Genomic DNA, 72,089 nt, shown 5'->3' with positions numbered 1-72,089 from the left:
TCCATCTCTAAAGTACTGTCATGATCTCTATCGTCACCGGCATGACACCATGATCTCCATCATCTTGATCTATATCAATGTGTCATCACATGGTCGTCTCGCCAACAATTGCTCTTGAAACTATTGCTATCACATAGCGATAAAGTAAGGCAATTATTTGGCGCTTGCATCTTATGCAATAGAAAGACAACCATAAAGATTTTGCCAGTTGCTGATAACTTCAACAAAACATGATCATCTCTTCCAACAACTTATATCTCATCACATCTTGACCATATCACATCACAACATGCCCTGCAAAAACAAGTTAGATGTCCTCTACTTTATTGTTGCAAGTTTTACGTGGCTGCTACGGGCTTAGCAAGAACCAATCTTACCTACGCATCAAAACCACAACGATAGTTTGTCAAGTTGCTGTTGTTTTAACCTTCGCAAGGACTGGGCATAGCCACACTCAGTTCAACTAAAGTTGGAGAAACTGACACCCGCCAGCCACCTGTGTGCAAAGCACGTCGGTAGAACCAGTCTCGCGTAAGCGTACGCGTAATGTCGGTCCGGGCCGCTTCATCCAACAATACCGCCGAACCAAAGTATGACATGCTGGTAAGCAGTATGACTTATATCGCTCACAACTCACTTGTGTTCTACTCGTGCATATAACATCAACACATAAAACCTAGGCTCTGATACCACTATTGGGGAACGTAGTAATTTCAAAATTTCCTACGCACACGCAAGATCATGGTAATGCATAGCAACGAGAGGGGAGAGTGTTGTCTACGTACCCTCGTAGACCGACAGCGGAAGCGTTATGACAACGCGGTTGATGTAGTCATACGTCTTCACGGCCCGACTGATCAAGCACCGAAACTACGGCACCTCCGAGTTCTAGCACACGTTCAGCTCGATGACGATCCCCAGACTCCGATCCAGCAAAGTGTCGGGGAAGAGTTCCGTTAACACGACAGCGTGGTGACGATCTTGATGTTCTACCATCGCAGGGCTTCGCCTAAGCACCGCTACAATATTATAGAGGAGTATGGTGGAGGGGGCACCACACACGGCTAAGAGAACGATCACGAAGATCAACTTGTGTGTCTATGGGGTGCCCCTGCCCCCGTATATACAGGAGTGGAGGAGGGGAGGGCCGGCGCTCTCTATGGCGCGCCCTAGGGGAGTCCTACTCCCACCGGAAGTAGGATTCCCCTTTTCCTAGTCCAACTAGGAGTCCTTCCATGTAGTAGGAGTAGGAGACAAGGAAGGGGAAGAGGGAAGAGAAGGAAGGAGGGGGCACCGCCCCTCCCCTTAGTCCAATTCGGACTAGTCAATGGGGGGGGGCGCGGCCTGCCTCTCCCTCTCCCCTAAAGCCCAATAAGGCACATATACTTCTTCCCCCATATTCCCGTAACTCCCCGGTACTCCGAAAAATACCTGAACCACTCGGAACCTTTCCGATGTCCGAATATAGTCATCCAATATATCGATCTTTACGTCTCGACCATTTTGAGACTCCTCGTCATGTCCCCGATCTCATCCGGGACTCTGAACTCCTTCGGTACATCAAAACTCATAAACTCATAATATAACTGTCATCGAAACCTTAAGCTTGCGGACCCTATGGGTTCGAGAACAATGTAGACATGACCGAGACACGTCTCCGGTCAATAACCAATAGTGGAACCTGGATGCTCATATTGGCTCCTACATATTCTACGAAGATCTTTATCGGTCAGACCGCATAACAACATACGTTGTTCCCTTTGTCATCGGTATGTTACTTGCCCGAGATTCGATCGTCGGTATCTCAATACCTAGTTCAATCTCGTTACCGGCAAGTCTCTTTACTCGTTCCGTAATACATCATCTCGCAACTAACTCATTAGTTGCAATGCTTGCAAGGCTTATGTGATGTGCATTACCGAGAGGGCCCAGAGATACCTCTCCGACAATCAGAGTGACAAATTCTAATCTCGAAATACGCCAACCCAACATGTACCTTTGGAGACACCTGTAGAGATCCTTTATAATCACCCAGTTACGTTGTGACGTTTGGTAGCACATAAAGTGTTCCTCCGGTAAACGGGAGTTGCATAATCTCATAGTCATAGGAACATGTATAAGTCATGAAGAAAGCAATAGCAACATACTAAACGATCGAGTGCTAAGCTAACGGAATGGGTCAAGTCAATCACATCATTCTCCTAATGATGTGATCTTGTTAATCAAATAACAACTGTTTGTCTATGGTTAGGAAACATAACCATCTTTGATTAACGAGCTAGTCAAATAGAGGCATACTAGTGACACTCTGTTTGTCTATGTATTCACACATGTATTATGTTTCCGGTTAATACAATTCTAGCATGAATAATAAACATTTATCATGAAATAAGGAAATAAATAATAACTTTATTATTGCCTCTAGGGCATATTTCCTTCAAATATATCTCGGAATGGCTATGGAAACCATAATAGGTAGGTATGGTGGCTGTTTTGAGAAAGGTATATGGTAGGTGTATGATACCGGCGAAGGGTGCGCGGTATTAGAGAGGCTAGCAAAGGTGGAAGGATGGGAAAAAGTGCATATAATCCATGGACTCAACATTAGTCATAAAGAACTCATATACTTATTGCAAAAATCTAGAAGTTATCAAAGCAAAGTATTACGCGCATGCTCCTAGGGGATAGATTGGTAGGAAAAGACCATCGCTCGTCCCCGACCGCCACTCATAAGGAAGACAATCAATAAATAAAACATGCTCCGACTTCATCACATAACGGTTCATCATACGTGCATGCTACGGGAATCACAAACTTTAACACAAGTATTCTTTAAATTCACAACTACTCAACTAGCATGACTTTAATATTATCACCTCCATATCTCAAAACAATTATCATGTTTCAATCTTTTCTTAGTATTCAACACACTCAAAAGAAAGTTTCACAAATCTTGAATACCAAGCATATTATTATTAAGCAAATTACCATGCTATTAAGACTCAAAATAATTTAAGTGAAGCATGAGAGATCAATAGTTTCTTTAAAACAAATCCACCACCGTGCTCTAAAAGATCTAAGTGAAGCACATAGAGCAAAATTATAACGCTAAAAGATATAAGTGAAGCACATAGAGCAAAATTACATAGCTCAAAAGATATAAGTGAAGCACATAGAGCAAAATTACATAGCTCAAAAGATATAAGTGAAGCACATAGAGTATTCTATCAAATTCTAATTCATGTATGGCTCTCTCAAAAGGTGTGTACAGCAAGGATGATTGTGGCACACTAAACCACAAAGACACAAACAATACAAGACGCTCCAAGCAAAACACATATCATGGTGGTGAATAAAAATATAGCTCCAAGTAAATTACCGATGGAAGTGGACGAAAGAGGGGATGCCTTCCGTGGCATCCCCAAGCTTTGACTTTTTGGTGTCCTTGGATTATCTTGGGGGTGCCATGGGCATTCCAAAGCTTAGGCTCTTGCCACTCCTTGTTCCATAATCCATCACAAGAATTCACCCAAAACTTGAAAACTTCACAACACAAAACTTAAAGTAGAAAACTCGTGAGCTCCGTTAGCGAAAGAAAACAAAAGACCACTTCAAGGTACTGTAATGAACTCATTCTTTATTTATATTGATGTTAAATCTACTGTATTCCAACTTCTCTATGGATTATAAACTATTTTACTAACCATAGATTCATCAAAATAAGCAAACAACACACGAAAAACAGAATCTGTCAAAAACAGAACAATCTATAGTAATCTGTAGCTAGCGCAAGATCTGGAACCTCAAAAATTATAAAATAAATTTCTGGACGTGAGGAATTTATCTATTAATCATCTGTAAAAATAATTAACTAAATAGCACTCTCCAAATAAAAATGACAGCAGTTCTCGTGAGCGCTAAAGTTTCTGTTTTTTACAGCAAGTTCAACAAGACTTTCCCCAAGTCTTCCCAACGGTTCTACTTGGCACAAACACTAATTAAACACAAAAAACACAACCAAAACAGAGGCTAAATAATTTATTTATTACTAAACAGGATCAAAAAGCAAGGAATAAAAAAAATCGGGTTGCCTCCCAACAAGCGCTATCGTTTAACGCCCCTAGCTAGGCATAAAAGCGAGGATAGATCTAGGTTGTGCCATAGTAATAAGATAGATCGGTGAAACTCATTTCATATTCTCTACGTTCGGCAGCAAGTTTTCTTTGAGGCAAGCAAAAGTAATCAAAAGGGCTAAATTTAATAGGACAGAGGTCCCCAAGATCAATTTTAGGAGGTATAGGTTCCTCTTTCGGCCCTTCGTATTGTACAACCAATTCATCATTATAAGCATTCTTTTGACAAAATCTTGTGAGCCTAAACTCAAGAGAGCATCCTAGCTCATTGTTTCGAATAGCCAAACCATCATTAAGTTCAGAGATTCTATCAATTAAAATATTGATTGGCACCTTTTTTCTAAGGTTTTCATTGAAAGCAACATAGTCAAGAGATTGAAAGCGCATAATTTCTTCTTGATCAAAGAGGATAGATTCTATGGGAGGACAACCAGCGTCCACCCTATAGTGCGCAAAGATTTCTTTGGCTTCTTTTATTATAGATCTGAATTCATGAGCCAAAAAGATAGTAGCGGCACGCTTGGCAGAAGAATGCTCGATATTAGAAAATTCTAGAAAAATTCTTTGTATAGATGAGTGCATATGCATAAATTGCCTTTCAAGTTCAATGATAAGCATGGCAATAGCGTCCGCAAGACTACTAGTTCTATGAAGAATAGAACCGCCCATAGAGGGCAAAGCACCGGCACAAGTAAAAAAATCTTGGATGACTCCTTTTCCAATAATATTACCACTACCGATTCGAAATCTTTTTGTATGATAGGTAGGGGGTTCTTCAGCCGGAGCATCAGATTTTTCTATGACATTGTTATCGCCCATATCGGCGATAACTTCCCCAACTTCAGACATAGCGACAAGCAAGCAATCCAACACACGGGCAAACAAAAGGCAAGCGGGCAAAAAGGGAAAAATAGAGAGGGAGGATAGAGAGAGAGAGAGAGAGAGAGAGAGAGAGAGAGACGGCGAATAAAATGGCAAGGGTGAAGTGGGGGAGAGGAAAACGAGAGGCAAATGGCAAATAATGTAATGCGAGAGATAGGGATTGTGATGGGTACTTGGTATGTTGACTTTTTGCGTAGATTCCCCGGCAACAGCGCCAGAAATTCTTCTTGCTACCTCTTGAGCTTGCGTTGGATTTCCCCGAAGAGGAAGGGATGATGCAGCAGAGTAGCGTAAGTATTTCCCTCAGTTTTTGAGAACCAAGGTATCAATCCAGTAGGAGGCCACGCTCAAGTCCCTCGTACCTGCACAAAACGATAGCTACTCACAACCAACGCGATTAGGGGTTGTCAATCCCTTCACGGTCACTTACGAGAGTGAGATCTGATAGATATAATATTTTTGGTATAGAGATGCAAAGTGAAAAGTAAAAGGCAAAGTAAAAAAGCAAAGCAAGATTAAAGTGATGGAGATTAATATGATGAGAATAGACCCAGGGGCCATAGGTTTCACTAGTGGCTTCTCTTAAGAGCATAAGTATTCTACGGTGGGTGAACAAATTACTGTTGAGCAATTGACAGAATTGAGCATAGTTATGAGAATATCTAGGCATGATCATGTATATAGGCATCACGTCCGTGACAAGTAGGCCGAAACGATTCTGCATCTACTACTATTACTCCACTCATCGACCGCTATCCAGCATGCATCTAGAGTATTAAGTTAAAAACAGAGTAACACTTTAAGCAAGATGACATGATGTAGAGAGATAAATTCATGCAATATGAAATAAACCCCATCTTGTTATCCTCGATGGCAACGATGCAATACTTGCCTTGCTGCCCCTTCTGTCACTGGGAAAGGACACCGCAAGATCGAACCCAAAGCTAAGCACTTCTCCCATGGCAAGAACTACCAATCTAGTTGGCCAAACCAAACGGATAATTCGAAGAGACTTGCAAAGATAACCAATCATACATAAAATAATTCAGAGAAGATTCAAATATTATTCATAGATAAACTTGATCATAAATCCATAATTCATCGGTCTCAACAAACATACCGCAAAAAGAAGATTACATCGAATAGATCTCCACAAGAGAGGGGAAGAACTTTGTATTGAGATCGAAAAAGAGAGAAGAAGCCATCTAGCTACTAACTATGGACCCGAAGGTCTGAGGTAAACTACTCACACTTCATCGGAGAGGCTATGATGATGTAGAAGCCCTCCGTGATGACGGCCCTCTCCGGCGGAGCTCCGGAAGAGGCCCCAAGATGGGATCTCGTGGATACAGAAAGTTGCGGCGGTGGAATTAGGTTTTTGGCTCTGTATCTGTTCGTTTGGGGGTACGTAGGTATATATAGGAGGAAGGAGTACGTTGGTGGAGCACCGAGGGGCCCACGAGGCAGGGGGCGCGCCCTAGGGGGGTGGGCGCGCCCCCACCCTGATGACCGCCTCTTTGACTCCTTGGAGTACGGTCCAAGTCTCCTAGATCATGTTCGGTGAGAAAATCATGTTCCCGAAGGTTTTATTCCGTTTGGACTCCGTTTGATCTTCTGTTTCTCCAAAATACTGAAATAGGCAAAAAAACAGCAATTCTGGGTTGGGCCTCCGGTTAATAGGTTAGTCCCAAAAATAATATAAAAGTGGAAAATAAAGCCCAATATAGTCCAAAACAGTAGATAAATATAACATGGAGCAATCAAAAATTATAGATATGTTGGAGACGTGTCATGTAGCATGGAAGATATCGCCATCTCTTGGTTGTTATGTTGACAATGAAAGTATACCGCTCAAAATATTATTCACCTCTATTTCAAAACCGAGCTCTGGCACCTCTACAAATCCCTGCTTACCTCTGCGAAGGGCCTATCTATTTACTTTCATGTTAAGTCATCATCTTCTTATTAAAAAGCACCAATTGGAGAGCACCGCTGTCATTTGCGTTCATTACTGTTAGTTTACGTTGAGTATGACTTGACTGGATCTCTTTTACCATGAATTACAATGTTTAGTCAGTCCTTGATCTTTAAAGGTGCTCTGCATTTATGTTTTGCGGTCTCAAAAAGGGCTAGCGAGATACCATCTTGTTATATCATATTATGATTGTATTGAGAAAGTGTTGTCATCCGAGATTTATTATTATTGCTCGCTAGTTGATTATGCCATTGATATGAGTAAACTTGAGACCTGAGCGTTATTGTGAATGTGGTTAGTCATAATCTTTGCTAAAAACTTGAATGTTGGCTTTACATATTTACAACAATAAGAGCAAATAGAGTTTGTAAAAGTTTTTCTTTATCACTTTCAGTTTATCAACTGAATTGCTTGAGGACAAGCAAGGGTTTAAGCTTGGGGGAGTTGATACATCTCCGCCGTATCTACTTTTCCAAACACTTTTGCCCTTGTTTAGACTCTAACTTGCATGATTTGAATGGAACTAACCCGGACTGACGCTGTTTTCAGCAGAATTACCATGGTGTTATTTATGTGCAAAAACAAAAGTTCTCGGAATGACCTGAAACTTTACGGAACAACTTTTCAAAAATAATAAAAAATCCTTGCAAAAGATGAAGGCTAGGGGGGCCACCACCTGTCCACGAGGGTGGGGGGCGCGCCTGCCCCCCTAGGGCGCGGCCCTACCTCGGGGGCCCCCTGGAGCTCCTCCCACCTCAACTCTAACTCTATATATTTGGTTTCGGGGAGAAAAAATCAGAGAGAAGAATTCATCGCGTTTTACGATACGAAGCCACCGCCATGCCCTAAAACCTCTCGGGAGGGCTGATTTGGAGTCCGTTCGGGGCTCCGGAGAGGGGAATCCGTCGCCATCGTCTTCATCAACCATCCTCCATCACCAATTTCATGATGCTCACCGCCGTGCATGAGTAATTCCATCGTAGGCTTGCTAGATGGTGATGGGTTGGATGAGATCTATCATGTAATCGAGTTAGTTTTGTTAGGGTTTGATCCCTACTATCCACTATGTTCTGAGATTGATGTTGCTATGACTTTGCTATGCTTAATGCTTGTCACTGGGGCCCAAGTGCCATGATTTCAGATCTGAACCTATTATGTTTTCATCAATATATGAGAGTTCTTGATCCTATCTTGCAAGTCTATAGTCAACTATTATGTGTTATGATCCGTTAACCCCTAATTGACAATAATCAGGATACTTACCGGTGATGACCGTAGTTTGAGGAGTTCATGTATTCACTATGTGTTAATGCTTTGTTCCGGTTCTATTAAAACGAGGCCTTAATATCCCTTAGTTTCCATTAGGACCCCGCTGCCATGGGAGGGTAGGACAAAAGATGTCATGCAAGTTCTTTTCCATAAGCATGTATGACTATATTCGGAATACATGCCTACATTACATTGATGAACTGGAGCTAGTTCTGTGTCACCCTAGGTTATGACTGTTGCATGATGAACCGCATCCGGCATAATTCTCCATCACCAATCCATTGCCTACGAGCTTTCCATATATTGTTCTTCGCTTATTTACTTTTCCGTTGCTATTGCTATCATCACTGCAAAATACCAAAAACATTACTTTTGCTACCGTTACCACTACTATCATATTACTTTGCTACTAAATACTTTGCTGCAGATATTAAGTTTCCAGGTGTGGTTGAATTGACAACTCAGATGCTAATACTTGAGAATATTCTTTGGCTCCCCTTGTGTCGAATCAATAAATTTGGGTTGAATACTCTACCCTCGAAAACTGTTGCGATCCCCTATACTTGTGGGTTATCAAGCATCATGAAATTGGTGATGGAGGATGGTTGATGATGACGATGGCGATGGATTCCCCTCTTCGGAGCCCCGAACGGACTCCAGATCAGCCCTCCTGAGAGGTTTTAGGGCTTGGCGGCGGCTCCGTATCGTAAAACACGATGAATTCTTCTCTCTGATTTTTTTCTCCCCGAAAGCAAATATGTAGAGTTGGAGTTGAGGTTGGAGGAGCTCCAGGGGGGCCACGAGGTAGGGGGCGCGCCCTAGGGGGTAGGCGTGCCCCCACCCTCGTGGACAGGTGGTGGGCCCCCTGGTCTTCATCTTTTGCAGGGATTTTTTTATTATTTCCGAATAGGTGTTCCGTGAAGTTTTAGGTCATTCCAAGAACTTTTGTTTCTGCACATAAATAACACCATAGCAATTCTGCTAAAAACAGCGTTAGTCCGGGTTAGTTCCATTCAAATCATGCAAGTTAGAGTCCAAAACAAGGGCAAAAGTGTTTGGAAAAGTAGATACGTCGGAGACGTATCAACTCCCCCAAGCTTAAACCTTTGCTTGTCCTTAAGCAATTCAGTTGAAAAACTGAAAGTGATAAAGAAAAACTTTTACAAACTCTGTTTGCTCTTGTTGTTGTAAATATGTAAAGCCAGCATTCAAGTTTTCAGCAAAGATTATGAACTAACCATATTCACAATAACGCTTAGGTCTCAAGTTTACTCATATCAATGGCATCATAAACTAGCGAGCTATAATAATAAATCTCGGATGACAACACTTTCTCAAAACAATCATAATATGATATAACAAGATGGTATCTCGCTAGGCCTTTCTGAGACCGCAAAACATAAATGCACAGCACCTTTAAAGATCAAGGACTGACTAGACATTGTAATTCCTGGTAAAAGAGATCCAGTCAAGTCATACTCAATGTAAACTAACAGTAATGAATGCAAATGACGGCGGTGCTCTCCAACTGGTGCTTTTTAATAAGAAGATGATGACTCAACATGAAAGTAAATAGATAGGCCCTTCGCAGAGGGAAGCAGGGATTTGTAGAGGTGCCAGAGCTCGGTTTTGAAATAGAGATGAATAATATTTTGAGCGGTATACTTTCATTGTCAACATAACAACCAAGAGATGGCAATATCTTCCATGCTACACACATTATAGGCAGTTCCCAAACAGAATGGTAAAGTTTATACTCCCCCTCCACCAACAAGCATCGATCCATGGCTTGCTCGAAACAATGAGTGCCTCCAACTAACAAGAGTCCCAGTGGGAGTTTTGTTTGCAATTATTTTGATTTAGTTTGCATAAAGCATGGGACTAGGCATCCCGGTGACCAGCCACTTTCTCGTGAGTGAGGAGCGGAGTCCACTCCTCTTAAGAATAACTCGCCTAACATGGAAGATATGGATAGCCCTAGTTGATACATGAGCTATTCGAGCATAAAAAACAGGATATTTATTTGAAGGTTTAGAGTTCGACACATACAAATTTACTTGGAACGGCAAGTAGATACTGTATATAGGTAGGTATGGTGGACTTGTATGGAATAACTTTGGGGTTTATGGAGTTGGATGCACAAGCAGTATTCCTGCTTAGTACAGGTGAAGGCTAGCAAAAGACTGGGAAGTGACCAGCTAGAGAGCGACAACAGTCATGAACATGCATTAAAATTAATCAACACCGAATGCAAGCATGAGTAGGATATAATCCACCATGAACATAAATATCGTGAAGGCTATGTTGATTTTGTTTCAACTACATGCGTGAACATGCGCCAAGTCAAGTGACTTAAATCATTCAGAGGAGGATACCACCCTATCATACCACATCACAACCATTTTAATAGCATGTTGGCACACAAGGTAAACCATTATAAGCTCCTAGCTAATCAAGCATGGCACAAGAAACTATGATCTCTAGTTGTCATTGCAAACATGTTTTTTCATAATAGGCTGAATCAGGAACGATGAACTAATCATATTTACAAAAACAAGGAGGTCGAGTTCATACCAGCTTTTCTCATCTCAGTAAGTCCATCATATATCATCATTATTGCCTTTCACTTGCACGACCGAATGATGTGAATAATAATAATAGTGCACGTGCATTGGACTAAGCTGGAATCTGCAAGCATTCAATAAACAGGAGAAGACAAGGCAATATGGGCTCTTTTGTTAGATCAACAATAATGCATATAAGAGCTACTTCAACAATTTAATTATGGTCTTCTCCTATCGACCCCCAAAGAAAAGAAAGGAAATAAAACTATTTACACGGGAAAGCTCCCAACAAGTAAAAGAAGAAAAGGAAATCTGTTTGGGTTTTTCTTTTTTTAATTACTACTACAAGCATGGAAAGTAAACTAATTAAAAGCTACAACTAATTTTTTTGGTTTTTCTTAAGGTTTATACACACAAGAAGAGAGCATAAAAAGGAAAATAAACTAGCATGGATGATACAATGAAAAAGTATGAGCACCGACATCTAGCAATGAGTGTGTGAACATGAATATAATGTCGGTGAGAAATGCGTACTCCCCCAAGCTTAGGCTTTTGGCCTAAGTTGGTCTATGGCCACGGTTGGCCTGGCGGATATCCATAGTAATAGTTGGGGTCGTACTGAGATGCAGCGGCTATCGCCTCCTGAGCTGCAGCGTGGCGACGAGCGGCCTCCGCCCTCCTCTCGTACTCATCTGCCTCCTCTCTGGTAATAACATATCTTCCTTTTGCCTGATAATCAAAGAAGGCAGGAGCAGGGAGAGTAATACGGACAGCACGACGTCTGTCAAAGATTAAACGATACTGGAGAGGTGATTCATTCCTCTCGACAAACTGGTGGTGAACCATAGCATTAAAGTCTAGGTAAGCAGGAGGTAATTCAATATCATCATTACGTATAGTTACACCAAGAAAATCAGCTAAGCGGGTTGCATAAATTCCACCAAAGAAATCTCCATTAAATCTATTCAGATGCAACCTACGTGCAACAATGGCTCCCAAATTATAAGATTTATCTCCCAACACAGCACTCCTAAGAATACTGAGGTCAGGGACACACATGTGACATGCTTCATCTTTACCGTTAATGCATCTACCTATGAAGAGAGCAAAATAATGTATAGCAGGAAAATGAATGCTCCCTATGGTAGCTTGTGTTATATATCTAGATTCCCCCATAGTTATACTAGCAAGAAAATCTCTAAATTCATATTTGCGAGGTTCCCTGACACTACCCCATTGTGGAAGTTTGCGAGCAGTGGTAAAATCCTCTAAGTCCATAGTGTAAGAATTTTCATAAAGACCAAACAGGATAGTTGGAGAATTACGTGAAGATGAACATTCAATCCTCCTCACAAAGGAACTAGTGAGATAGTGATACTGGCTGCACTTTTCTTCCTCGAAGCTCACAAGATCAGTGTTACGCAAATATGCGTTAAATTCTTCCTTAATTTCCGCTCGATCCATACAATTTTCCGAAGGCCATTCACAAGGACGCACTGGAGCGTTTCTTGGTGGCTCATCATCAGCATCACACATTGCAAGCCTGGGTTCTTGTTTCCTTGAAGAGCCACCTTGGTACATTTTCCTAAACATATTTCTTTCTCTGAAAAATTTCTGAAATTTTTAGCAGCTTCAAAATAAAAGTGAACCAAACTCAATAATATTGATGGCAACTACTCCTACAAGTGCCTAGAGCCTATATCATGCATCAAAACTACTTTTGACCATATAAATTTGACATGCAAGCTCAAGAACAGGGTCACCTAAGCAGCACAATTTTGCAATGAATAAATCACTAGAACGAAAACTAATTGGACCAATTGAGGAGTCACATACCAAGGAACAATCTCCCCAAGCAGTTTTGTGAGAGGTGCTTTGAGCAAGGAGATCGAAAATGGCAGCAAAATGAGCTTGGACTCGGGTTTGAGCTGAATATTCGTGTTTGTGGGAGGAAGAAGGAGTGTGTGGGTGCAAGGATAAGTGGAGGGGGGCCACCGTGGGCCCACGAGGCAGGGGGGCGCCCAGGGGGGTAGGGCGCGCCCTCCACCCTCGTGGCCAGGTGGATGACCCCCCTGTTGTGTTCTCGGTGCCAAATATTCTCAAATATTCCAGAAAAAATCATATTTAAATTTCAGGGCATTTGGAGAACTTTTATTTTCGGGGTATTTTTATATTGCACGGATAAATCACATAACAGACAGAAAAATACTATTTTTATTTTATTTAATATAAATAACATAAAGTAAAAGGAGGGTACATAAGGTTGTGTCTTCTAGTTTCATCCATCTCATGATCATCAAAAGGAATCCACTAACAAGGTTGATCAAGTCTTGTTAACGAACTCATTCCGAATAACATGGAACCGGAGAAATTTCGAATAACACTATGTTACCTCAACGGGGATATGCACATCCCCAATAATAAGAATATCATATTTCTTCTTGACAGTAGGAAGAGCAAATTCAAAACCTCCAAATATAATCGATGGAATTTTTCCAATAGAGTTGATACTATGAACTTGAGGTTGTTTCCTTGGAAAGTGTACCGTATGCTCATTACCATTAACATGAAAAGTGACATTGCCTTTAGTGCAATCAATAACAGCCCCTGCAGTATTCAAAAAGGGTCTTTCAAGAATAATAGACATACTATCGTCCTCGGGAATATCAAGAATAACAAAGTCCGTTAAAATAGTAACGTTTGCAACTACAACAGGCACATCCTCACAAATACCGACAGGTATAGCAGTTGATTTATCAGCCATTTGCAAAGATATTTCAGTAGGTGTCAACTTATTCAAATCAATTCTATGATATAAAGAGAGAGGCATAACACTAACACCGGCTCCAAGATCACATAAAGCAGTTTTAACATAGTTTGTTTTAATGGAGCATGGTATAGTGGGTACTCCTGGATCTCCAATTTTCTTTGGTATTCCACCCTTAAAAGTATAATTAGCAAGCATGGTGAAAATTTCAGCTTCCGGTATCTTTCTTTTATTTGTAACAATTTCTTTCATATACTTAGCATAAGGATTCATTTTGAGCATATCAGTTAATCGCATACGCAAAAAGATAGGTCTAATCATTTCAGCAAAGCGCTCAAAATCCTCCTCATCCTTTTTCTTGGATGGTTTGGGAGGAAAAGGCATAGGTTTCTGAACCCATGGTTCTCTTTCTTTACCGTGTTTCCTAGCAACAAAGTCTTTCTTATCATAACGTTGATTCTTTGATTGTGGGTTATCAAGATCAACAGCAGGTTCAATTTCTATATCGTTATCATTACTAGGTTGAGTATCATCATGAACATTATCATTACCATTATCACTAGTTTCAGGTTCATTACCAGATTGTGTTTCAGCATCAGAGATAGAAATATCATTTGGATTCTCAGGTGTTTCAATAATAGGTTCACTAGAAGCATGCAAAGTCCTATCATTTTTCTTTTTCTTCCTTTTAGAAGGACTAGGTGCATCCACATTATTTCTCTGAGAATCTTGCTCAATTCTCTTAGGATGGCCATCAGGATACAAAGGTCCTGAGTCATTCTACCACCTCTAGTCATAACTCTAACAGAATTATCATTATTCTTACTATTCAATCCATTGGGCAAATCATTTTGAGCTTTGAGTATTTGTTCTACTTAAGTGGTAACCATAGAAGCATGTTTACTAATAAGTTTAAGTTCACCTTTGATGTTAGCCATATAATCACCCAAGTGGTCAAGCATATTTGAATTGTATTTCAGTTGTCTACCAAAATAAGCATTAAAGTCTTCTTGCTTAACCATAAATTTATCAAACTCATCTAAGCATGGGCTAGCAAACTTAGTAAATGAGACTTCAGCTTTATCATATCTATAGAGAGAATTTACCTTTACTACCTGTGTTGGGTTATCAAGACCATGAGTTTCTTCAATAGGTGAAGGATTAAGATCATATGTTTCTTCAACGGGAGGTAAATTAAGACCGTGTATTTCTTCAATAGGAGGTAAATTCTTAACATCTTCAGCTTTAATACCTTTTTCTTTCATAGATTTCTTTGCCTCTTGCATATCTTCAGGACTGAGAAATAGAATACCCCTCTTCTTCGGAGTTGGTTTAGGAATAGGCTCAGGAGCTGGCTCAGGAAGTGTCCAATTATTTTCATTTGTCAACATATTATTCAATAGAATTTCAGCTTCATCCGGTGTTCTTTCCCTGAAAATAGAACCAGCACAACTATCCAGGTAATCTCTGGAGGCATCGGTTAGTCCATTATAAAAGATATCAAGTATTTCATTTTTCTTAAGAGGATGATCAGGCAAAACATTAAGTAACTTGAGAAGCCTCCCCCAAGCTTGTGGGAGACTCTCTTCTTCAATTTGCACAAAATTATATATATCCCTTAAAGCAGCTTGTTTCTTCATAATGATAAGCAGATATAAATCCCAAGTGACTCAAAGAATAGAGCTATGTTCCCCGGCAACGGCGCCAGAAAATAGTCTTGATAACCCACAAGTATAGGGGATCACAACAGTTTCCGAGGGTAGAGTATTCAACCCAAATTTATTGATTCGACACAAAGGGAGCCAAAGAATATTCTCAAGTATTAGCAGCTGAGTTGTCAATTCAACCACACCTGGAAACTTAATATCTGCAGCAAAGTATTTAGTAGCAAAGTAATATGATAGTAGTGGTAATGGTAGCAAAAGTAATGTTTTTGGTATTTTGTAGTGATTGTAACAATAGCAACGGAAAAGTAAATAAGCGAGGAACAATATATGGAAAGCTCGTAGGCAATGGATCAGTAATGGAGAATTATGCCGGATGCGGTTCATCGTGTAACAATCATAACATAGGGTGACACAGAACTAGCTCCATTTCATCAATGTAATGTAGGCATGTATTCCGAATATAGTCATACGTGCTTATGGAAAAGAACTTGCATGCCATCTTTTGTCCTACCCTCCCGTGGCAGCGGGGTCCTAATGGAAACTAAGGGATATTAAGGCCTCCTTTTAATAGAGTACCGGACCAAAGCATTAACACATAGTGAATACATGAACTCCTCAAACTATGGTCATCATCGGTAAGTATCCCGATTATTGTCACTTCGGGGTTAACGGATCATAACACATAATAGGTGACTATAGACTTGCAAGATAGGATCAAGAACTCTCATATATTGATGAAAACATAATAGGTTCAGATCTGAAATCATGGCACTCGGGCCCTAGTGACAAGCATTAAGCATAGCAAAGTCATAGCAACATCAATCTCGAAACATAGTGGATACTAGGGATCAAACCCTAACAAAACTAACTCGATTACATGATAGATCTCATCCAACCAATCACCGTCCAGCAAGCCTACGATGGAATTACTCACACACGGCGGTGAGCATCATGAAATTGGTGATGGAGGATGGTTGATGATGACGATGGCGATGGATTCCTCTCTCCGGAGCCCCGAACGGACTCCAGATCAGCCCTCCCGAGAGGTTTTAGGGCTTGGCGGCGGCTCCGTATCGTAAAACGCGATGAATTCTTCTCTCTGATTTTTTTTCTCCCCGAAAGCAAATATATAGTGTTGGAGTTGAGGTCGGAGGAGCTCCAGGGGCCCCATGAGGTAGGGGCGCGCCCTCGTGGACAGGTGGTGGGCCCCCTGGTCTTCATCTTTTGCAAGCATTTTTTATTATTTCCGAATAGATGTTCCATGAAGTTTCTGGTCATTCCGAGAATTTTTGTTTCTGCACATAAATAACACCATATCAATTCTGCTGAAAACAGCGTCAGTCCGGGTTAGTTCCATTAAAATCATGCAAGTTAGAGTCCAAAACAAGGGCAAAAGTGTTTGGAAAAGTAGATACGTCGGAGACATATCAATTGATAATATAATAGCATGGAACAATAAAAAATTATAGATACGTTGGAGACGTATCAGCATCCCCAAGCTTATATCCCGCTCGTCCTCGAGTAGGTAAATGATAAAAACAGAATTTTTGATGTGGAATGCTACCTAACATATTTATCCATGTAATCTTCTTTATTGTGTGAAGAATATTCAGATCCATAAGATTCAAGACAAAAGTTTAATATTGACATAAAAATAATAATACTTCAAGCATACTAACCAAGCAATCATGTCTTCTCAAAATAACATGGCCAAAGAAAGCTATCCCTACAAAATCATATAGTCTGGCTATGCTCTATCTTCATCACACAAAATATTTAAATCATGCACAACCCCAATGACAAGCCAAGCAATTGTTTCATACTTTTTATGTTCTCAAACTTTTTCAATCTTCATGCAATGTATGAGCGTGAGCCATGGATATAGCACTATATGTGGAATAGACTGGTGGTTGTGGAGAAGACAAAAAGAGGGGAAGATAGTCTCACATCAACTAGGCGTATCAACGGGCTATGGAGATGCCCATCAATAGATATCAATGTGAGTGAGTAGGGATTGCCATGCAGCGGATGCATTAGAGCTATAAGTGTATGAAAGCTCAAAAAGAAACTAAGTGGGTGTGCACCCAACTCGCTTGCTCACGAAGACCTAGGGCATTTTGAGGAAGCCCATCATTGGAATATACAAGCCAAGTTCTATAATGAAAGATTCCCACTAGTATATGAAATTGACAACATAGGAGACTCTCTATCATGAAGATCATGGTGCTACTTTGAAACACAAGTGTGGTAAAAGGATAGTAGCATTGCCCCTTCTCTCTTTTTCTCTCATTTTTTTGTTTCATTTTATTTTATTTCCTTTTTTGGCCTCTTTTTTTATCTTTCGTCCGGAGTCTCATCCTGACTTGTGGGAGAATCATAGTCTCCATCATCCTTTCCTCACTGGGACAATGCTCTAATAATGATGATCATCACACTTTTATTTACTTACAACTCAAGAATTACAACTTAATACTTAGAACAAGATATGACTCTATATGAATGCCTCCGGCGGTGTACCGGTATGTGCAATGATTCATGAGTGACATGTATGAAAGAATTATGAACGGTGGCTTTGCCACAAATACGATGTCAACTACATGATCATGTGAAGCAAATATGACAATGATTGGAGCGTGTCATAATAAATGGAATGGTGAAAAGTTGCATGGCAATATATCTCGGAATGGCTATGGAAATGCCATAATAGGTAGGTATGGTGGCTGTTTTGAGGAAGGTATATGGTGGGTTTAAGGTACCGGCAAAATTGCGCGGTACTAGAGAGGCTAGCAATGGTGGAAGGGTGAGAGTGCATATAATCCATGGACTCAACATTAGTCATAAAGAACTCGCATACTTATTGAAAAAATCGATTAGTTATCGAAACAAAGTACTACGCGCATGCTCCTAGGGGGATAGATTGGTAGAAAAAGACCATCGCTCGTCCCCGACCATCACTCATAAGGAAGGCAATCAATAAATAAATCATGCTCCGACTTCATCACATAACGGTTCACCATACATGCATGCTACGGGAATCACAAACTTCAACACAAGTATTTCTCAAATTCACAACTACTCAACTAGCATGACTCTAATATCACCATCTTCATATCTCAAAACAATCATCAAGTATCAAACTTCTCATAGTATTCAATGCACTTTATATGAAAGTTTTTATTATATTCCTCTTGGATGCCCATCATATTAGGACTAAATTCATAACCAAAGCAAACTACCATGCTGTTTAGAGACTCTCAAAATGATATAAGTGAATCATGAGAGTTCATCTATTTCTATAAAATAAAACCACCGCCGTGCTCTAAAAGATATAAGTGAAGCACTAGAGCAAATGGCAAACTACTCCGAAAGATATAAGTGAAGATCAATGAGTAAATGAATAATTATGCAACTATGTGAAGACTCTCTAACATTTAAGAATTTCAGATCTTGTTATTTTATTCAAACAGCAAGCAAAACAAAAGAAAATAAAATGAAGCTCCAAGCAAAACACATATTATGTGGCGAATAAAAATATAGTTCCAAGTAAAGTTACCGATGAACGAAGACGAAAAAGGGGATGCCTTCCGGGGCATCCCCAAGCTTAGACTCTTGGTTGTCCTTGAATATTACCTTGGGGTGCCTTGGGAATCCCCAAGCTTATGCTCTTTCCACTCCTTATTCCATAGTCCATCGAATCTTTACCCAAAACTTGGAAACTTCACAACACAAAACTTAACAGAAAACTCGTAAGCTCCGTTAGTGTAAGAAAATAAATCACCACTTAGGTACTGTTGTGAACTCATTGTAAATTCATATTGGTGTAATATCTACTATATCCCAACTTCTCTATGGTTCATACCCTCCGATACTACTCATGGATTCATCAAAATAAGCAAACAACACATAGAAAATAGAATCTGTCAAAAACAGAACAGTCTGTAGTAATCTGTATCAAATGTATACTTATGGAACTCATAAAATTCTCAAATAAATTGGTGGACCTGAGTAATTTGTCTATTAATCATCTTCAAAAAGAATTAACTAAATAGCACTTTCCAGTAAAAAATGACAGCAATTCTCGTGAGCGCTAAAGTTTCTGATTTTTACAGCAAGATCACAAAGACTTCATCCAAGTCTTCCCAAAGGTTCTACTTGGCACAAACACTAAACTAAACATAAAAACTCAATAATAATAGAGTCTAGATAAATTATTTATTGCTAAACAGGATCAAAAAGCAAGGAGCTAAAATAAAATTGGGTTGCCTCCCAACAAGCGCTATCGTTTAACGCCCCTAGCTAGGCATGATGATTTCAACGATGCTCACATAAAAGATAAGAATTGTAACATAAAGAGAGCATCATGAAGAATATGACTATCACATTTAAGTCTAACCCACTTCCTATGCATATGGATTTTGTGAGCAAACAACTTATGAGAACAATAATCAACCAGCATAGGAGGGCAAAACAAGCATAACTTTAAGATTTTCAACACATAGAGAGGAAACTTGATATTATTGCAATTCCTACAAGCATATATTCCTCCCTCATAATAATTTCCAGTAGCATCATGAATTAATTCATAATATAACCATCACATAAAGCATTCTTATCATGATCTACAAGCATAGGATTTTTATTACTCTCCACATAAGCAAATTTCTTCTCATGAATAGTAGTGGGAGCAAGCTCAACAAAATAACTATCATGTGAGGCATAATTCAATTGAAAGTTAAAATCATGATGACAAGTTTCATAGATATCATTATTCTTTATAGCATACAAGTCATCACAATAATCATCATAGATAGCAACTTTGTTCTCATAATCAATTGGAACCTCTTCCGAAATAGTGGATTCATCACTAAATAAAGTCATGACCTCTCCAAATCCACTTTCATCAATATAATCATCATAAATAGGAGGCATGCTTTCATCACAATAAATTTGCTCATCAAAACTTGGGGGACAAAAAATATCATCTTCATCAAACATAGCTTCCCCAAGCTTGTGGCTTTGCATATCATTAGCATCATGGATATTCAAGGAATTCATACTAACAACATTGCAATCATGGTCATCATTCAAATATTTAGTGCCAAACATTCTAATGCATTCTTCTTCTAGCACTTGAGCACAATTACCGGAATCCTTATTCTCATGAAAGATAGTAAAAAGATGAAGCATATGAGGTATCCTCAATTCCATTTTTTTATTTTTTTTAATAAACTAAACTAGTGATAAAACAAGAAACAAAAAGATTCGATTGCAAGATCTAAAGATATACCTTCAAACGCTAACCTCCCCGTCAACGGCGCCAAAAAAGAGCTTAGTTGACGGGTTGTTAGTGCCGCTTTCCTTGCCTCCTCGGCAACGGCGCCAGAAAAGAGCTTGATGTCTACTACACAACCTTCTTCTTGTAGACGTTGTTGGGCCTCCAAGTGCAAAGGTTTGTAGGACAGTAGCAAATTTCCCTCAAGTGGATGACCTAAGGTTTATCAATCCGTAGGACACGTAGGATGAAGATGGTCTCTCTCAAGCAACCCTGCAACCAAATAACAAAGAGTCTCTTGTGTCCCCAACACACCCAATACAATGGTAAATTGTATAGGTGCACTAGTTCGGCTAAGAGATGGTGATACAAGTGGTATATGGATGGTATATAAATGTTTTTGTAATCTGAAAATATAAAAACAACAAGGTAACTAATGGTAAAAGTGAGCACAAACGGTATTGCAATGCTAGGAAACAAGGCCTAGGGTTCATACTTTCACTAGTGCAAGTTCTCTCAACAATAATAACATAATTGGATCATATAACTATCCCTCAACATGCAACAAAGAGTCACTCCAAAGTCACCAATAGCGGAGAACAAACGAAGAGATTATGGTAGGGTACGAAACCACCTCAAAGTTATCCTTTCTGATCAATCTATTCAAGAGTCCGTAGTAAAATAACACGAAGCTATTCTTTCCGTTCAATCTATCATAGAGTTCGTACTAGAATAACACCTTAAGACACAAATCAACCAAAACCCTAATGTCACCTAGATACTCCAATGTGACCTCAAGTATCCGTGGCTATGATTATATGATATGCATCACACAATCTCAGATTCATCTATTCAACCAACACAAAGAATTTCAAAGAGTGCCCCAAAGTTTCTACCGGAGAGTCAAGATGAAAATGTGTGCCAACCCCTATGCATAGGTTCATGGGCGGAACCTGCAAGTTGATCACCAAAACATACATCGAGTGGATCAATAGAATACCCCATTGTCACCACGGGTATCCCACGCAAGACATACATCAAGTGTTCTCAAATCCTTAAAGACTCAATCCGATAAGATAACTTCAAAGGGAAAACTCAATCCATTACAAGAGAGTAGAGGGGGAGAAACATCATAAGATCCAACTACAATAGCAAAGCTCGCGATACATCAAGATCGTACCACCTCAAGAACATGAGAGAGAGAGAGAGAGAGATCAAACACATAGCTACTGGTACATACCCTCAGCCCCGAGGGTGAACTACTCCTTCCTCGTCATGGAGAGCGTCGGGATGATGAAGATGGCCACCGGATAGGGATTCCCCCTCCGGCAGGGTGCCAGAACGGGTCTAGATTGATTTTCGCTGGCTACGGAAGCTTCTGGCGGCGGAACTCCCGACCTATTCTGCTCCTCGAAGTTATTAGGGTATATGAGTATATATAGGAGGAAGAAGTACGTCGGTGGATCTCCGGGTTGTCCACAAGACAGGGGCGCGCCCAGGGGGGTGGGCACGCCCCCATCCTCGTGGGCAGCCCGGGACTCTCCTGGTCCATCTCCGATACTCCGTGGGCTTCTTCTGGTCAAAAAATAAGTTCCGTGAAGTTTCAGGTCAATTGGACTCCGTTTGATTTTCCTTTTCTGTGATACTCTAAAACAAGGAAAAAACAGAAACTGGCACTGGGCTCTGGGTTAATAGGTTAGTCCCAAAAATCATATAAATTAACATATAAATGCATATAAAACATCCAAGGTTGATAATATAATAGCATGGAACAATCAAAAATTATAAATACGTTGGAGACGTATCAGACCACTACGTGGTGCACTAAGAGGCCGAGCTAACATAATCACCACTAACACCCTAATAGGCAACCTAGGGACTTCAAGCATCCGGAAGAGCTGCACCCCCCAGCTGAGAAAGCTCCAATGCTCCCTGGCCACCATGATCAAGCAGGGCATCCTCGATGCCTTTGATAGTCAAGTCATCAAGATGGAAAAATGATCAGTACTGCGGATAAGAAGAAATGGTTTTAAATAGGCACGACATATGTTCCAAAATGATCATGGGCTCATTGTGATATCAACTAGAGCATTCATCGCCTATTTCTACACACACGTTGACAATGTAAATCTTGTAAGTGAAAAAAACCCCCGCAAGTTATACATATCCGTTTTGCCTCCACCGTAGGTACAGGTGGACCATGGCCCTCTCCATTGTACACTTAACTTTTATTTATCATTCTAAGATCCCAATCATCAATTCCTTATGTTATCTCTTTCCCTGACACTTGCTCTTCTCGATCGCAAGAAGGACTGAATAAATTGTTGTGAAACGCTAGAAGAATAATTTTTTATCGGGAAGGATGTTGATGATGCTGTTGTTGCACCAACCCAATCCTTCATGGAATGTTGAAGGTTTGCAAATTTCGGTTCACATATAGATTCATATAGTTCAGATGTCGAGAAACCCTTTATGATAGACTAGCAATCTTCCTTTTTTCTTGAATATTGTTTTTCACCCATTTTTTGATTTCTCGTTCTCGTGGTTAATTGTTTGACACATATTAGAGTCGTAGAACTTTTACTCTGGCATAATCATACACATGATATTCAAGAGCAAACATGTCAAGAGTGCATCATAGCTATGTGGCTGATACTCTTCACCAGTGCTTTAAAGGAGTGGAGTGAGCATGATAAGATGGATGTTAGGTGGCACAAAGGAAGTTATGCAAACACATTTCATATATCAACGAATGATTAGTGTTGTCTATGTGAATGCATGAAGATGGGCACATTGGAGTCCTCGACAAACTTCATCCCTACTACTAGGATATCCGTTGAGTGTAGCTTGTGATTAGAGACAAGCCCAAGCACATGTGTAATTTTTTTACACGAATGTAGATTATTTTTTCTTCGAGGGTACGCCAATGGCGTACCTTAGCTTTATAGAAGGAAGAGAAATATGTACAAGAGGTTACAATTTTGCCGGTTAAGGGCCACAAGCCGACCGTCACCGAGCCTTCATTCCACTCACACGCTACTCTACTGCTCTGACCTACGCTGAACTCCAAACACGATTATACGGCTCGCCACATGCCTTTGGTTCAAAATGCAAAGTTCTTAGAGGAAGGTGATTTATTCCGTGGTATGATGGTTTTTCGTAATAGTTTTCCGCCCTGCATGACGTTTGCTATATAACGATTATAATAATTTTAATTAATTAATATATGGGTGGGGTTTTGCAATAAAAAAACTCTAAACTCGTCGCTCCAAGCTACATCCTCGATCTCAACATCAGCAAACTAGGGTCAACTCTCAGGGAGGGAATCCAAGAATCCACAGGGTTACCCATGCAAAAGCGCAGAACGCAAGGAAGCATACTCTGGCTCACCATACTGTACACTCCCTTTTGCGGAAAAGGCCCTATAGAAATTCACATTTGTATCCAATCGCCCCCCTGAGTCTCCCCCAACATCTCCCCGTTGCTTCCTTCCAGAATTAATCCAGATCCCTCTCTCCTCTCGCACTCCTCCTCGATCCGACTAAACCAAAAAAGGCTTCGCACGCACGCTAGAGACCAAAACATTTCCTCGAATTCCGATCTCCCTCACGCGATCTCCCCCCCACCTCGTCTCCACTCCTGTCACTACCCGGGGATCGGGTCCGGGCTGGGTTGGATCCGGAACGAATCCCGCGGGCTCGTCGTCTTCCCCGCGAGCGCGCGCGCAGGCGGCGGTGATGCGCTGCTCGAACTGCTGCTGCTGCTGCTGCTGCTAGCCGCGTCCGATCGGGGGCGATGAACATCGTGAAGGGCGTCGCTGATCTCCTCCGCAAGTCGACGCCCTCCTCGCCGGGCTCCGGCGGTGGCGGCGCCGGTGCCGGTGGAGGCAGCCCCGGCGGAGGCGGGGGCGGCACCGGCTCCCCCTCCGCCGACAAGTTCGCCGCCGCGCCCTCCCCCAGAGTCCGCTTCAGGTACACAGCCCTACTCCCGAACACTCGCGAATTGCCATTGGCTCGTTTGCGGTGGGGAAACGCGGCTTGCTCGTGTGAACTGCGTGGGTGGATGCTCAAGTTACGTTGCCTAATTTCGACCTACTGTTGGATGGTGACGGATGGGTTTTTGATTTTCTAGTTTATTACTTCAGTCTGTTAAGTTCTTCGTGCTTTTGTTTGGATGAAGCCTCCAGGTGGGGGTAATGGCTTAGCTAATTGGAAGTAGCTACACCTGTTAATTTGTTAACTCATAGTAGAACGGTAACACTATGATCCTAGAGATTTAAAATATTGATTAATTTATTCATCCTTTTCCATTTCACTAGGTCTGCTCAGCATTTTGCTGGAGACACACTAAATCATTGGCAATTGGGTAGTTGAATGGATCGCCCTGGTTCCTTATACCTAATTTCACCAATTGTGAGCTCATAACGTACCGTGATGTTACAATGTAGAAAAACAACTAAACTCTGTCGACGTTTTCATTCACCACTTCTGTTTCTTAATGAAATGTACCAGAAGCTGGTGCAGTATTGCTAGTTTTGCGATCGAATGTGGGCATTTTATCCTAATCCTGTGTTATATGGTTCCAGTGACACTGGTGAGGAAGGAATCTTAAACACACTCTGGCAGAGGTACGAGAATGCCATCGACAAGGTACTCACCCCTTCACAGAAATTCTCACTACTAAATCTAAGATAGTGTCACTGGGTCCTTCAGTTATATCACAAAAAACCTCGCGTAGTGCAGATAGTGTCACTCATTCCTTCGATTAGTAGCGCAAAAAACCTGGCGAAAATGCAGACCGTAGCCTCAAACTTGAAGTTGTCAGCATACATCTCCTGATTTTGGTGCAACATGAAATATTTCCTAATACTTGAGTATCTCTTGTTGAATTTACTGAGTGAGTAATTGGACTAATATCCTCAATAAGAGTCCTGTATTATTGTGGAACTTGGTTGGGTAAGTCTCTGAGGGCAGAGCCTTGAGAGATTGTCCTCATCTTGCTGCTGGCAAGGCTCTTCACTGTTGTGTAGAGTTGCTTTAAGACTGAAAGAAGGGTCTATGGAGAGACTATAGAGAACTTATGCATATTCTTTGTTTATTCAAAAATAGTTGGCAATGCCGTGCCTATACTGACGGTGACCTGAAAAGGATAGCTAGTACAACCAAAACACAAGATCAAATCTGAACTATCTTCTTAACATAAATATACACTTCTAACTAATTAGGATGCCTTATGCTGGTCATTCCTATATTTTAACGAACATAACCCCTTCTAAATCAATAGTGCTTCACACTTATGCACTGATTATTGCCCCTTGCACGCACGCCGCTGCACATAAATCATAAATGTATAAAGAGAGGAGATGTCCAAGTTCATGAATGAATCAACGTATTTATATTCTAAATCATGTAAATTAGTTTAAGATGCACACATTTGTATTTTTCCAAACTAGATAATAATATCGAGGAGGTACTTATGATTTATAACAGTATTTAAACCCTATAATTTCTCTATAGCATGTTTCCTATTTATTTTATGACAAATGTCCATTTCTCATGTCAACAATTTCATAGGCTGAAAAGAAGAAGTCCCTGCAAATATTTGTCCTGCATTTTATACAAGCATTTAAAGACTGGGAGCCACACCGTATTGATCAATCAGTTGACCGGAAATCAGTATCAGATGATACAGTTATAGGATGTTCTGGTGGGCATCCTTCTGAGGTCATCCTTATTCTCGTTCAGGAGATTTCTCATTTAACTTCATTTGTTACTGAGAGTAAGTGGGCCCACTGGAGAAAATATATCTTTCTTAACTACAGATTCTTGGCCCCTTTGTTTACCATTCTTATACCTTAGCATACAATGTTTTTTCAAGTTTCCACTCACTACTGACACCTTCTCAAGCTGCCATATGTCTATAAGGACATGGTTGTATGTCATTCTCACTGAATGATCTAAGACCAAGACTGGTGAGAAAGGAGCAAAATAATTGCTAGACCTGGGAATTGAGATAATATATGACTTAGGAAGCAGTTAGTTCACTAATCAAATAATGTTAAACACAGTTCTAAATTTGTAATGTTCGCTAGATGCTCTCAAGCAGGTAGAAATTGTAAGGTTCAATTTAAGTACACCGGAAGGCTGTGTGGCGTAAATTCCTGAGTCAGTTATTTATTCCCTGAACTGTCTCTTGAACATTTTCAACTTCTTTTATTGTGGAAGTTCATTGTACTACACTAAAATGGGCACTTGCATTCTACATACCAGATTAACAATGACCAATTGTTATACCGTGCCAACTGTTAATTATAGTGGTTTATTAGGTTTAGCAACTGCAGTGATTCGGTGATAATTGGATCGATCTTGTTTCCTGTATTCGCAGGCAGCAGCTGTCCAGAATCCTCGGCTAATCTCTCAGAGCAATCCACAGACCTGGGATTAAGCACTGAAGTATTACCTGTTTTGGAGTGTTTCACCATTGTTACTCGCTCAGTGCATAACTGTAGAGTATTTAGTTATTATGGAGGTGTGCAAAAGGTTACTGCTCTTTTGAAAGGTAGATTCTTTCTTTAGTTGGGTATTTATTATCCTAGATTCATGTTGATTCTTTACTCCTTTCTCCATGTTATGAATCTCCTTGTAGCATAGGTTATGATAGCGGTGATATATATGTTAATTCTGTAATGAATCTAATTTAACTGGCCTTTCTTTTGTATATTCAGCCGCAGTTGTAAAGCTCAAGACCTTGACAAGTTTGCTTGCCACAGATGAACAACTGTCAAATAGAACTGTAGAAAATATGAGGATGATGCAAAAGATTCTTGTACACATTGTTACGATAATTTCAAACTTCATGGATTTGGAGCCAGCTGCAACAAGAATTTCACGGGTTGTCAATAGCACTGATCATACCCCATCAAACAACTTAGCCACAGTTACTCCCAATGCTATAAGAAGATTTGTTTCTGATAGAAATTGGCAGCAAAAAGCCATTGTTTCAGTTATGGAAGCTGGCGGCGTCAATTGGTTAGTAGGTAAAGTTGGTTTTTCAATGTTTGTACTTTGTATACATTTGATTATATCTTTTAACTATTTTGCTTCATTACTTGCTTAGGACAGGGAATCTTAGTCTCTACATTGCGTAACTCTTACAGTTCTAGCATGGTCCACAACTCCGCTTTACTTATAAGAGTTTGCTAGTAGCTTGAAGTGCAATGCGTAATTTCCGCTCTGGAGAAAGAGAGAAGTGCATATTTCAACCCTGAACTCTTGCCCTAGTTTAATTTACAACCCCGAACTTTAATACCGTCTAAATTACAACCCCCAAGTCTCAAAACCGGGCAGGATTCAACCCTCCCCTCTCTGTTGACCGGTTTTGACCTGGGGTGACCAGTTTTGACTAGTCAACGGGTCCAATCAGCATGCCACGTCAGTTTTTTTTTTTCAAAATTTCAAGAAAAAGTAAATAAAAATCTGTAAGATCAGGAAAAAAATATAAAAAAGCAAAATTCCGAAAAAATTGTTCGCGAAAAAAGCTAGGGAAAATAAAAAATGATTTTTTTCTGGAAATATTTTTTTCTGGAATTTGAGTTTTTGGGTTTTTTCTGGATTTTTTTTGGAAATTCGTTTTTTTATTTTCCGTGTTTTTCGGAAATTGGATTTCTTATTTCTTTTCCTGTATTTTCTTCGATTTTACAGGTTGTTTCCTTGGAAATTTTGCATTTTTTGCTGATGTGGCATGCTGACTGGACCTGTTGACTGGTCAAAACCGGTCAACAAAGAGGGGAGGGTTGAATACTGACCGGTTTTGAGAGTTGGGGGTTGTAGTTTAGACGGTATTGGAGTTCGGGGTTGTAAATTAGACTAGTCCAAAAGTTCAGGGTTGAAATATGCACTTCTCTCCTGGAGAAATATTCTGCAGGAAATATCAAAACAAAGATTAGATGGCATGTAGGTTCCACTCTTGATATTAGGCTGTGGATAAATTAAGACATGTTTTGGTATAACTGTAGATGGAAGTGAGCAACTTGTGGATCATCCCTGAATGTGGGATAAACAAAGTACTTACCTTCATTCGGAATAGACTGCATGCAGTCAAACTTCTCTTATTTTGACCATCGATATGTCAAATACTATTTGAATTTCTCATGGGAAAATACTATAACTACATTTTTTATGAAAAAATACACTCATAATTTTATAAATTTTACTAACATATTCATATGGAAAATAATGGTCAACATTGTGGGCCAGAGACTGTATCAAAACCTGAAATGTCATTTATTATTTTAAGAGAGAGAGAGAGGGGGGGGGGAGGGAGGGAGGGACGACGGCAATTTTACCCATGGGTATGGGTATCCGCGGGTACGGTACCCACATGGCAGGGTATGGGCACACTTTTATACCCACGGGTAGTACCCATATCCTACCCATTAAGTCATGGGTAGGGTATGGGTATAGTCTTGTACCTACGGGTATACCCATACCCTGCCCGTTTATGAACTAATGTTAAGTTGTCGTCAATTAGTCCTTAATTTGTCATGTGACTCGTCCACTCCTATTGACTTAAGAGTATGTTGTGATTTCTAAATTTTGATATTGGTCAATTTACTCATCTACATGTTATTGCGCTGAGATAATTGATTTTTTTTGTCAAATGTGCTATCAATGAGCTTAAAATTGTGAACAACTTGTGCAATATTTGTTCTACCCGCTGGGTACCCAATGGGTACGGGTACCCGTCGGGTATGGGTATGGGTAAAGTTTCATACCCATGGGTACGGGTATGGGTAGAATTTTGTACCCACTGGCTATACGGGTATGGGTATGGTATTGCTCTACCCTGCCCATACCCTACCCATTGCCATCCTTAGGAGGGAGCATAAGTTTTCCATACATTGCAAACTATAAAAATACAATTACAAGTTTTTGGATTTTGTTCTTTTCTTATGAGTAGATGTAGAATAAGCAACGTTTAACGGAAAATGTTCTTTTTGGCGAACTGCACAGGAAGAACACATGATCTATAATTGTGAATATGCTGTCACTATTTGCTGCTCCCTCCGTATTAAAATATAAGACGCTTTTGACACTGTCATAGTGTAAAAAAACATCTTATATTTTGATACAGAGGGAGTATTTTTTTTATCATCATATTTGTCTTTATGTGGGCCCCAAGTTTAGAAATATTTCTCTGTGAAATCTTGCTTACTTAAAGTGCACTCTAACATGTACTCCCTCTGTCCGGAAATACTTGTCGGAGAAATGGATGTATCTAGGCGTATTTTAGTTCTAGATACATCCATTTTATCCATTTTACCGACAAGTATTTCCGAACGGAGGGAGTAGATATTAGTTTTTTTTTGAAATTAATAACTACACTGTGACTTTTCTAAGACAAGAACTCACTGGAGCTTGGTATATAAAAAAACCCCACACTCTTCCGTACATAGGTAGTGTATACGTTGTTTTGTACTCCGTCCGTTTCTAAATATAAGTCTTTTTAGAGATTTCAATGCGGACTACATACGGATGCATATAGACATATTTTAGAGTGTAGATTCACTCATTTTGCTCCATATGTAGTCTGTATTGGAATCTCTAAAAAGACTTATATTTAGGAACGGAGGGAGTACATATCAGCTGGTAGCACATCCATGTTTTCCATCGTTATTATGTTACTTATCTGAAATTGTTTGTTGCAGAACTCTTAAGGGTCATTCGAAGACTAAATTTGAAAGATCAGTGGACTGACTTGTCACTTCACTTTATAACTTTGTATGCTCTGAGATCAACAATATCTGAGAATACTCGTGCACAGAATCATTTCAGAAGCATCGGAGGACTGGAGGTTCTATTGGATGGACTGGGACTACCATCAAGCAAATTTTCAGTCTCAAAGCATTCTTTTGTCCCCAGTGATGAAAGGTAAATGTTTCACTGTTTCAGCAGTGGCATATTGCTTTGTTCCGTGCCATAGAATTTAGTCTGCGACCATTTATTTCATCTGTTCTACCGAGCATCAATATTAATAAATTGATACATATTCCGTAGCTTGTACTTTACAACAGCTAGTGCTGCCAACTTTCATGCATTGCCATTGAAGAGCAGTATCTTACATCTCCCTTTCTACTAGAGGAGACAGCTTTATAGTAATGTTAGTGTCTTCTTAGCCACTCCCTCCATTCCATAATCAAAGAGATTCTAGTTTTGTCCTAAGTCAAACTTAGAACTTAGACATCTATGACACCAAATTAATACAGTATGGAAATATATTTCATGATGGATCTAATGAAACTAACTTGGTTTTGTAGATGTTGATATATTTTTCTATAGGCTTGGTCAAACTTAAAGAAGTTTAACTTAGGACAAAACTAGATCACTTACATTTTGGAATGGAAGGAGTACCTGCTATCAAGTGTTCAATAGGACCAGTTTACCATTATAAAAACTGAAGGCACATTTTAACAACAATCTGCGATAGCAAAGATACATTTATCTGATCGTGTTTTGTGTGTTTGCCGTTCAGTTCCGTTCTTGTGTTCTAACATGACATGCTTTTGCAGGAGTGACATTCTGCAGCTCCAGATACTATCTTTGGAAATTCTGAGGGAAGCGGTGTATCCTGTTGCATAACTTTTCCTTTAGATAGATCGTTGCATTCCTTATAATACTTTGTTCTATTTCTAGATTCTGCCTTTCTGGAGCAATGATAACATATAGGTACTTCATATGCTGATCTCTTATGTAGCAAACGAGTTATAGTTAGATCATCGGCATAGATTGATAGTGCTAACTTTACCTATGAGGTCGTTGCTCACCATTTTGGTCAGAATTTTGTTTTCTGTTTCGACTTAGATGACATATAATGTTTGCAGTCTCTCTTGGATCCTTGACTGTTTATTCAGTTTCGGTAATGTTAACAATTTGCAGTTCCTATGTGAAAATGGACGGATACATAAATTTGCGAACAGCATCTGTTGGCCCGCATTTATGTTTCAGGAGTTTCATCAGCAGAAATTTCTTGATCCCGAGGTGCCCAACTGGAAACTTGATAGACAAAGTACCGGGAATTCACCTACATTAGAATCATTCCCAAGTCCTGTTGATATTCTTAATACGATCGAATGGAATGAGTATTCTGTAAAGTTAAGCAAGGCACTTTGTTCTTTCCTTCTTCCTCCTAATGAGATCAGGTACTGTCCTGGTTCAACTGTTACCAAAATTTCTCTACCCATCTCGTTGGCATACTGGGAGCAATGTGCAAGGTGGATCATAAAGATTCTTTCAACTGTTTTCCCGTGCATCAAAGCATGTGCTAGTGAAACGGAATTGCCTAACCATATAAGGTAAGTTCTTATTCCCCATTGGTTTGGTGTACGTCTTTGTTAATTAGATTAGTTAATTATCACTCACTGTTTCAAAATTTCCAGTCTATGAAGAGTATTGGCAAGAGGGCACCTCCTGCACCCATGGGCATATGCACCCACTTTTCAAAAAATGCACTTTAAGCATGTTTCAAAATGTTGAAAAATTCAAAAAAAAATTCATGCATACATGTTCGCAAATGTGTGTGTGTGGCACAAAGTTTTGTGAAAAAATGTCTTTTTGTTTTGTCTCCGCAAAAAGGACAAATTTCAGTGCTTCTAAATAGTGTTCCACGACACAATTTTTTGTCTTTTTTGCACAGGCCACAAAAAAAGTTATTTTTTCGTGAAACTTTATGCACACACATAGAACATGGAGACGTATCCGTGCAACCTTTTTCAGATTTTTTTAGCATTTAGAAATGTGTTATCCGAAGTGGGTTCATATGTACCCGGGTTCATCCATGAACTTCCCATGTATTGGCTTCATATATAAGATACTGTCCAAGCTAAGATTTAGAGGAAAAAAGTTCTGTTACATAGTTAATTCTACTCCCTCCGTTCGGAATTACTTGTCTCGGATATGGATGTATCTAGAACTAAAATACATCTAGATACATCCATTTCTGCGACAAGTAATTCCGAACGGAGGGAGTACCATATTGCATTATTGCCATTTCCAACAATCTGTTAGATACTATCCAACATATGAGTAATTTTCCGTAGCGCGGCTAGTCTCGTAGTATCTATTGTCGCTCCTTTTTCCATTCTTCTTGCAATTGTTCATTGTTCTGTTTATAATTTTTCCCTTTATGGTCAACACCTTTGTCTGTATCTGTATGCAAATACCATGTTTCCTTAGTTCCTTCAGGTGATTGAATTTCTAATTGTCTATGTAGTTTAACTGCATTGTTCTGTTCTGTAAATTTCCTTTGTTGATAAATTATTTTGATGTATTCAGGATTTTATCAAATATCCTACAACATTACATGCTCAGCACATTTAGGAAAGTTCTCATTTCAGCACCAGTTCTACTCAAATCTTTTCGAGAGGAGGGCTTGTGGGATCTGATATTCTCAGAGAAAATTTTCTATTTCGGATCATCCCTGGAGTGCATTCATCAGATTGTTGGTGAGACTGAGACACAAACTGATCATTTCACTGACGCTGCCGAATCAACTGGCTACAAAAGTAATCTACCTGATGTCAACATCCTTCAGTCAGAAGCTATTTCCTTCTTGGAGTTTGCTGCAACACTGAATGAAAACACAAATAACCTGGTATCCAAAATTTCTCCTTCCCCGCATAATATGTTGCTCATTTTACATAATTTTGAATACTGTCATGTTTTTTTTTTGCATTCATGTCTTTAAAATAGTTTTGTTTTGTTTGTAGCCAGAATGCTCAGCATTGTTAAGTGCACTGGAACACTGCACTAATGGTCCTGGATTGGTTGCTACCATTCTTAAGAGCTTTCATGTTATCCTGAAACTTGCCACTGAGCAAACTCTAGTTTCTTTCAAGTCATTGGACGTGCTTACCAGAGTCCTGAAGGTTGCATGCCTTCAAGCACAAGAACTAAGGAAGGCACATCCAAGCGATGACTTCAGGGGAAATGGTTCTCAATCAAACAATGTTCAGATGGATTCTCTAGATGAGAGAATTAAGAATGCTCTTACATGTGTCGAATTGGCTTTCAACCTTTTCAAGGAATATGTCACAATATCTAACCTTGGAAGGATGATAATTTTACATAATGCCAATTGTATTGGGTGCCTATTTGATTTATTCCAAGAAGAGAACCTCCGGAAACATGTACTGGAGCAAGTTCTTGCCTTATATAGGGTATAACCATGTTTACTATTCTCTCGTTTTTATCACACTTGATATTACTTCTAGAATTAACTTTCTCCTCCCTTGTTCTTTGTTCTTTCTTACAATCAGTTGCCTCCATCATCAGCACAAGATCATACAGCAAAGTTGCAACTATGCTCCAAATATTTAGAGACCTTCACTCGTGCAAAAGAGCATGAAAAGAACTTTGCAGAAATGTCGATTGATTTATTAGTTACCTTGAGAGAGATCATTTTGATAGATCGCGCGGTATGTTTTTTTATAGATGGGGACAGTAATTGCATATTATTGGCTTGTTTCTTCCCAATTTTAGTAGCACTCCATGCCTGATGAATCCCTAATATCTTTTGCTAGTATTACCAAAATCTGTTTCGCAATGGGGAGTGCTTCCTGCATATAGTCTCTTTATTGAATGGAACTTTTGATGAAGCAGTTGGGGAGCAATTGGTCCTTAATGTCCTTCAGACGTTGACCTCATTACTTGCTGAAAATGATGAATCCAAGGTAATCATATACTGCTTTAGTTCGCTTCACATGTTCTCTGTATGAGCTATATGGGGCCAATAATAGTTTTTGGTCTTTTCTGGATGGCCACCTGTGCTGTCCTCTTGTTACAAGGTATTCACCCAAAATTATAAAGGTTTACTTTGTTGTGGAACCAGCTGATTTCTGGTGAAACCAGGTTATCCAGCAATAAAAAAAATTCTCCTATTTCTCAATGGTCACACAATTTTTTTCTTCCATTCTTTGTAAGGATTAATTGAAAACGTCAATTAGAATAAAAGTTGCCATAATCAACGAGCGTAGTTACTCTGGTTCATGTAACTTACTTGCTTAATGCTTTTTTTTCCTGATTTATCTTATCCAGGCTGCTTTTAGAATGTTGGTTGGTGTGGGCTACCAAACACTGCAAAGCTTGCTATTGGACTTCTGTAAATGGCTGCCAAGTCGGAAACTCTTGGATGCCCTACTTGGTATGCTTGTCGATGGGACTTTTGAGATAAATGAAAAGACAACAATAAAGGTATGCAATCTTCATGATCTTTGAAGCAATGTGATCCTTGTATATTCAGTTGCTTCACTCAATTGTACCTGCATTGTAACTTGATTCTTTACCCTGATGTTTTCTTTTTCTCCACAGAATGAAGATGTAATTATACTTTTCTTAAATGTTCTACAAAAGGTTCGCCCCTCTCTCTCTCTCTCGCGCGCGCACACACACACACACACACTGTTGTTTTGCATTCATATGTTTATGTAACAATGGTGCTTCTGATTGGCAGAGCAGTACTTCGCTTCAACATTATGGGCTTGTGGTCTTACAGCAATTGCTCAAAGGGTCCATTACAAATAGAACTTATTGTTTCAAAGCAGGATTACTTAGCTTTCTTCTTGACTGGTTTTCTGTTGAGGAATGGGAGGACACAGTTATAAAAATTGCAGAGTTAATTCAGATTATTGGAGGACATAGTATTTCCGGGAAAGATATCCGGAAAATGTTTGCTCTCTTGCGTGGTGAGAAAATTAGTGTCAAGCAGAAGCATAGCTCATTGCTTTTGACAAGTCTTAGTCATATGCTCAAGGAAAAGGGACCTGAAGCTTTCTTTGAGTTCAGTGGTCATGATTCTGTGAGTTATTTTCATTTCAGTACTTTAATTGTTTTCTATAATCTGTTTCCTGACATAACTTTAATGATCATTTTAAGTATATTTGCCTCAGTTGCCATTATGGTATACAAGTTTATATTTTGAAGCAATGCCATATTGTTCTCTTCATGGTTCTGAATAAAAGCTGCCGAACAGTTACTTTGTTTTATTCAAGTAATATTTATGTGGTGAATTTCTTCCCCTCAACAGGGTATTGAAGTAAAATCACCTGTTCAATGGCCTTACAGTAAAGGTTTATCTTTCTGCTGTTGGCTTAGAGTGGAAAGCTTCCCTGAGAATGGTATGATGGGCCTTTTCTCCTTTTTCACGGAAAATGGAAAAGGATGTTTAGCTATGCTTGGGAAAAATACTCTAGTCTATGAGGTAATGGTGGTTGCTGCCTTCATCTTTTCCAAGAACTTTCGGTAAATTAGTCTTGTATTTCTTTTTCATTGGTTAAATTATATCCTGACAAATAAATTCTTTGGTCAGTAAAATTGGGAAATATTTATTCAAGACAAAATTACTTTCTGAAGTTGGTTATTCGATCGCTAAGTTGGCTACATAATTGTGTGAAATCCAACATAGTTGCTGACTTACGTTTTTTTCATGAAAATCCTAGTTTGGTTTTACATATATTTCAATAAATTTCTTTGTTTCCTCAAAAGAAGATTTGTCTCCATTTCACTGACTAATCTTTGATCATGTAATGCTGGTTTCACCATAGATTAATCCACGCTAACAGAAGTATGATTTAATCCATGTTTCTATTTGAGTGAAATACACTATTGTTCCGTAAACTTTGAGGAAATGAGTACTTCAGTCCATGAATTCCAGAGACGCACACATATCACCATAAATTCGTTTAAGTGATGCAGTTTAGTCCAAAACTGGTTTGGTGGGGAAGATGACGCGCAGTTGGACCGATTGCGCGCACCCCAGCGAGAATGCGCGACGGTGCTCCTACACCTGCGTCTCCTGCTTGTACTTCTGCCGGGACCTGGCCTCCTGCCGCAAGGGAGACGCATGCAAGTAGCGCACAACGTCTTCGAGTCCTGGCTCCACCTGACGGCGATATGGTGTCGAGGTGGAAGGCGCAGTCGGTCTGAGAAATTTACAGAAAACTCCCTTGCTAAAACTCCCCCTCGGTCGAGGTCCTCCACTCGCACACATGCTGCGTCACCAAATCGTTTTTTGGACTAAAATGACTGAAACAAGTTTATGGTGCTATCTGTGCGTTTGTTGAGTTTGTGGACAGTTGTTTAGTAGCCATTACCAAGATGGTTTTTAAAACTCGGCCATTTTGCTGATAAGAACTCTATATGTTACTTAGTTATACATATAAATCCATATGGCATGAGCTCGTTATTTGACTTAAGTTGTCGAATAACAAAGTTTGATTTTAGTATTAATGTCAAATTTAATCACCCTATCTACCTTATGCAGTCTGTCAGTCAAAAGAATCAGTGTGTTTTGTTGCCTTTAAGCCTCCCAACGAAGCAATGGAAATTCCTTTCTGTTACTCATACAGTAGGGAGAGCTTTTTCTGGAGGAAGCCAGCTGAGATGCTATGTAGATGGCGATTTAGTATCAACTGAGAAATGCAGGTGAGTTAGCACACCATTTGACTGAGCCTGTTCTGTTTCTGTAATAATATCTAAGGATTTGAAATAGTCCCTAGTATTTTCGTGTTTAATATTTGAAATTTCTTTTCTTTGTCCATGGTTTTTATCACTATTAGTTCTTACATGTGTGTGTGTGTGTGTGTGTGTACCTAATAAGGACTCCTAGACCAATACTAATACTCCTTAACACCCCCCTCAAATGCAATGTGTATGCAATAGCATTGCATTTGAAGAAGTGTAACACTAGAAAATAAATGATAACCCAAAATCCGCGTCTTGAGAGTGTAGCATGAAGATTCTTCAAAACCTGTTGAGTCAAGCCAAAGGAGATAAAGAGAAGATGGCGCATTAGAGGAAGACACCACATCAGTAGAAGATACAAGAGATCAATAGAAGTTGGGTTGTCAAAAGTTGGCACATCAAGAGGATGAAGCATTGCACACAAAATCATAGCCCAAGAAAACTGGCGGCAAAAGAAGCTCGGCAGCATGAGAATGGACGTAGATTGACAATGCAAAAGAGGCCACAAAAATCCTATAGAAAGGACAAGGTTCAGAAAGAGGCTGACGGATAAAGATATGGTGGACTCGCATGACATGAGAAACACGAAGAAGAGCAACGGACTTGGTGGACACAACGTATAACATAGAGAGCTAGAAGCTAGAAAGCATACACTAGACGAAGATGCAAGCCATGTAGTCAGAAGAGGCTGCGGAGGAGACCGTGCATGTGAGATGCCGGCAGGAAACAGAAAAGAAGAGCAACTAGTGGAAGAGCACAACGCCGATGAAAGGTGTATGTGCGAGACGGAGTCGACAAAGAACATCGTCGAGAATCACCAAACATCAAGGGAAAGAAGAGATGCTAGATGACATTGTACCCCCCCCCCCCCCCCCTACTTGACTTGAAAAATCTAATCTGCGAAGAAGGAACACCCGTATGGGCACTTAAGGTAGAAGCAGATCAACAGATGTAGGAGAGCAGCACGCAAGCAGCAGCAGAAGGAGGACAGTAGCATACAAGCAGTAGCACAAGGAGGACAGCAGCATGTAAGCAGCAAACAGCCAGGCATGCGCGCTAGCAGAGGAGAGGTGCATGCGGGGAAGTAGGCTAGCAGCCCTGCAATGCGAGAGCCAGCCTGGAGGCGGAGGGCAGACGCGGCTGTTGGAGATGGGCGGCGGAGAGTAGGCCGGCGGGAGTGGCGATCTGAACGGTGCCGCCATGCGGGGATCTGTAGGTGTGGAGGAGATAGTGTCGGCCCGATCCAATTGGGCCCTAGTCGATGCAGGGATTGAACGAGGCGGGAGGCCGAAACAAAATTGATCAAGAGGAGGACGAGTTGTGGCGTTCGGGGAAGAAATCCCTAAACCTGGGCTCATGATGCCATGTCATGGATGCAACTTATCTCTATTGCATAACCCAAGGGGCGTATATATATTAGTACATCAGAGCAACTCCAACGCGGCGACCATTTCGTCCGCGCATGTCCGTTACTCCGTTTGGGTCGGTGCGAACAGAAAAGTTGGCTCAACGCGCCGACCCAAACGGACGTGCGTTCGCTTCTCGTCCGCCTGCCGACCCATTCCCGGCCCATTTTTGAGCCTCATTTGCGTCGGCGCGGACACGAGATGGACGCGCGTGGTGCCCGCCTACTCCTCCCCTTGGCCCGCTAGCCGGTGGCACATTGGCCATCCTCTCCCATTCCAACAGCAAACCCTCGCCCGCCTCCTTCGTTGACGCCGCCGCCGCCCATTTTTCGGTGCCTCTGCTAGCTATCGGTGCCGCAACATCCCCCCACCCCCCTCCACCGCCGCCACCTCCCACGTCGCCGCCATCGCTGTCTCGCCGCCGGGGCTCTGAAAGCTTTCCACCCCCACCTCCCCGACATAGCCGCGACCAAGAAGCTGCCTCGCCGCCCCGCCAGCTCCTTCGTCCTGACAACGGCACGCTCGTCAGACGCCGCTAGGGCAGCCAGCTGGTCCGAGGGCGGCCCGACTCCCTTCGCCGGCTGGCTCCTTCGTCGACGCCCGCAAGCTTTTCGACAGTTTGCCAAGGTACAAAATGGACCCCGCTGACGAGTTCTTTTTCCATAATTTCCTTTGCGACTCCGACGATTCCTCGTCCGATGATGATGAGGAGATCTTGACTGCCGTTTTGGTCCATCACCACCTCAATAGCCAGCGGTCGTTGTTCCATGGCTCCATTCCGGGGCACCTTCCGGCGTTGAATCGCAACCGAGAGAGCGGGCATTTCCTTCTTTGGAAGGACTACTTTGACACAACGAAACCACTGTTCAAACATCAGAAATTCCGGCGCCATTTCCGTATGGGTAGGTATCTTTTCAACCGTATTAGAGAGGGGGTGGTCGGATACGATGACTATTTCGAGTGCAAAGAGGATGCCCTTGGAAAGATTGGCTTCTCCTCTTATCAGAAATGCACTGCAGCCGTCCGGATGCCTGCATACGGAGTGCCCGGTGATCTCATTGACGAGTACGTCTGTATGAGCGAGTCTACATGCCTAGACTCCATGTACAAGTTTTGCAAGGCTGTGATTGTTGTGTTTGGCCCTGAGTACTTGAGAGAGCCGACTCCTCAAGATACAACCTGCTTGTTGGGATGAATGCCAGCAGGGGCTTCCCAGGGATGCTTGGCAGCATAGACTGCATGCACTGGGAGTGGAAGAACTGCCCTTCTGCTTGGCAAGGGCCATATAAGGGCCATTTCAGGGCTTGCACTGTCATACTTGAGGCCGTGGCATCACAAGATCTTTGGATCTGTCACTCTTTCTTCGGCATGGCTGGATCACACAATGATATCAACGTGCTTCAAAGCTCGCCGGTGTTTGCAAGGCTTGCCGAAGGCAACAGCCCACCGGTGAATGTTACCATTAACGGCCACAACTACGACAAAGGATACTACCTAGGTGACGGTATCTATCCTCAGTGGACCACTATTGTGAAGACAATCCCCAACCCTGTCGGAGAGAAGAGGAAAATATTCGCCCAAGAGCAAGAGAGTGCTAGGAAGGACGTCGAGCGTGCCTTTGGTGTTTTGCAATCTTGATGGGGCATCATTCGGTATCTTGCTAGGACTTGGGGGAGCACGAAGAAGCTGTGGGAGGTGATGACTGCTTGTGTGATCATGCACAATATGATCGTAGAAGATGAGCGTCCGGAACGTATACGATCAAGGGTTTCAGTTTCAGGGTGAGAATGTTGCGCCTGAGCATGGAGGAGCGGCAACGTTTGAACAGTTCACCCAATTTCATCATGAAATGCGTGATTGGGAAACTCACATGCAGCTGCAAAATGATATGGTCGAGCTTATGTGGGCTCATGTTGTCAACCAATAGATGTATCCTTTTTATTTGGCTTGTAAAACTATGTGAGAACAATTTAATTTATATTCGGGCTTGTAAAATTATGCTTTATATTTGGTTGTGAATACTATGCTTCCTTGTGAAACTATATATTTGCTTGTGAAATATGCAAAGTGTTCATTGAAAATGGAGGCCAGCCGGCCACACCGGCAAATATGGGTCGGCGCGTTGGGCGCACTGCTGACCCAAATCAAAAAGAGGGCGGACACCGAGCGGGGGCCAACACAAACGGAGCGCGTTGGAGTTGCTCTAAGACTTGGGGTACAAGGAAAGAGACATAGCCTAATAAGGACTGATAGACCAATACTAATACTCCTTAACAGGTGCAAATTTGCTAAAACTTCGAAAAGAAAACTGGCATCCACATGCCCTAACTGCAAAAGATAGCAATTGGATCCTGTGAGCTCATATATGGTTAAGATATCAAGGATTTTTTGTCTGTTGTTTTGATTTTCAGTATATTAGTTAAGATGTTTTATACCACTTCTTTTCTGTTCTCAGGTATGCAAAAGTCAATGAAGTGATGACTCGCTGCAGTCTTGGAACAGAATTAATGCCCATTGGTGAAGAACCAACTTCTCTTGGTTTTGAGGGCACTTTTGCTTTTACTGGTCAAATGGGCCCAGTTTATGCATTTTCTGATGCTCTCTCTGCCGAACAAATAAGAGGCATATACAATCTTGGACCAAGTTACATGTACTCTTTCCTTGGTGATCAAAACTTGCTTATGAATAATGACTCACTTTACAAGGGAATTTTGGATGCAAGGGATGGTATTTCATCGAAGATGATTTTTGGCTTGAATGCACAGGTACGAACTGGCCTCCAAATAACATGTTATATTTTCTTGATCAATTGCTGGAACCAGAGAATTGAATATTTTGTTCTTTTTTTCTCCTAGGCTAGCAATAATAGGACTTTGTTCAATGTGTCTTCTGTACTTGATAGTCTTGACAAGAGCAAGCTTGAGGCAACCATCATGGGTGGTACAAAGTTATGCTCGAGGCACTTGCTGCAGGACATAATTTATTGCGTTGGAGGTGTCTCTGTATTGTTTCCTCTTCTGATACATTTTGATGATGCCATCACTCATAGTGGAGAATCTCCCACTGGGGATCAGTTGGCAGGTCAAGTCATTGAGCTTGTTGCATCTGTTCTGGATGGAAATGTAGCAAATCAGCAACAGATGCATCTTCTTTCTGGATTCTCTATTTTAGGCTTCTTGTTTCAATCTGTTTCACCACAGCTGCTAAATTTCAAGACTCTTTCAGCACTGAAGCACTTGTTTAATATTTTGACAAACAGTGGTGACGTCTCTCTCTCTCTCTCTCTCTCTCTCTCTGTCTCTCTCTTTGTCTCTCTCCCGACAGTCGGCCACATTTTTCTGCCTGCTTGAAACTATGTATATCACTAACATATCTGTTCTTTCAGGTATGTCAGAAATTCTATTGAAAGATGCTCTTTCACAAATTTATCTGAACCCGCATATCTGGGCATATTCAAGTTATGAAGTACAAAGAGAACTTTATCTGTTTCTGATACAGTATTTTGAAACTGACGGGAAATTGTTACCAATGTTATGTGGACTCCCTAGGATCATTGATATTGTACGCCAGTTTTATTCAGAAAAGTTAGATTCTAGGTCTTCTAAGCCTTTGCTGCATTTGGTTACTGAACAAGTGATTGGAGAGAGACCACATATAGAAGAAATTCGCAAGATTCGTCTTCTCCTCTTGAGTCTGGCAGAAATGAGCTTAAAGTAAGTACTTTCAACTTTACATTCAGAGATGCAATGTTGTGTTTTTTTCTCAATCCGTACTTCCATATTTTTGTTTGTTCTGCTATCATTGTTTTATTATCATTCAATGCTGCCATATACTCAAGTCTAAAAGATATATTCCTTGGATTCATATGCTAATAATTCAACTAACTTTTGTTGTAGGCTGAAGGTCTCTTCACATGATATAAGAGCTCTTGTGTCCTTTTTCGAGAAAAGTCAAGATGTTGCATGTATCGAGGATGTACTTTACATGATTATCCGTGCTCTTTCACAGAATTCACTTCTATCATCTTTTCTGGAGCAAGTAAATTCTGTTGGAGGTTGTTACATTTTCATCAATCTTCTTAAGAGGTAATGCACATCTAGTTATTTATGAGTCATATTTTGGACCTAAGTCATGCAGTGCTTATGTTTTGTGCACTTTACTGAGTGATAGACTGATAGGGGCTGTTTGGATTAGAGCCCCGAGCTGCCGTGCCAAAAAATAGGCGTTGACTGAGGGGTTAGTTGCTTGTTTGGTTGGCCGCCGATAAATTGGTGTGCCCATGTTTGCTTTGGCTCCTCGGTTCATTTCACGCGAACATTTTGGCGAGAAGCAGGCGCCCGATTCCTTCGCCAATTTTTTGGCGCACCCGCAAATTGGTAGGGCTAGCCCTGGCGGCATCCAAACAGCCCCGTAGTCTCCGAGTGTAAAGTTACTATGGATCAAATTCCACTTTGACAGGGAGCTTGAGTTTTAGCCACCCGTTTAGTCAGTGATAATGCTATTTTTTGTGCATATTGCATTTTGATCTTTGAAATAGGTTCTGTGCCCATTTTTTCCGGACTAATTCTTCTGAGAATGATGGGTCTATGCTACCATAGTTTTGCCTCATTTCCTGGCATTCCTTGTTTATATGTCTAAATCATGGGCATTATGTAGTGTGGAAGATGACTGTTCTGATTCTGTATTACCCTTTGCAATCCGTGTTTCTTTTAACTTCTCAATCAGTATTATTGAGGATGTGTATTTATAACATCACCTGCTGTTCAGGGAATTCGAACCAATTCGTCTACTGGGTCTTCAACTTCTTGGAAAGCTTCTGGTTGGAGTTCCATCTGAGAAAAAAGGACCAAAACTTTTTGGCCTTCCTGTAGGACGGCCTAGATCTATGTCCGAAAATATACGGAAAGGAATAGCAGCAACACCCCAACTGTTTTTCTATTCAATATCTGAGAGACTTTTCAAATTTCCACTTTCAGATCATTTATGTGCTACTTTTTTTGATGTTCTTCTTGGTGGAGCCAGCCCTAAGCAGGTAAATTTTGTCAAACTTCACATTGAATATGGTGATACTATGCTGTTTATCCTCTGATGTTAAACTTCTGTAAACAAATGATCTGATTTGTTCGTTATATTTTTTGTTCAGGTCTTACAGAAACGGTCCCAATCTAATGAGCTAAAAGATAGAAGCAGTATGTCAGTAGTGAGCTTGGCTCCATTTTATGTTCCTCAGATTTTGGTCTGCATTTTTAAATATATGCACTCTTGCCAAGATGCTTCAGCACGTGCAAAGATCTTGAGTGATCTTCTTGATTTGCTTGATTCAAACCCCTCAAATGTTGAAGCCATCATGGTAATTGCCACTTGCTGTATTTCTAGGCCTATACAAATTACTTCTATGTTATCATAATTCATAAATCAATTTCATCAGGAGTATGGTTGGAGCTCTTGGCTTGAGACATCTGTGAAGCTTGATGTCTTCAGGGACTACAGACCAATTTCGAAAGCTAATTATGCCAGTTTGGAGACCAATGAGCTAATTCTTGTGAGGAACATGTATTCATTAGTCCTTTCTTATTTTTTGTGCTACGTGAAAGGTGGCTGGCATCAGCTGGAGGACACAACAAATTTTCTTCTCTTAAAAATTGAGGAGGTTGGAATGCTAACTCGTTTGTTTGTGTTACAGCAATCTAGTAGCCTTTCCCATGTCCTAGTAACTCTTTGAGTATTGCTTAATCCACAGGGACAGTTAACAAATTTCTGTCTGCTGCGAGACATTTTCGAAGATATCATTGGAAGCCTGCTCGAGACTTCTCCTGATGAGGACATATTCATTTCACAGCCATGCCGTGATAATATCTTGTACCTTTTGAAGCTGAGTGATGAATTGCTTGTTGATCAAATTGGAATTAAGCTCCTGGTATCCTCTGAGCAACATGTCCTATAGAACAGAAAAACATGCTACACTTTTCTTTTTGTATAGTGCGTCGTTCACTCATTCTGCCCCTTTTCTCTCACAGTTTCATCCACCTGATATGTGTGCCTCTTCATCCGATGGCTCACAGAAAGATGACATTGGCTCTGCATTTGTGGAAATTATAAATGCTGAGAGCAATAGCCAACCTGCAAGGTAATATATACTCCCTCCGTCCCATAATATAAACGCGTATTATGGGACGGAGGGAGTACCATACAAAGCTCGTACCTCATGATGTGTACCATCAATAGGATCCTGACTATTGTAGAGGAGGGGGGGGGGGGGGTGGGGGGGGTGGGGTGGCTTTGGCTAAAACAGGTTTTGAGCCAATTGAGGAAAATAGGTTTTGCACAAATCAGGATGTAGATGCAATCCTTAGGGTATTCCCTTATTGAGCAATGTGGTGAGCAAGCAATCAGTATGGTGAGCAAGCAATCAGTATTCCTCTAAGAAAAGTAAACGCACAAGTATAAGATCAAGAGAAGAAAACCACAGATGGGGTGGCTTTGGCTAAAACAGGTTTTGAGCCAATTGAGGAAAATAGGTTTTGCACAAATCAGGATGTAGATGCAATCCTTAGGGTATTCCCTTATTGAGCAATGTGGTGAGCAAGCAATCAGTATGGTGAGCAAGCAATCAGTATTCCTCTAAGAAAAGTAAACGCACAAGTATAAGATCAAGAGAAGAAAACCACAGATGGCCTCGATGAATGTATAGAGCCTTAGATGCAAACCACGGGATCAACATATATTAGCAAGGGAAGATAAATGCATTGTAACCCTTATTGAGCAATGTGGTATTTGATAGGTATCAAGCTACTAGGCAACACTAAAAGTAAGCTTAGCAACTTGGTCTTCAACCTAACGACAAAGATCGCGCATTGCTATAAAAATGCCCCCAGTCTTTATTTTTAACTTTGCCTTGAGACACTTTACTCAAATCCGGGATTATTTCTCCTTCATTAATCACAATGAAAATGTTCATACAATAGGATTGTTTAATCATCAAAACTAATTTATGAGATTAGATATGCTTTCGCAATGCAACCATATGGAAAAATATCTCTAATAGGTAATGACGTAACGTGCACATGTTAAAGATCAAAGGTGCTGAAAATATCCACTACTTGTACTGAATTGCACACTGGAGGCCATCATGTATTCCTGTGAAGAACCTTATCCTGATGTCGTGAGTGCCTGATGTGTCACATCATGGTTCTTTTTTTACAGCTCATTTAATCATTTATATTTTACTCAGTTTAGTAGAGATTGTTTCACAATCACCACACACAGGCAGGACACAGAGACAAGCTTAGAGAAGAACAAAGATCTGTTTGGTTCATTGGGGGAACATGCTATAATAAAGCATGATTGGGATTTTGCTGCTTAAGTTGCTGATATTACCATTTCTTCTTATATGCCTGTTAGAGATATATAGTTGTGTTATAGTAGAACTCTTTGTATTTCCTGTTGTATGTCCGTTTCCTACTCTTTCTTATACATGTATTTGTATATTATGGGCCTAAGGCCACGGAGTAGAACAAGTTGCTTCCCTCGTACTCCCTCCGTTCCAAATTACTCGTCGCAGAAATGAATGTATCTAAAACTAAAATACATCTAGATAAATCCATACCTGCGACAAGTAATTCGGAACGGAGGGAGTATAATAGAACAAGGTTTCCAAACCTTTTTTTCCTCCACATGTCTGGTTGCTGACAAGGTTGCTGCTCTGTATTTTATATTTCCTTTTTGTATGTACGTTTCCTACTCTATCCCATGCATTTGTATATACTCCCTCCGTTCCTAAATATAAGTCTTTTTAGACATTTCAAATGGACAACAACATATGGATGTATGTAGACATATTGTAGAGTGTGGATTCACTCATTTTGCTCCGTATGTAGTCACTTGTTGAAATCTCTTGAAAGACTTATATTTGGGAACGGAGGGAGTATTTGATCCTTAGGCCATGGGAATGGAACAAGTTGCTTCCCTCATGACAATGTTAAGTGGAATACCTTAGGATTAGTGACTGCTGCTGCATTACAAGTAACATTTTGGTGGTATCTGGTAGTTAGGCGATTCAGTATCGGTAATTTGACACCGAACTTCCTCTAGTAACTCTTGTTCCCATTTCTGTTCACTTGCTTACCTTCTGTTTGATGATATGTAAGAGTAGAACTTCTGATAAATTTATATTTACCATCTGTAAATATGTTTATTTTGCACTTTTGCAGTCTTCCTTGGAGTAGCAACATATTTACTGATGGTGAAAAACTGAGTGATGACTGGTGGAGCTTTTATGACAAAATCTGGACTCTTGTTTGGAACTTGAATGGCAAGGGACAAAACAGATTGACACCAAAGGGTTCAAGTGCCTCTGTTCCATCTATTGGGCAAAGGGCACGTGGGTTGGTAGAATCGCTAAATATCCCGGCTGCAGAAATGGCTGCTGTAGTTGTAACTGGAGGCATTGGTACGGCATTAAGTGCAAAGACGAACAAAATTACTGACAAAGCCATGATGCTACGAGGAGAAAGGTTCCCAAGAATCATCTTCCACCTTGTAATTATGTATCTCTGCAAAGCTGGCTTAGAAAATGCATCCAAGTGTGTCCAGCAATTTATAACAATGCTTCCTAATCTTATTTCCGAAGAAGATCAATGCAAAAACAGACTGCATTTCATAATTTGGTATGGCTATCACCCTTAAGACCCATGGGAATATCCCCTTGATTATCGTGGCTGTTCTAGTAAATTCCTTTTTGCTGCAGGTCTTTACTAAGGGTTAGATCCCACTACGGGGAACTTGATGATGGTGCACGTTTCCATGTTATTTCACATTTGATTCTTGAGACTGTCATATATGGAAAGTCCATGCTAGCCACTAGCATCTTGGGCAAAGATGATTCTGCTGAAGCAAATAGCAATAAAGAGTCCGGCTTCATTCTTAATCTTGTACAGAAGGATCGTGTTCTTGCTGCGGTTTGTCTCTCTTCATTTTTAGTTTAGTTCAAAAGTATTGTGCTTTGGCATGAAAAAATTAGATGCCTTACATTGTCGCTCCCATTTTTTTTCTTTTTACCATGCTCTTTATGATTTTTTTTCCAAACACCACTAGCAAGAAATAAACAGTTTGTTACTTGCCAGGCTTCTGATTTAGTAAAATACATGAAGGACACAAAGGCTGATCGCCTGAGGCAACTCCAGGACCTAAATTCTAAACTTGACGAGCGCTTGATTGAAGATATAGAACAACTCCAAAGCTTGGAAGATGATATACAGTTTGCAAAGACTGCCGCAATTTCTGGGGATGACAATAGGAAAGCAGCTTTCAAGCTTGCATTTGATGAGGATCAGCAAATTGTTGCAGTAAGTTGTGGTCACAGTAAATTTTACCAAATATTTCAATGTTTAGTAGTTTGAATTGCAGATAAAACTGACATGTTTTATATCAGGATAAATGGATACATATTTTCCGCGCTTTGAGTGACGAAAGAGGACCATGGTCTGCTAGCCCCTTTCCAAATAATTTGGTGACATACTGGAAACATGACAAGACAGAGGATAAATGGCGGCGGCGAATGAAGCTGAAGCGTAATTATAAGTTTGATGAACGCATTTGTCAACCACTGTCCACCAAATCTACTAATGAAAATACCGCCCCGTCTGTTGATCCTTTCGTTAGTGCCAAGATTCCAGAAAAAATGAAGCGCTTCCTTCTGAAAGGAGTGCGTGGAATCACAGGGGATGTTGGTTCTGAATCATGTGAGGATAACAATGATACAAGTGAGCCTTCCCAAAATAAACCATCAGAGAATCAGGTGTCAAGTGATGCTGCAAATTCTAAAGACTCTTCAGATTATCCTACTAGTAGTGTGCAAAATAGGAAAGAACAATCATCTACTGGTGGAGATAATGATTATGCTGAGGTAAACAGGCTTCATTATATGCGTTTAACATTTTGGCAGATTTATTGTTGTATCCTCAGACCCTTGGTTTTCCTTTCCAATTTCCAGGTGCTATCTTCTGTTCACTGTGTTCTTGTTACACCAAAAAGAAAACTAGCTGGACAATTTACTATCACTCGAAATGCCCTGCATTTTTCTTTTGAGTTTTTGGTCGAAGGCACAGGGGGCTCATCTGTTTTCAACAAGTTTCTAGATAACAAGGAATCAGATGCCAAGAGTGAGCTGGGAAGTGTGGAAAAGCTGAAGGGTAATTCTGATGTAGGACGAGGCAATGAGGCTGGATCTGGTGATGCTCTGATGAAAAGTCAGTCTAACAAGATAAAACACCATAGAAGGTGGAAAATAACCAGGGTGTGTTGTCCGCCCTCTCTCATTGTGTCTGCATTCGTGCATGTGTGTGAAAGATCTGACTCCACTTTTCTTTGTTGACAGATAAGAGCAGTTTACTGGACACGTTACCTACTACAATATACTGCAACGGAGATATTTTTTGATGATGCAAATGCACCTATATTTCTTAATTTTTCCTCCCAAAATGATGCTAAAAATGTTGGGTCTCTTTTAGTTTCCTTGAGGAATGATGCTTTGTTCCCCAAAGGAAGTACAAAAGACAAAAATAGTGTAATTTCGTTTGTTGACAGAAAAGTTGCCCTTGAAATGGCTGAGAGTGCCAGGGAGAGTTGGAGAAAAAGGGAGATCAGCAACTTTGAGTATCTAATGATTCTGAATACTCTTTCTGGACGATCTTACAACGATTTAACTCAATACCCTATATTTCCTTGGATATTGGCTGACTATTCATCAGAAAAACTTGATTTCAACAAGTCATCTACTTTCAGGGACCTGTCAAAGCCAGTTGGTGCATTGGATGCAAAACGCTTTAAGGTATTTCCCGTAGCTATGGGGTATCGTACTGTCTCTCCCAGTTATCATCTCTGATAAATAATAAACAATGTGCAGGTTTTCGAAGATAGATATCTTAATTTCTGTGATCCTGATATACCAAGGTTTGACCTAAATATTTTTGAATTGCATTCCTAAACTTTTCTTGTGTCCCAAGTTTTCTCTAGACGCTCATTGCATCAAAATTTTGTTTTTCCTTCTGCAGTTTTTATTATGGATCACACTACTCTAGCATGGGAATTGTTCTTTACTACCTTCTAAGGCTCGAGCCTTTTACTGCTCTGCACCGCAATCTTCAGGTCCTTTATCTGAGTAATTCTGTACTAGCTTGAATATTAGTCTCTTACTCCCTGCGATCCATAATAAGTGCCGCAGTTTTATACAAGGTTGAACTAACCTTAGTTCAAACCTGTGACACTTATTTTGGATCGGAGGGAGTACTAAATAAGTGAATTTGTTTAGGATGTGTATATATTCTTTCATGGCATATCTTTTCACTGAACAGCAAATAGTACTATAGCTAATTAGCTAATACTACATTACTTTATATGTTTATTTATGCAGGGTGGTAAATTTGACCATGCAGACCGTCTCTTTCAGAGCATTGAAAGCACATATAGGAACTGCCTATCAAATACAAGTGATGTCAAGGAGCTTACACCTGAATTCTTTTACATGCCTGAGTTTCTTGAAAATTTGAATTCATATCACTTTGGGGTAAAGCAGGACGGTGAACCTTTAGGCCATGTAGGTCTCCCTCCATGGGCAAAGGTAATGATTGATAATTTCTGCAGTTTTTTAGATTGACTTTGTGCAAATGTACTCATATAACCAATCTAAATATTTGAAAGAGTTACCAATCTAAATGTTTGGAAGAGTTATTATTGGTTAAAGGTACACAATATTTAGTGCACACGAGGGCAGAAGAATTCATGATCAAAGGAAATATGTCTTGTGCAGGGTTCACCAGAAGAATTCATTCATATCAATCGTGAGGCCCTTGAAAGTGAATATGTAAGCTCTAATCTTCATCACTGGATTGACCTCATATTTGGTTATAAGCAGCGTGGCAAGCCTGCCGTTGAGGTACATGATTTATCACCCTTTTGCAGCATACTTGAGTTAGTAGATCAAACAATTTGACTTTACTAATCAAATACCAATTATCTGGGGCAGGCAGCAAATATATTCTACTATTTGACATACGAGGGTGCTGTTGATTTGGAAAACATGGATGATATGTTGCAGAAGTCTGCTATCGAAGACCAGATTGCAAATTTTGGACAGACACCCATTCAAATTTTTCGGAAGAAACACCCAAGAAGAGGACCTCCTATACCAATTGCACACCCACTATATTTTGCTCCACAGTCGATAACAGTGACTTCTGTTGTTCCTAGTGCAATCAGCTCTTCATCATCTGTATTGTTCATTGGCTTGTTGGATTCAAACATTGTCTTGATGAGCGAGGGGCTCATACTGTCAGTAAAACTTTGGCTAACAACGCAATTACAGTCTGGTGGAAACTTCACATTTTCTGGATCACTGGTCTCTTCCTAATGAAAACTATATCTAATAGGGTAAAATTATTAGTCCATAAGTGTACGTACTTTTATTTATTATGTATGTTCTTTTCTTGTAGGAGCCTTTCTTTGGAATTGGTTCTGATGTTATTTCTCCCCGAAAAGTTGCCACTTCCTTGGCTGAAAATGTTGAGTTCGGAAGACAATGCCTGGCAGCTGTCCAAATTCATGGTGACAATTATTTAATTTTATGTGGTAATTGGGAGAACAGTTTCCAGATCATTTCCCTTAGTGATGGAAGAATTGTGCAGAGCATCCGACAGCATAAAGATGTTGTTAGCTGTGTTGCAGGTGGTTAATCCTTTCTGATGTGTATGGTATTACATTTACTCTTTAAGATCCAGCATTAAGCATATATAGTTGAATAAACTGCAATAATATACTCCCTCAAGTATCTAACATTAAAATGTAACTAGATACATCCGTACTTAGACAAATCTAAGACAAGAATTTTGGGACAGAGGGAGTATAAGTCTTTTAGAGATTCCAATGTGGACTACATACGGAGCAAAATGAGTGAATCTACACTTTAAACTCTGTCTATATACTCCCTCCGTTCCGAATTACTTGTTGCAGGTATGGATGTATCTAGATGTATTTTAGTTCTAGATACATCCATTTCTGCGACGAGTAATTTGGAACGGAGGGAGTACATCCGTATGTAGTTCATATTGAAATCTCTAAAAAGACTTATACTCCCTCCGTTCCTAAATAATTGTCTTTTTAGAGGTTTCAAATATGACTACATACGGAGCAAAATGAGTGAATCTACACTCTAAAATATGTCTATATACATCCGTATGTGGTGACCATTTGAAATCTCTAGAAAGACAAATATTTAGGAACAGAGGGAGTATTTAGGAACGGAGGGAGTGTAATGGAATCTAACTTACTTGCTTCCATTAATTAATTTGATTAGTTGTAGTCTTAATTAATTTGGTCAAACATGGTCTAATTCTATCAAATACTCCCTCCGTCCCAGAATAAGAATACAACTTTTTACTAAATCAGCTGCACTTATTTTGGGACGGAGGGAGTATTACTTGAGTTCTGAGCCATCTTGGGTATGCACTCTTAACCTGAGGGAGAGATCAGTTAGTGCTAGCAACTAAGCAGACCTCATATATGCTTTCTTCCATTCAATTTTGCCTTAACATCTTGGGAGCACACTTTTTGTGCAGTTTCATCTGATGGAAGTGTAATTGCAACTGGAAGTTATGACACGACTATTATGATTTGGCATGCATTCCGAGGAAGATCAAATGACAAAAGATCAAAGAATGCAAGTAATGACCTATCAACTAAGGACCATGTTATCATCGAAAACCCTTCTCACATCTTGTGTGGTCATGATGATATTATCACATGCTTATTTGTTAGTAAGGAACTTGATATTGTTATCAGTGGATCAAAGGATGGAACTTGTATATTTCATACGCTGCGTGAGGGGACTTATGTTTGATCCATTCGACATCCATCAGGTGCTGGCCTGTCAAAGCTGGTGGCATCACAGCATGGTAGGATAGTATTTTATTCTGACAGTGATCTCTCCTTGCATATGTATTCCATAAATGGAAAACATATCGCTTCATCAGAATCCAATGGCCGCCTGAATTGCATGGAACTAAGTTGTTGTGGAGAGTTTATGGTATGTGCTGGTGATCATGGACAAATTGTTCTGCGGTCTATGGATTCTCTCGGAGTTGTTTGGAGGTATGATGGATCTGGGAAGACAATAACTTCTTTAGCTGTGACTCGCGAGGAGTGCTTTTTGGCTGGAACCAAGGATGGCAGCTTGATTGTATTTTCAATAGAAAATCCATTACTTCGCAAAGGCGGCATACAACGAAACAAAGTAAAATCTTCTGTAGGTTAGTGGTGTGTGATTAAGCAGCGCTCCTTGCTGCAAGTTCTGAACAAAGGTGAGTCAGTGGCCACAGTCAATGCAGCTTGTCATGTCATTGTTTTCTTGTTTATACCTTTTTTTTATCACTCCATCCTTAATGTCTTTGTGCTGATGCCTTGGACCATTTTGTTTGTTCTCATCTCCAAGCTTGCAGAATGCTCAAATTGCATAGTCAATCTGCCCTTCGGGATCTTTCCAGGGGAGGAGATTGTTGTGATGCTCTCGTCAATGGGGGTATTTTACTGTACCTAGTCATTTATGCTTCTCATTGTACCTACAATATTCACTGTAGTTAGACACGCTACTAGGTTTTTAATTATCATAGGATTGATGGAAGAGGAATACTCCCTCTGTTTCTAAATATAAGCCTTTTTAGAGATTTCAATACGGATTACATACAGATGTATATAGACATATTTTAGAGTGTAGATTCACTCATTTTGCTCCGTATGTAGTCCATATCGAAATATCTAAAAAGCCTTATATTTAGGAATGGAGGGATTAGATTTTGTTGTAGTTAGCCGGCATACTTTTCTAGGTTTCCAGTTGCATGCATTGGCTAATAATTAAACATTCTAGTGCACTTTCTGTGTTCTTCAGGATATTTTTAGGGTAGGATGCTACTTTGACCTATCCATGCTTCAAGGAAGAAGACTATTTTTAAAATTGTAGTTGGCCTACCGTTATGTTTTTTCTTTGGTTTCACAAATTGCATGCCTACCGTATTTTTTTTTTCCGGGAATATTGATGTTTCTATTTTGAACTCTGCAGGTCACCGGCAGTAAATGTAAAAGAGAACAGTTTGTTGCTCTTCTGTACATACAGCTTTAGATTGAGGAGTTAGGATTCTACAGGATGCCTGAGCTGATCAAGGTCCACAAGCGGATAATTCTTCTAACTGCAAAATGGATACGTGGTAACTAATACCACAGTACTTTCTCCTTTTGATTTTCGAGATGAGCTCGGATACCGTGGTGCTGGACTGCTAGTTGCATAGCTAGTGCATGCGAGTGTAACATAATCTCGTGCGGTGTTCTTACAAGTTAGGGCGAGCAATTTCCTCTCCCAATAGAATTTATCTGTATGTATTAGATGCCAGTATCCTGTAGTTACGAAATCATACATTGTACATGAAGCTCATCTTCTCAGTGGGAAAGTAAGCGGCGCGTGGTTGTGCCATTAGTCTCTTGAGACCCAGAAACCTTTTTTATCAACTTCGGGGCTAGCTCTTCTTTCTAATGAAATTTCGGTAGCAATTTCCCCCCGAAAAGGAGGACAACCCTTGGTCTTCGTATCGATTGGTGCGCACGGCCAATCTCGGTAGCAAGATGAGCAGTGCTGTCTAATACTTTGCGGAGCTCTCATGTGCGTGCCATGATTTTGTGGCCTACAACACATGGAGAGGCGAAGGTGAGACATGGATCGTGAGCGGAGATGGTATGATTTGAAGGAGAGAAGTCTAGCGGCACGGGAAGGAAGACCCGAGTGAACAGAAGGGTGACCTGAGTCGCTTAGTCGGATTAGACCACTCGAGCCAAGGAGGCTCTACCCCACCGGGGCCTCCTGCCATGAACGTGGCGGGCCTGCATGCTTCGACCCCCGAGCCACCCATGCTGTTGGAAAACACGCTACGCGCGGAGGAAAGCGCGGATGGCATGGCTGCACAAGAGACAGTTGCATTCGGGAAGATGAAGGCCTTCTGCTCTAGCATCATACAGAGGCTGGCGCCCCCACTGATACGCGAGGTACAGGCGACCCAGCTACGTCCGGAGGCCGAGCCCTTCACCCCAAAGCGTACTACCAGGGCGGCCAAGCGCTCGGTGCAAAACCCTTCGAAGGCCACGCCAGCTGAGAATGTTCTCCTCCATGCGTTGGGTACCGTCGCGGGTATAATTTTTACCAAATGACCTCTGCCCCCCCCCCCCCTCGCCATGCCGCCCGCCGAGGCGCCGTTGACCGACGATGACCCCTCCCCCCTCCCCCTCGCCGTGCCGCCCGCCGAGGCGCCGTCTATCCGTTCCCTTCATCCTTTCCACCACCTCCTCCATCTTCATCCTTTCTGCCCCTCCTGCTTGCCCCCCATTCCTTGTACCGGTTTCCATGGGTGCCTATGATATCACGGCGTCAGAGGTGAGGCGCCTCAGAGAGGAGCTCGTGGCCAAGGATGCGCAGCTCCTGGCCAAGGATGCGCAGCTCCTGACCAAGGATGTGGAGCTTTGTCAGCTCCGGGAGGAGAAGAGTGACTTGCTCCTCCGTCATGAGCGTCAGCTGACGGAGCTTCATGAGCGTCAGGAGTCGAAGACTATGATGCTTGTGGCGTTGTCGGCGTTGTTGCAGGAAGCGGCGGCTACGCTGGTGCGCGAGCACTCTGATCGTGAGGATCTCCAGGGTCGCCTGGACCGCTTGCTGGATCATGTCACCACACAGGTGGTGAGGCTTCGCGACGCGTACCGTCATTTGACCGCGACCATGCCAGCCGTCGAGCTAAACCCGTTCGGTCACCCCATCGACTTCCACGAGCTCCGGCTTCCTGACCTGGTCTCCTTCTTCAGTTATCTCTTCGAGGAGGTGAACCATCTCCGTGCGGCGGTGGATGAGGCGCTAGACAAGGAGGGGGGTCGTGGTGCCATCGCCATTGGTGGTCGAATCCTATTCGGATTTCATCACCGCAATCCATTCGTGCCATTCGACGCCGTCTTTGACGAGCTGGCTCCTCTGGACCGGGAGCAGGCTCTGTGTGTTGGGGAACGTAGTAATTTCAAAAAAAATCCTACACACACGCAAGATCATGGTGATGCATAGCAATGAGATGGGAGAGTATCGTTCACATACCCTCGTAGACCGTAAGCGGAAGCGTTACGAGAACGCGGTTGATGTAGTCGTACGTCTTCACGATCTGACCGATCCAAGTACCGAACGCACGACACCTCCGAGTTCAGCACACGTTCAGCTCGATGACGTCCCACGAACTCCGATCCAGCAGAGCTTCGAGGGAGAGTTTCGTCAGCACGATGGCGTGATGATGGTGATGATGTTGCTACCGACGTAGGGCTTCGCCTGAGCACTGCAACGATATGATCGAGGTGGATTATGGTGGAGGGGCACCGCACACGGCTTGGAACAATCAACTTGCGTGTCTTTGGATTCCCCCGCCCCCGTATATAAAGGAGCAAGGGGGGAGGCCGGCCGACCTTGGTGCGCCCCAAGGAGAGGAGGAATCCTCCTCCTAGTAGGAGTAGGATTCATCCTTTCCTAGTCCTACTAGGAAGGGGGAAGGAAAGAGAGGGAGAGGGAAAGAGGGGCCGCGCCCCCCTCCCCTAGTCTAATTCGGACTCCTCATGGGAGGGGGCGCGCCACCTCCTGGGCTGCTGCCCTCTCTCTCCCCTCAGGCCCACTAAGGCCCAATACTTCCCCGGGGGGTTCCGGTAACCCCTCGGGCACTCCGGTTTTCTCCGAAACCACCCGGAACGCTTCCGGTGTCCGAATATAGCCGTCTAATATATCAATTTTTACGTCTCGACCATTTTGAGACTCCTCGTCATGTCCATGATCACATCCGGGACTCCGAACTACCTTCGGTACATCAAAACACATAAACTCATAATACCGATCGTCACCGAACTTTAAGCGTGCGGACCCTACGAGTTCGAGAACTATGTAGACATGACCGAGACTCGTCTCCGGTCAATAACCAATAGCGGAACCTGGATGCTCATATTGGTTCCTACATATTCTACGAAGATCTTTATCGGTCAAACCGCATAACAATATACATTGTTCCCTTTGTCATCGGCATGTTACTTGCCCGAGATTCGATCGTCGATATCCTCATACCTAGTTCAATCTCGTTACCGGCAAGTCTCTTTACTCGTTCTGTAATGCATCATCCTGCAACTAACTCATTAGTCACATTGCTTGCAAGGCTTATAGTGATGTGCATTACCGAGAGGGCCCAGAGATACCTCTCCAACAATCAGAGTGACAAATCCTAATCTCGATCTATGCCAACTCAACAAGTACCATCGGAGACACCTGTAGAGTACCTTTATAATCACTCAGTTACGTTGTGATGTTTGGTAGCACACAAAGTGTTCCTTCAGTACTCGGGAGTTGCATAATCTCATAGTCATAGGAATATGTATAAGTCGTGAAGAAAGCAATAGCAACAAACTAAACGATCATCATGCTAAGCTAAACGGATGGGTCAAGTCAATCACATCATTCTCTAATGATGTGATCCCGTTAATCAAATGACAACTCATGTCTATGGTTAGGAAACTTAACCATCTTTGATCCAATGAGCTAGTCAAGTAGAGGCATACTAGTGACACTCTGTTTGTCTATGTATTCACACATGTACTAAGTTTCCAGTTAATACAATTCTAGCATGAATAATAAACATTTATCATGATATAAGGCAATAAATAATAACTTTATTATTGCCTCTAGGGCATATTTCCTTCAGTCTCCCACTTGCAGGGCCGGCTTTGGACCAGTGCGAGAGGTGCAACGGCCCGGGGCCTAGACTAAAAGGGGGCCCATAGTATATATGTATATATATATTATATATTACGGATTAGTGGAAAAAAAGAATGACTAACGTCCAGCCCAGGTAGCTCTGAGCCCACCCAGCAAGCAGCACGCAACCACCACTAGGGCATGCCCAACCAAGCCCAGGCAACGCACGTTGCCCTGTCGTTCGCCTGGAATCCAGGGAGACGCACCGACACAGGAGCACGGAGACGCATCGACACAGCAGCACGCCGCCTGACGCCGACACCAGCGCACCGCACCTAACCTGGAGCTGAGTTTGGGGATCAAATCGGCAAGAATTCGGGGAAGAGATCAACTGATCAAGATCATCATTCAGAAGGTAATAATTCTCAGATCAATCTATTTATAAATCCTAATCTATAGTCGAATATTTTCCAGTGGTCTCAATTCTGAAACTTCTCATCTAAAAACATAACATCTTTAATCTCTGAAACTGTATTCGTGTTTCTCACTTGCAGCATAATCATGTTACCTAAAAAACATCTATCTGGCTGTGAGAAAAGAAACAACAAGAAAAGAGTAGACAAGTTGATTAAATCTCAGGAAGGCGCTATGGATATGTTTGTCTTGAGGCCTGGTGCTGCTACAAATTCAGAGGAATTATATATCACAAATGGTGAAGAAAAACCTGATGATACTAAGAATGCCGTTGAGGAAAATCATGTCGAGAAAAATAATGCTGCGGAAAATGATGCCGATCAGCACACGGAAATTTTTAGTGACCATGAGAATCTTGGAAATGCAGATGAGCAGGGTTCTTCTTTTGATATATATGATCCTAGAACTTGGAATATTCTTGACAATAAATCAAGAGATATTCTCATTGAAAAAGGACCTATAAGGGAATACAATCTTGTGTTTCCCGAAGATGAAATTAGTGGCAGGCATTTTTCATATGATTACTACACAAGAAAGTAAAGGAATGGCGAGTTCAGTGATCGGAGGTGGTTAGTGTACTCTAAACACGTGAATAAAGTCTACTGCTTTTGTTGCAAATTGTTTAAATCTGGAAAAAGCAAAAGTCTGCTAGCATCCGAGGGATTGAAGGATTGGAGACATCTTAGTGAGAAGCTCAAATTGCATGAGAATAGTGTTGAGCATATCACTAACATGAATACTTGGAATGAGGTAAGGCTGAGGCTAAGTAAGAAGGAAACAATTGATAAAGACATGCAACAAGAGATTGCAAGGGAGAAGGAGCGATGGAGACTTGTTTTAATTAGAATTGTTGCTGCTGTGAAATTTCTTGCTAAACATAGTCTAGCTTTTCGAGGATCGAATGAGAAATTATATCAAGATAACAATGGAATTTTTTTGGGAGTAATTGAAATGATGGCAGAATTTGATCCTGTAATGCAAGAGCATCTTCGGCGCATTAAGAATAGTGAAATCCATCATCATTATCTTGGCCATAATATTCAGAATGAGTTAATTTCCCTTCTTGGTCGCACTGTTAAATATTCTCTGTTGAGGATAATTAAGGATGCAAGGTATTTCTCTGTCATCTTGGACGGTACACCTGACGTGAGCCATCAAGAACAAATGACTCTAATTGTGAGGTGCGTAAACATGTCAAGTACTACTACAAAAATAGAGGAGTTTTTTCTGGAGTTCTTGAAGGTGGATGATACATCCGGACTTGGACTTTATAATGTGTTACTAGATTCACTTAAATATGTTGGTTTGGATGTTAAAGATGTTCGTGGACAAGGGTATGACAATGGTTCGAACATGAAGGGAAAACACCAAGGGGTACAGAGCAGACTACTTGAAACTAATCCAAGAGCATTATTCATGCCATGCGCTTGTCATAGCCTGAACCTTACTCTTAGTGATATGGCAAAATCTTGCGGTAAAGCTGTTACCTTCTTTGGTGTTGTGCAAAGAATTTATATATTGTTTTCAAGCTCTACTAAAAGATGGCAGCTATCGCTTGATCATGTTCCAAAAATGACAGTTAAGTCTTTGTGTAACACTCGATGGGAGAGTCGAATAAAGAGTGTTCAGGCTATCAGATATCAAGCACCCGAGTTAAGAAAAGCATTACTGGAATTGAAGAGAACTTCTACCGATGACGCCAAGACTAAGAGCGGCGCAAAATCTTTGACTAGCGCACTTGAGAAATTTGAATTTTTACTTGGCATGGTCATTTGGCATGACATTTTGTTCACTGTAAACATGGTGAGTAAGAAGTTGCAATCTAAGTTTGTGTGCATTGATGTTACTCTTAAACAAATTGAAGGTGCCATCTCATATTTTAAGAAGTACATAAATGACGGCTTTGCAACTAGTCTGGATATTGCGAGATCTATTGCAATTGACATGGGTGTACAACCTTTGTTTCCTGTCAAGAGACGTATTACTAGAAAAAGACAGTTTGATGAAATTAGTGGCAATGACGAAAATAACCATAATGAAGAAATGCAAGCAAGTGAGGTGGAATCATTTAGAGTTAAATACTTTTTGGTGATGATTGATGTTGCAATTGCTTCCCTAACTACTAGATTTGAGGAACTGAGGACATTTGGGAGCATATTTGGTTTCTTGTTCAACTCGAAAGAGTTGAAGTCCTTGGCTGATAATGATCTAAGAAGATGTTGCACTAATTTTGTCAACAAATTCACTCATGGTAAGTCAGCAGATGTCGATCTAGATGATTTCGTTTCTGAACTAAAAGTACTGCAGATGACATTGCCAAACACATTCATGTCAACGGATCAGATATTTGAGTTTGTTAGAGATGCGGATTGGTATCCAAATGTCTCAATTGCTTATCGTATCCTTTTGACCGTACATGTGACTGTTGCATCAGCTGAAAGGAGTTTCTCAAAATTGAAACTATTGAAAAATTATTTGAGGTCAACGATGTCTCAAGAAAGATTGAATGGATTGGCCATGTGCTGCATTGAGAAGAATATGCTGGATAGTATTGATCTTGACACTCTCATTGATGATTTTGCGTCAAAAAATGCACGAAAGTCTCGTTTCACATGATCACTGGAGGTTAGCATGCTATTTCAATATGTTTTTTCTGCGTTGTAACTTCCATGATACTTGGTTTGGAACAAAGACAGGGAAAATAACATATGCTTGATTCTAGTAAAAATATATTAGTTTTATGATTTTATAGCAATTTTATATTTTCATGTATCAAATTGGATTTTTCTCTCTATTGGGCCCACTGGTCGGGTTCGCACTGGGGCCTTCGAAATCATAGAGCCGGCCCTGCCCACTTGCACTAGAGTCAATAATCTAGTTCACATCTTTATGTGATTAGTTCACATCTCCATGTGACTAATACCCAAAGGGTTTACTAGAGTCAATAATCTAGTTCACATCACTATGTGATTAACACCCAAAGAGTGATTATGTTTTTCTTGTGAGAGAAGTTTAGTCTACGGGTCTGCAACATTCAGATTCGTATGTATTTCGCAAATTTCTATGTCTACAATGCTCTGCACGTAGCTATTCTAGCTAATTGCTCCCACTTTCAATATGTATCCAGATCGAGACTTAGAGTCATCTAGATCGATGTACAAAGCTTACATCAACGTACCTCTTTACAACGAACTATTTTTATCACCTCCATAACTGAGAAATATTTCCTTAGTCCTCTAAGGATAATTTTGACCGTTGTCCAGTGATCTACTCCTAGATCACTATTGGACTCCCTTGCCATAATCATGCTAAGGTATACAATAGGACTGGTAAACAACATAGCATACTTTATAGAACCTATGACTGAGGCATAGGGAATGCCTTTTCATTCTCTTTCTATTTTCTGCTGTGGTCGGGTTTTGAGTCTTTACTCAACTTCACACCTTGCAACACAGGAAAGAGCTCCTTCGTTGACTGATCCATTTTGAACTACTTCAAAATCTTGTCAAGGTATGTACTCATTGAAAAAACCTATCAAGTGTCTTGATCTATATCTATAGATCTTGATGCTCAATGTGTAAGCAGCTTCATCGAGGTCTTTCTTTAAAAACTCTTTTCAAACACTCCTTTATGCTTTCGAGAAAATTCTACATTATTTCCGATCAACAATATGTCATTCACATATACTTATCAGAAATGCTGTAGTGCTCCCACTCACTTCTTTGTAAATACAGGCTTCACCGCAAGTCTGTATAAAACCATATGCTTTGATCAACTCATCAAAAGTGTATATTCCAACTCCGAGATGCTTGCACCAGTCCATAGATGGATCGCTGGAGCTTGCACATTTTTGTTAGCACCTTTAGGATCGACAAAACCTTCTGGTTGCATCATATACAACTCTTCTTTAAGAAATCCATTAAGGAATGTAGTTTTGACATCCATTTTGCTAGATTTCATAAAATGTGGCAATTTGCTAACATGATTTGGACAGACTTAAGCATCGCTACAAGTGAGAAAATCTCATCGTAGTCAACACCTTGAACTTTGTCAAAAACCCTTTTCGATAAGTCTAGCTTTGTAGATAGTAACATTACTATGAGCGTCCGTCTTCTTATTGAAGATCCATTTATTCTTAATGACTCACCGATCATCGGGCAAGTTAATCAAAGTCCATACTTTGTTCTCATACATGGATCCCATCTCAGATTTCACGGCCTCAAGCCATTTCGCAGAATCTGGGCTCATCATCGCTTCCTCATAGTTCGTAGGTTCATCATGGTCTAGTAACATGACTTCCAGAAAGGATTACCGCACCACTCTGGTGCGGACCATACTCTGGTTGTCCTACGGGGTTCGGTAGTAACTTGATCTGAAGTTTCATGATCATCATCATTAGCTTCCTCACTAACTGGTGTAGAGATCACTAGAACTGATTTCTGTGATGAACTACTTCCCAATTTGGGAGAAGGTACAATTACCTCATCAAGTTCTACATTCCTCCCACTCACTTCTTGTAAGGGCATATTTATCCCTTAGTTGTTTTGGTGATTGATGACAATGCTTTTGCGAACTAATCGTGTGCATTGAGTATTTCAGATATTTCATCACTAGACACAAGACGTTTTGGTGCCCCTTGAAGACTATTGAAGACGACGTTTCTCTATCTTTCTTTTCGGTGGATTTGAGTCGTAGGAAAGCCGTACTATTAAGAGGGGGTGCGCTTTGGAAAGGTTTGGGTGGAATCATCACGTACACATCTTCTCTGCACCGCCTTTCCTTTGGCATTTTGGAGCATCCTCCGTTTTTTTTCTCGTCTGTGCAAATTGTCGTGTTGGCTGAGCTTGGGCATGTGGAAGTACTACTCCTAGGAGCGGTAGTACCACAGGCCCTTGCGGTAGTACCGGGCCTAGGCGCGGTAGTACCGCAAGCGCCCACGGTAGTACCGCTCCTTTGGAGCTGTAGTACTGTGGCCCCAGGCCGGGCCCTACTGCGGCTGCAGTAGTAGGAGCAGATATAATTTTTTACATCCGCGCCCTACGCGGTAGTACCGCGCCCAGTGTGCGGTAGTACCGTGTGTTCTGGTCTGGCTCAGCAGCCTGCGCGGCAGTAGGAGCGGATGTAATTTTTTACATCCGCACCCCGTGCGGTAGTACCGCCCTTGGCTCACGGTACTACCGTGTCGGATTTTTGCATTGACTCCAACACAGCGGAAGTTGCCACTGATGTATTTTTATATGTCCGTGCCTTCTCAAAAACTGGAACATCCCTGCCTTGCGGTAGTACCGCAAGGGGGAGCGTTAGTACCGCGCCAGCGGTTCTACCGCCCTCTGCTTCAGTGCATTTGGGCTGTCCTGGTTTGTGCTGCTCGGGCAGTAGTACCGCGGGGCCCTACGGTAGTACCGCATGCCCCTGCGGTAGTACCGCGGCCCTGGTGCAGTAGTACCGTGCTATGCAGGCTGCGTTGGTGGATAACGGTTGGATTTGTTCTTCCACTATAAAAGGGGTGTCTTCTTCTCCGAGTTGACTATCTCTTTAATCCCCAAGCTCCATTATTGCTCCAAGCTCCATTTTCGCTCGATCTCTCTCCCTAGCCAATCAAACTTGTTGATTCTATAGGGATTGGTTGAGAAGGCCTAGATCTACAGTTCCACCAAGAGAAATTTGATTCCCCCACTCATCCCTTGCGGATCTTGTTACTCTTGGGTGTTTGAGCACCCTAGACGGTTGAGGTCACCGCGGAGCCATATTCCATTGTGGTGAAGCTTTGTGGTATCGTTGGGAGCCTCCAATTAAGTTGTGGAGATAGCCCCAACCTTGTTTGTAAAGGTCCGGTCGCCGCCTCCAAGGGCACCATTAGTGGAATCACGGCATCTCGCATTGTGTGAGGGCGTGAGGAGAATACGGTGGCCCTAGTGGCTTCTTGGGGAGCATTGTGCCTCCACACCGCTCCAACGGAGACGTACTTCCCTCAAAAGGAAGGAACTTCGGTAACACATCCTCGTCTTCACCGGCTCCACTCTTGATTATCTCGTGCCTTTACTTGTGCAAGCTTATTTGTGTTATATCCCTTGCTTGCTTGTGTACTTGTTCTTGTTGCATCATATAGGTTGCTCACCTAGTTGCATATCTAGACAACCTACTTTGATGCAAAGTTTAAATTGGTAAAGAAAAGTTAAAAATTGTTAGTTGCCTATTCACCCCCCTCTAGTCAACTATATCGATCCTTTCAATTGGTATCAGAGCCTCGTCTCTTTATTAAGGACTTTGCCGTCCGAAGAGTATGGTTGACACCGTAGACGGTGTGGAGGAGCACTCCGGTGTGAATCTGGTCTTGTCTACGGCCGATGGGGGAACCGCGGTCTCCCATGAGGAATTCAATGTGGCTTTGGACACATTGAAAACCTCCATGACGACCGAGGTTGAAAGCATGTTTAATAAATTCTTAGAAGGGCTTAAACTATCTACCGCACCGTTGAAAGTGGGTGATCCCACTAACAAGGTGACGGATGCTAACTCCGACAAGGGGGAAGCTACTAGTGAAAAGGCTCCTTCTTCTAGTGGTAAAATTGGCAACGACATCTTTGCCCATGTGGAACCTCCGCTTACTTATGGTGGACCGATTCCTTCCACTCATTTGAATCATGCCGGTCCTCCCCCTAAGATTGTGAAAAATGAGGACTTTGATTCTTGGGTTTATCGCTTTAAGCGTCATTTGAACCATGTTAATACTAACCTTTGGAGAATCATTGAAGAAGGTTTTTATCCGCATGACCGAAGCAACTTCACCCCTAGAGAAGCCGCGGATAATCAATTCAATGAGAATGCTCTCTTCATCATCCAAGATGCAATTCCACCCGAAGATCTTGCTCATCTCCGGCCCTTCACCATGGCCAAGGATGCATGGCACCATGTTGTTTCCCTCTACAGGGGAAGCGCAAGCATTCAACGCTCCAACTATGAAGTGGTGCAAGATGAAGCCGATGAGTTTGCAATGAAAGAAGATGAAGAACCTCGTGAGCTTTATCGGAGATTAACCAAACTCGCGGTCTCACTCCGAGATCATGGGAGCAAGGATACAGATGACAATTGGATCAAGCGCAAATTCCTCAAGGCCATGATGCCTTATCACAAGGCAATGTCCTCCGTCATTCGTCAAAGGCCGGACTTCCACACCTTGTCCTCAAGTGAAGTGTTGGATGAGTTTGTGGCTATGAGCATCTTGGACAAGACCGCCGACAATGCGGTGTTACGTTCTCAAAGAGCAAAGAAGCCCAACCTTGCATTGAAGGCCAAGGTTAGTGTGGAAGAAGAGGACGAAGAGGAAGAAGAGGAGAGCAACCCCGAAGATACAAAGTATGCCTATCATGAACACATGGCTCTTGCTTCAAGGCAATTTTGGAGCAAGAAGAACACAAGGCCCAACTTCAACAAAAACCACTCAAGTGGCGCGAAGGTCAAGCAACGAGTGAGGACGTGCTATAATTGTGGCAATGTGAGCCACTTTGTTGCGGAATGTCCTTATGAGAAGAGGGAAGACAATGGTGGCAAGCTCATCCGAAAGGACAAGGCCAAGTCTTTCCCCAACAAGAGCAACTTCACCAAGAAGACTCCTCCCAAGGGGTTGGTGGCACAAGAAGAGTACAATGAGGATGATGATGATGATGAAGACGGCGAGCCGGTTGCCATGGCCTCCGTTGCCATTGCGACAACTCCACGGGTGTCTCTCTTCGACTCACCCAATGAGAACATCACCGCCAAGTGCCTCATGGCTAAAGCCACCAACAAGGTAACCCCCAACATCAAAACTACCATCATTAATAATCCTTCTTTGACAGATTGCATTGATGAACATGAGGGGTCCAATGTGGAGGAAAATGAGTTTGAGTCTTTTATGAGTAATCTTAAGGGTAAATCCAAGAAGCACTTCGTTGCTCTCTTGGAACAACTTGGTGAAGCCAATGACATGATCGAGGCTCACGAGGACACCATCTCTAAGATGGAGGGGCATAGTCGTGACTATGCCGATGAGATATCGGATCTCTCTAATGCTCTTGAGGAAGAGCGTGGTCATCGCTTGGCTCTTGAGGAGTCACACAACGATGACCATGCTAAACTAAAGAAAGATCTTGATCATGCTCTTGTTGTTTCTCGTGTGCTAAACTCCGAGAAGGCCAAGCTTGGAGTTGATCTTGCTAGACTCAAAGAGGAGTTTGACTTACTTGACAAGGCTCACAAGGTCTTGAAGGGTGCTCATGCTAGCCTCAAAGAGTCTCATGATCAACTCCAAGTAAAGCTAACCAAGGAGAAAGCCACATTTCCTCATATGGTCTTAATTGATAATGCAAATGCTACTAACCCGTGTTGTGAGCATGTGCATCTTGTTGAGGAGAATGCTAAGTTGAAGGAGCAACTTGAGAAAGGCCTTGTGTCGTGCATACAAGGCGAGAAGAACCTCAACGACCTTTTGAGCAATCAAAAGGAAGTTGTGGCCAAGGAAGGGATTGGGTTTGCACCCAAGTCCAAGAACAAGAAGAAGAATGACAAGACCAAACGACCTCCTCCTCTCATGCAAACTTTTGTCAAAGAGGGAGAGGGTGCCTCTAAGAAGAAGAAGAACAATGTGAAGGGTAGTGATGCCAAGAAGGGCAATGCTACTCCTCCCAACAAAGCCGGCGACTTTAACCCTTCTTATGTGTTATGCCGTGCTAGTGATGGACATGTCTATGCCAAATTTGTTGGTTCTTCTTATGAGTACATTGAATGGTCTATTTGGGTTCCTAAGACCCTTGTTACTAACATCAAAGGACCCATTACAAAATGGGTACCTAAAACCAAGCATTGATCTCGTGTACGTGTTTGCTTCCGATGGGGGATCATGGTTGCTCGATAGTGGAGCTACTAATCATATGACCGGAAGCAAGGACTTGGTGGTGGACGTGCAAAAGATTCCATCTATGCCCACCAACGTCGAGTGGGGTGACGCCTCGTCCTCTAAGGTATTGGGACTCGGCAAGGTTGTCATTTCTCATGATCTCACGATCGAGAAGGTCATGCTTGTTGAGTCCCTTGCATACAATTTACTTTCCGTTCGTCAACTTGCGCTCATGGGCTTTGCCACCTTCTTTGATGTTGATACCGTGGCCCTCTTGTGGAGCAAGACTCTTAAAGTAGCCTTTGTTGGGCATGTCGAAAACGGTCTCTATGTGATTAACTTTTCGGAGCGACTCACTAAGACCGCGACATGCCTAATGGCTAAAGTTGACGTGGGATGGCTTTGGCATCGCCGTTTAGCCCATGTCAATATGAGATCTTTGCAAAGTCTTCTCAAGGGGGACCATGTCCGTGGACTAACAAATGTTAGTTTTGCTAAAGATCGTGCTTGCAGTGCTTGTATCGAAGGAAAGCTACATGAAAAGGCTCACCCTCCCACGACTATCATTTACTCGAAGAGGCCTTTGGAGCTCCTTCACATGGATCTCTTTGGGCCTCCATCTTTTGATAGTCTTGGGGGTAGGAAGTATTGCTTGGTGATTGTGGATGATTATTCAAGATACACTTGGGTATATTTCTTCAAGAGGAAGAGTGAGACCCAACAAACCGTCATTGACTTTGCAAATGAAGCTCAACGTCAACACAATGCAAAGATCTTGACAATAAGAAGTGACAACGGCACCGAGTTCAAGAACTACACCTTGGATGAGTTTCTTAGTGATGAGGGGATCAAGCATCAATATTCCGCACCTTACACCCCTCAACAAAATGGTGTAGCGGAGAGGAAGAACCGGACGTTGATGGATGCGGCAAGGACCATGATGGCGGAGTTCAAGTCTCCATACAACTTTTGGGCCGAAGCCATCAACACCGCGTGTCATGCATCCAATCGGCTCTACCTCCGCAAAGGCTTGAACAAGACTCCATATGAGATACTCACCGGTAACAAGCCCAACCTCAAGTACTTCCGGGTGTTCGGGTGTAAGTGTTTCATTCTCAAGAAAGGTGTTCGTTTGTCTAAATTTGAGGCTAGAGCTCATGAGGGCATATTTGTTGGTTATGCTACAAACTCCCATGCTTACCGTGTCCTCAATAAGTCCACGGACTTATTGAGGAGACATGTAACGTGGAGTTTGATGAGAATAACGGCTCCCAAGTGGAGCAAAGTGGCACTTGTGATGTAGGTGAAGAAATTCCTCCCCAAGCCATAAGAAGAATGGGTGTTGGTTTTATCCTAGCCATTGAGGATCCCCTTGTGGCCGAAGGAGAAGGACAATGTTCCACCCACGTGGAGCCATCACCAACTCAAGGCCCACATGCTTCCGAAGAACAAAGTGAAGGCCCTCAACCTCATGAACAAGACCAAGGGCAAGATCAACCTCAAGATGGTGTTGAATCACCAAGTGATGCCCAAGGTCAAGTTCTATCATCCAAGCAAGTTCAAGATCAAGAGAAAGCTCAAGATCAAGAATGAGCTCAAGACGACGCTCAAGATGATCAAGTGACCGCTCCTCAACTCTCTCTAGAGGAAGAATTAGAGCATCGTGCCGCCAAGATCGCATCCAAGCTATCCACCAAAGATCATCTCATGACAAATGTGCTTGGAAGCTTAAGAAAGGGGGTAAGCACTCATAGACAATTAGCAAACTATTGTGAACATCATGCGTTTGTCTCTTGTGTTGAACCCCAAAAGGTCTATGAGGCGCTCGAGGATCCGGATTGGCTTAATGCCATGCATGAAGAACTCAACAACTTGGAGCACAAAAAGGTGTGGAGATTGGTGCCAAGGCCAACGGGGAACCATAATGTCATTGGAACCAAGTGGATATTCAAGAACAAGCAAGATGCTCATGGGACTATCATTCGCAACAAGGCTCGTTTGGTAGCCCAAGGCTACTCCCAAGTCGAGGGTATCAACTACGGTGAAACCTTTTCTCCCATTGCTCGCCTTGAATCCATTCACATGTTGATTGCATATGCTTCTCATCATAACTTTAAGTTACAACAAATGGATGTGAAGAGTGCTTTTCTTAATGGTCCTATTAATGAGTTGGTATATGTCAAGCAACCCCCCGGGTTCGAGGATCCCTATTTTCCCGATCATGTGTACCAACTCGATAAGGCACTCTATGGCCTTAAGCAAGCCCCACGTGCGTGGTATGACCACCTTACCGAGTTGTTGCAAGATCGTGGTTTTGAAATTGGGAAAATCGACCCCACTCTTTTTACTAAGAAGGTCAAAGGGGAGTTGTTTGTGTGCCAACTATATGTTGATGATATTATCTTTGGTTCCCCTAACAAAGCTTTCAATGAGGAATTTGCCGCACTCATGACCTCCAAGTTCAAGATGTCCATGATGGGAGAGTTGAAGTTCTTTCTCGGGTTCGAAGTCAAGCAACGAAGAGAAGGAACCTTCATCAACCAAGCCAAATACACTCAAGACATGCTCAAGAGATTCAAGCTAAGTGATGTCAAGCCGGCTTCCACTCCAATGCCCGTCAAATGCCAACTTGACATAGATCCCAACGGTAAAGTGGTGGATCAAAAGGTATTATCGCTCCATGATTGGCTCCTTGCTTTACCTTTGTGCATCTAGACCGGATATCATGTTGAGTGTGGGAATTTGTGCATGGTTTCAAGCCGCCCCTAAGGAAATCCACTATGTGGCGGTCAAGCGAATCTTTCGATATTTGGCTCATACCCCAAACTTTGGCTTATGTTATCCAAGAGGATGTAACTTCAATCTTGTGGGCTATTCGGACTCCGATTGGGTGGGAGACAAAGTGGATAGGAAGTCAACTTCCGGGGGGTGCCAATTTCTTGGTTGCTCTTTGGTGAGTTGGTCTTCCAAGAAGCAAAGTTGCGTGTCTGTCTCGTCCACGGAAGCGGAGTATGTGGCTGCCGGTAGTTGTTGTGCACAACTTCTATGGATGAGGCAAACTTTAAAGGATTACGGTATCATTTGTGACAAAGTGCCTCTTTGGTGTGACAATGAAAGTGCCATCAAGATCTCTCTCAACCCGGTGCAACACTTCAAGACGAAGCATATTGAGATTCGGTATCACTTCATCTGGGATCATATTAGGCGAGGGGAGATCGAGCTCAACTATGTCAACACTCTTGATAACCTTACAGATATCTTCACGAAGCCCCTGGATGAAGCAAGATTTCGTGAGTTAAGGCATGAGCTAAATATCATTGATTCAAGCAATGTTGCTTGAACCCGTGCACACCCCACCATACTCAAATTGTTATCTTGTTTAGGTGTAGGCATGGACATAGGGGGAGTGTTGTTCTCTCAATGAACTCTCCCTCCCCCTCTCACATTAGCCATTGTTGATGGTACTTGTGCTTCAAAGACGAGTTTTGGTCATGGGTCCAAGGATAATTCTTTGTGGTGCCATACCAATTGACTCAAACATAGGTGGCTTCGGCCACCGCCCTCTCTTTAGAGAAGTTGTGTTGAGTGTTTTAGTCCTTGTTGTCTCTTGTCTTCCTTTCGTCGTGTCGAGCTTGTGTGTGTTGTCTCGTGTGTCGGCGATTTGGTGTGTCCGTTCGCTTGAAGGTTGCTATGCAAAGGCTTTTGTTTTCCCTTGTTCTTGAAACTTGCATCTTCTTGAGCACACTGTACTACCACGGCCAGCCACCGTACTACCGCATGAGCAGCGCATGGTACTTCCGCACCCAGCACGGCAGTAATTTTTAACTGCCGCCTGGGGGAGCGGTACTACCGCCCACGGTGCGGTACTTCCGCCCTGGCGGTACTACCACGATGACACGCGGTACTACCGTGCTGTCGAGGGTGCGTGGGGGTTAAGAACGGGCAGGGGGAGTTCCAACTCCCCCATACCCATTTGTCTGTTTCTCTCCACGCCGTCTCTCTCTCTCTCTCGCTCAAGAACGGCACCGGAGACCCTCGCCGGATCTCCATCTCCGGCCGCTCTCCTCGGATTCTGGCCGGTGGGATCGTTCCCCACCACTTCCTGTTGCCATGGAACAAGGTTTCTCCCCAAATCCCTCTCTCTTTGGTTCGTTTGTTTGCTTCTAGGTTTTTGGGGAGATGCATGTTGTTCTTGAGATTTTAGGCCAAATCTATGCAAGAGTAGGATGTAGGAGAGTAGCAATGCATAGAGATTGTGATTGCTTTGTTGCCCCATGGTAGATTTGATCAACCGTAGTACCGCGTCGTTGTCACGGTTGTGCTTAGATCCAATTGTGGACTCGGATCTGCCGCCGTGCCGTACTACCGCATCTCTGGTGCGGTACTACCGCTCATACGGTACTACCGCTCCTCCGAAGCGGTACTACCGCACGAGGCACGACACTAAATTTTTACTGCCTCTCCAAGACACGGTACTACCGTGCCCCTGGCACGGTACTACCATGACTAGGAGCAGCACTAGAATTTTAGTATCGCGTAGCCATGCGGTACTACCGTTTCTGTCAAATCTCTCTTGTGGCAACTCTCAAGTGCGAGTTCTACTTATTTCACCTGTTTTACTGAGGTCTTTGCATTTATCCTTCTCGCTTCTCGTGTGTGTTTTTGTGTTTTGTGTCTTAGGTGGTGGCACCGGTGCTCATGCTCGCCGTTCCAATCCCAGTCGTGACACGGGCTCCAAGCGTCTGCGCAACCAAGATGAAGCTCCTGAGGGCTCCAATGCCCCCCAACGCAGGACCAAGACCACTGCCACCAAGCTCAAGGAGCCCTCCAAGGGCATGGATGAGATTCCTCTTGCTGAGTTTGCCACTCGAAGAAAAATCAACCCCTATGTGAATCCTCGTGCCAACTTCAGTGAGAATGATCTGTTCTGGACCAAGCAGCAGTATCTCACTTATGTGGATGTGATCAAGGCCAAGCAGAACCTCTATGTGGACGTGCACTGGATTGACATGCATCACATGCAAGATGAGATGCACCGTGATTACTTTGGTGAGGCTCTGGACCTCGTGGAGCAGTTTGGCACTGAGCATGTGATCTCATTCCATTTGCATTATGACCCTGAGATTGTGGCCCAGTTCTTTTCCACGGTCCACTTCCATACGGATGAGGAACGGAGGATGACCTGGATGACCAACGGATAGCGGCTGGCTGCTACATGGAAGGACTTCATGGATTTGCTTCAGGTTCCTGATGAGGGGCTCAACACACCCGTTGGTGTATGCCCTCATGCCAATCCTGAGTCAGCCAACAAGGACAAGCTTCTACCATACTATGTTGAGAAATCGCTTCCCAGTGGCAAGAAGACATGGGTGTTGAACCCCTTCCTCGACATCATGTATCGCGTCTTCCACAACTCTCTCTTTCCCCACATTGGTGACAAGGACAAAGTGCATGCCTATCTTGTGGATATGATGCTCATCTGTGAGGAGGCTCGTCTC

General features: G+C 41.8%; 1 protein-coding gene across 1 annotated transcript; it reads left to right on the top strand.

Annotated features, from left to right (window-relative positions):
• Positions 1 to 24,049: 24,049 nt before the first annotated feature.
• Positions 24,050 to 53,975, top strand: LOC123132391 (BEACH domain-containing protein B). The gene is made up of 41 exons (XM_044552174.1): positions 24,050 to 24,500; positions 25,115 to 25,178; positions 26,103 to 26,307; positions 26,914 to 27,087; positions 27,254 to 27,565; positions 30,236 to 30,458; positions 31,097 to 31,150; positions 31,439 to 31,879; positions 32,859 to 33,177; positions 33,293 to 33,742; positions 33,842 to 34,000; positions 34,106 to 34,255; positions 34,620 to 34,775; positions 34,893 to 34,934; positions 35,035 to 35,379; positions 35,608 to 35,781; positions 36,844 to 37,004; positions 40,905 to 41,214; positions 41,305 to 41,710; positions 41,835 to 42,162; positions 42,346 to 42,534; positions 43,217 to 43,481; positions 43,593 to 43,799; positions 43,878 to 44,099; positions 44,190 to 44,366; positions 44,467 to 44,576; positions 46,660 to 47,115; positions 47,196 to 47,406; positions 47,572 to 47,793; positions 47,880 to 48,353; positions 48,441 to 48,743; positions 48,825 to 49,277; positions 49,353 to 49,399; positions 49,501 to 49,594; positions 49,860 to 50,066; positions 50,256 to 50,381; positions 50,472 to 50,843; positions 50,938 to 51,169; positions 52,060 to 52,800; positions 52,932 to 53,018; positions 53,556 to 53,975. Exons 1-39 carry the CDS (start codon positions 24,325 to 24,327, stop codon positions 52,338 to 52,340), a joined length of 9,297 nt encoding a protein of 3,098 aa, XP_044408109.1. The 5' UTR covers positions 24,050 to 24,324; the 3' UTR covers positions 52,341 to 52,800; positions 52,932 to 53,018; positions 53,556 to 53,975.
• Positions 53,976 to 72,089: the final 18,114 nt, after the last annotated feature.

This window comes from Triticum aestivum, chromosome 6A (genome assembly GCF_018294505.1).
Source record: "Triticum aestivum cultivar Chinese Spring chromosome 6A, IWGSC CS RefSeq v2.1, whole genome shotgun sequence".
Taxonomy (NCBI): domain Eukaryota; kingdom Viridiplantae; phylum Streptophyta; class Magnoliopsida; order Poales; family Poaceae; genus Triticum; species Triticum aestivum.
The sequence above is the reverse complement of the archived record's forward strand: the minus strand, read 5'-3'. Positions and strand labels throughout refer to the sequence as shown.

Coding starts and splice junctions, on each gene's coding strand:
- LOC123132391 (XM_044552174.1), top strand. CDS start 24,325: ATGAACATCGTGAAGGGCGTCGCTGATCTCCTCCGCAAGTCGACGCCC. Junction 42,163..42,345: donor CTGGCAGAAATGAGCTTAAA/GTAAGTACTTTC, acceptor CTTTTGTTGTAG/GCTGAAGGTCTCTTCACATG. Junction 44,367..44,466: donor AAATTGGAATTAAGCTCCTG/GTATCCTCTGAG, acceptor TTTCTCTCACAG/TTTCATCCACCTGATATGTG.